This window comes from Puccinia triticina, chromosome 6A (assembly GCF_026914185.1).
Source record: "Puccinia triticina chromosome 6A, complete sequence".
In the NCBI taxonomy this organism is placed as follows: domain Eukaryota; kingdom Fungi; phylum Basidiomycota; class Pucciniomycetes; order Pucciniales; family Pucciniaceae; genus Puccinia; species Puccinia triticina.
The window spans coordinates 762281-831344 of record NC_070563.1 but is presented as its reverse complement, the minus strand read 5'-3'; the positions used below and the strand labels follow the sequence as shown (position 1 = coordinate 831344).

Sequence of the window (69064 nt, the reverse complement as noted above, 5' to 3'; positions counted from 1 at the left end):
GATCAATATACTGCAAGGAATATTGATCAATGTTTGTAGTGATTTGGGGGTTTTGTGGCCATTCAAGGTACACCATGAATCTTTGAGGGCATGTGATCATTTTGGTACCAATATCACGGTAGAACTCCCACTCTGCGCTGAGATATAGTGGCAGAAACACCAAGAAACTACCAAATTAGTGACATTTGGCAACTGATCAGATTGTGGCTGCTACATTTGGGGGTTTTGTGGCCATTCAAGGCACACACTGAATCTTTGAGGGAATTTGATCAATGTGGTACCAATATCATGGTGTTGAGTTGTCTGTTAGTCTGCTACCATGATGTATCACCACAGTAAAGAGGGCTGTTGGATCGACCCATGAGCACTACCAACCAACCACCCAGCTGGCAGCCACAAGCGTCTGTAGCCTAGTTGGTAAAGGCAGCACTCTAGTATGTGTCTCAGCATAGCTGAGGTCGTGAGTTCGACTCTCACCAGACACATCTTCATTTTACAGTCTCTACACATGGAAGAACTCCCAGCCTGCGCTGAGATATAGTGGCAGAAACACCAAGGAACTACCAAATTAGTGATATTTGGAAACTGATCAGGTTGTGGCTGCTACATTTGGGGGTTTTGTGGTCATTCAAGGTACACAATGAATATTTGAGGGCATGTGATCATTTATTTCTTGGGGCTAGCCGGGAGAGACAAGGTCTCTGCCGGACTAGGGGAGAAGAGACTTGAGAACATATACTTGGTCTGTGCAGGGGATCACGTAATGTCGTGATCCTTTGTGTGAGACCCCGTCAAAGGCGGGGGCTTCACAGCTACATTTGGGGTTTTTGTGGTCATTCAAAGTACACAATGAATACTTGAGGGCATGTGATCATTATGGTATCAATGTCACGGAAGAACTCCCACGCTGCGCTGAGATATAGTGGCAGAAACACCAAGAAACTACCAAATTGGCAAAGACTAGCACATTGAATCAAATCAATTCGAGTATTTGTATTTGTTTTCGATTTGAGTTGAATAATGCCTGGGCAAAATTAAGCTTGAATATTTGAATAAATTCAAATAATGGCTCAAAGGGGCGCGTAGAGGGCCAGTGCAACCTTTCTGGGGCCCAAAGGCCCCAGATGAGTTTGAAAAGGCCCAAAATTGGGTCAGCTACGCTAACCATAGCTTTTAGCGTAGTGTAGCGCAGCGCAAATGCACTCTTTTTTAGTGTAGCATTATCACAATTGTGCACATCTGCGCTGCACTATGCGCACATCTGCGCTGACGCTACGCGCACAGGGTGCAAAGCTACTTTAGCTTTTAGCATAGCGTTAGCACAGATACATTTTAGATTTTAGTGTAGTGTTAGCACAGATACGCGCAATTGCGCTAATGCTAAGCACGCAGGGCGCAAAAGAGCGTGCGCTATGCTGCGTCTGCCACTATCAAAAGTGCGTCCGCCACTATAAAAAGTGAGTCCACCACTATCAAAAGTGTGTCCGTCACTATCAAAAGTGTGCCGGCCACTATTAAAAGTGCGTCCGCCACTATCAAAAGTGCATCCGCCACTATCAAAAGGGTGTCCGGCACTCTGAATAGTGCGTCCGCCATTATGAGATATGCCTCCGCCAATATTGTAAGCGTCTTTGGCACCATGATATTTTTGACTGATGACCTCCTCAAGAATTTATGGCCCAGAAATGGGCCAAAAGAAGTCAAAAACACAAAAAATGTAATTTTTTGGTGTTTTTAATGTATTTTGGAAGTTTTTCCGTCGAATATCTCCAAATACTCAAATATGTAACGAATCAGTATTCTAGGGGCCCAAAAAAAACGTCAAATACCACTGTGCCAGTCTTTGCAAATAAGTGACATTTGGCAACTGATCAGATTGTGGCTGCTACATTTGGGGGTTTTGTGGTCATTCAAGATACACAATTAATCTTTGAGGGAATGTGATCATTTTTGTCCCAATATCATGGAAGAACTCCCACGTTGCACCAAGATATAGTGGTAGAATTACCAAGAAACTACCAAATTAGTGACATTTGGCAACAAATCACATTGTGGCTGCTACATTTGGGGGTTTTGTGGTCATTCAAGGTACACAATGAATCTTTGAGGGAATTTTATCATTTTGGTACCAATATCATGGAAGAACTCCCACGCTGCGCTAAGATATAGTGGCAGAAACACCAAGAAACTACCAAATTAGTGACATTTGGCAACTGATTGGATTGTGGCTACTACATTTGGGGGTTTTGTGGTCATTCAAGGTAAGCAATGAATATTTGAGGGCATGTAAACATTTTGGTACCCATTTCATGGAAGAACTCCCACGCTGCGCTAAGATATAGTGGCAGAAACACCAAGAAACTACCAAATTAGTGACCTTTGGCAACTGATCACATTGTGGCTGCTACATTTGAGGTTTTTGTGGTCTTTCAAGGTACACAATGCATCTTTGAGGGCATGTGATCATTTTGGTCCCAATATCATGGAAGAACTCCCACGCTGCGCTGAGATATAGTGGCAGAAACACCAAAAAACTACCAAATTAGTGACATTTGGCAACTGATCAGATTGTGGCTGCTACATTTGGGGGTTTTGTGGCCATTCAAGGTACACAATGAATCTTTGGGGGCATGTGATCATTTTGAGTGTGGGAGTTCTTCCATGATATTGGTACCAAAATGATCACATGCCCTCAAAGATTCATTGCGTACCTTGAATGACCACAAAACCCCCTAATGTAGCAGCCACAATGTGATCAGTTGCCAAATGTGACTAATTGGCAAATTTCTTGGTGTTTCTGCCACTATATCTTAGCACAGCGTGGGAGTTCTTCCATGATATTGGTACCAAAATGATCACATGCCCTCAAAGATACATTGCTTACCTTGAATGACCACAAAACCCCCAAATGTAGTAGCCACAATCTGATCAGTTGCCAAATTTCACTAATTTGGTAGTTTCTTGGTGTTTCTGCCACTATATCTTAGCGCAGGGTGGGATTTCTTTCATGATATTGGTACCAAAATAATCAAATGCCCTCAAAGATTCCTTTTGTACCTTGAATGATCACAAAACCCCCAAATGTAGCAGCCACAGTCTGATCAGTTGCCAAATGTCACTAGTTTGGAACTTTCTTGGTGTTTCTGCCACTATATCTCAGCGCAGGCTGGGATTTCTTCCATGATATTGGTACCGCAATGATCAAATCCCCTCTTAGATTCATTGTGTACCTTGAATGACCGCAGAACCCCCAAATGTAGCAGCCACAATGTGATCAGTTGCCAAATGTCACTAATTGGCAAATTTCTTGGTGTTTCTGCCACTATATCTTAGCGCAGCGTGGGAGTTCTTCCATGATATTGGTACCAAAATGATCACATGCCCTCAAAGATTCATTGTGTACCTTGAATGACCACAAAACCCCCAAATGTAGCAGCCACAATCTGATCAGTTGCCAAATGTCACTAATTTGGTAGTTTCTTGGTGTTTCTGCCACTATATCTTAGCGCAGGGTGGGATTTCTTTCATGATATTGGTACCAAAATGATAACATGCCCTCAAGGATTCATTTTGTACCTTGAAGGACCACAGAACCCCCAAATGTAGCAGCCACATGGTGATCAGTTGCGAAATATCACCACTTTGGTAGTTTCTTGGTGCCCTGCCACTATATCTCAGCGCAGCAGGGAATTTCTTCCATGATATTGGTACAAAAATGATCAAATGCCCTCAAAGATTGATTGTGTACCTTGAATTACCACAAAAACCCCAAATGCAGCAGCCACAATGTGATCAGTTGCCAAATGTCACTAATTTGGTAGTTTCTTGGTGTTTCTGCCACTATATCTTGGCGCAGCGTGGGATTTCTTCCATGATATTGGTACCAAAATAATCAAATGCCATCAAAGATTCCTTTTGTACCTTGAATGATCACAAAACCCCCAAATGTAGCAGCCACAGTCTGATCAGTTGCCAAATGTCACTAATTTGGAACTTTCTTGGTGTTTCTGCCACTATATCTCAGCACAGGCTCGGATTTCTTCCATGATATTGGTACCGCAATGATCAAATCCCCTCTTAGATTCATTGTGTACCTTGAATGACCGCAGAACCCCCAAATGTAGCAGCTACAATGTGATCAGGTGCCAAATATCACTAAATTGGTAGTTTCTTGGTGTTTCTGCCACTATATCTCAGCCCAGCATGGGAGTTCTTCCATGATATTGATACCAAAATGATCACATGCTCTCAAAGATTCATTGTGTACCTTGAATGGCCACAAAACCCCCAAATGTAGCAGCCACAATCTGATCACTTGCCAAATGTTACTAATTTGGTAGTTTCTTGGTGTTTCTGCCACTATATCTTAGCGCAGCGTAGGAGTTCTTCCATGACATGGGTACCAAAATGATCACATGCCCTCAAGGATTCATCGCGTACCTTGAATGACCGCAAAACCCCCAAATGTAGCAGCTACAATGTGATTGGTTGCCAGATATCACTAATTTGGTAGCTTCTTGGTGTTAAGACCTTGACAAAAATATGCTCAACCATGTTAAACTAATTTCAAAATGCCTTATATTCATGTAGCATACCAAGGATTATATGCCAAATCTTCAGGAAATTTAAGGTCACACCAAATTAACAACCCAGGAAGGATGGTATTTTGAGAGAGGTGAGGGGTCAATGTTTCCCTTTTTTGACAAAGTAGATTTGGTTCCAGGAAGAAAAGAATGGTGTATGTAGAAATTCATGAATTTTATCAGGGAAAAAAAAAAAAAAGATTCCTATGGCTTGAATACACAGCACCTAGGATGTTTGCTCAGCACCTGTTTACAAGTGCCTTCTCTCAATTCATGCCAAGGTTTGGTCCGAACCTTGTAAGGTACTGGTTCGAAGTTGGTTTGAAGTTGGTCTGATCTTTGTTCAAAGAATGGTTGATGTCAGGCGCAATCTAACCGGATCCTAACTGGAATTGTATCGCATGGATTGTGGAAGTTACATGTAGAAAATACACCATACCTATGCTGAAACTAAGCCCAACTGTGATCAGGTGGACTTGATCCACAATATTGACCAAATATATGAATTTTTTGACCTGATTTTTTACCTCTGTGTATACCCATACCCTGTAGATTGCTCTGATGCATGTTTTGGTATTTTTTTGGGTCAGCCTAAGTACACTCCAAAAAAATCCCAAAAGCACTTCACAAGTGAGTGTATGGAGTGCGCGCTCCAATGATTGTTGGAGTACAGAGTAGAATACTCCAAGTTGGCTGGAGTGCAGAACCAGGGACTCAAGAGTCTTTGGAGTGCACCACAAAGAACTGCAGTGGCCAGCAAATGTATTGAGTGCCGGGGAGTCCCACTCCATAAAATTAGAGTGCATATCCCCAGCACTCCATTCATGATATTTCTCCTCCCTGAAAGGAGAGTGCAGAGCTCTCCAGCCAGAGCTGGAGTGCATATGGGGTTCAAGTTGAACCCCAGTCAAGCAGGGTATACTATGTACACACCCTGTCTGGCCCACCCGGATGCCCGCTGACACCTCTTGATCACCGGTACACCACAGGGGCAAAAGAAAAAAAAGTTAATTGGAGTGGAATCTCCTCTCGATGACTGGTCCATGCCGTTCATCAAGGGGACTCACACCTCTCGATGACCGGTGTGTACAGGTATTGAGAGGAGTGATTCCCCCCGATGACCAGTACAGACCTGGATCGAGGAGGTTCACACCTCCTCTCGATGACTGGCCCGTGATGGTCATCAAAGGGAGTCACACCTCGATGACAGGTTTGTACAGGTCATCGAGAGGTGTGATTCCCCCAATGACCGGTACAGACCGGCATCGAGGAGATTTGACACACCTCCTCTCAATGAATGGTCCGCGCCGGTCATCGAGGGGACTCAAACCTCTCAATGACCGCATTGTGCCGGTCATTGAGGGGACTCGCACCTCTTGATGACCGGTACAGACCGGTCATCAAGAGGACGTGTTACTCCTCTCTCCCCTTGATGTCTGTCCAGGTCATCGAGAGGAGTAACACCTCCCCTTGATGACTAGTCTGTGCCGGTCATTGAGGGCACTTCCACCTCTCGATGACCGGTCTATACGGGTCATCAAGAGGAGTAGCACCTCCCCTCAATGATCATCAGTCTGTGCCGGTCATCAAGGGGACTTACACCTCTTGATGACCGGTCAATACAGGTCATCAAGGGGAATAATTCCTCTCGATGACCGGTCCGTACCAGCCATCGAGGGGAGTAAAATCTCCTCTTGATGACCGGTCTGTGCCAGCCATCGAGGGGAGTCACATGTCCTCTCAATGACCTGTAAAGACAGGTCATCGAGGGGGGAGCACTCAGGCATTGAGTGGGGTATGTACTCCACTCAATGGCCATTGAGCGGCATTAAACCCCAGAACGCCGCTCGATGGCTGGTCATCAAGTGGTGTGCACAGGACTCGATGGCCAGTCATCATTAGTGGAGTACAAACCCCAGTTGATGCCCGGTCATTGGGTGGGATGTATACTCCGCCCGATTGCCGTTCATCGAGCAGAGTGTGTACTCCACCCAATGGTCGGCCATTGATTGGAGTGTGGGTTGAAGAGATCCACCCGGCCAGTTGAGGAGCTTATTACATAAGCCTCTCCAAGGAGGCGCGCAGTGTAGGACTCCCCGTTGTCACACAAACGTACGGGTGTACGTTAGTGTGGCACACGCCAATTCAAGTCAATCGCTTCAAAACCAAAAGAAGTCAAAAATTTAATTCAAAAAATTACTCTACTTCTACAATAGACAGAAGTCTGAAGAGGAAAAAATTACTAACACAACTTGGGAAGACAGCAATTCCCAAATTCCAGACTAATCAACAGTAGTTCAGGCTCAAACTTTGAAGCAATGTCAATTGTAAGTCAGATATGTTATTTTTTTCTTTATTTAAAAATATTTCTTGAATCAGGGAGAAAAAAATGGTGCAGTAAACCAGAAAAAATGTGAAAAAATGTGATCCTTCTGGAAAGACAGTTTTTTTATAAACTTGGCATCTAATTCACTACAAAACAACTCACGGATTCAGAATTCACACCTTGAGTATCTTGAAAATTGTTAATCCTCATTCTGAATTGAATCAATCCATATTTTTTTTCTGAAAGATCCATGTGCAGTGGAAGTTGGAATTCAGGGTGATTCAACATGCCTCAATTCACTTGTGCATGGCTTGCCCTTAAATCCCCACCAAAAAAAGAAAAATTGGAAAATTTGCTTCAGGGAGCCAGTTACGGCACACAAAAAGAATTTGCAACTATATTCCAAGGTGGCTACACCACCCACTTCCAAGGGTGTAAATATTATATGTTGCCATTTCAAGAATCAACCAGCAAATGGTAGAGCCACTCCACCTCATACCCAAAGCCCATTTCTGCCAATAAATTAGAAGAGAGATCTCACATCCCTGATCATTTTAAATGGACTGAATTGGGGATTGCCAATGCATGCATTCATCATTCTCAAATGGAACTTAACTATGAAATTTTCAAACGGTCTGCTTCAATTTAAACACAGGCTCAGCCACTAACAGCCAGATAAAAAATGATACTCTCTTTAAACATCAGCACCATTCAAAGACCCCATTCTGCCCAACAAACTTGAAGTAAAAATTCAAATTTGAAATCAACTTGCATGTCAACTCCCTCTTCTACCCAACATATAAATCAATCACAACCAGATTTTTGAGTCTTGTACAAATTCTTTCCTTAAATCCAAGTGAACATAATGACTTGAGGCGTAAATATGATTCTTCTTCTTATAGTTTTCCAGAGACACATCTTGCTATATGTTGATTCAACCGTTGAAAATCTCAGAAATGGTGAACTAGATCACTTCTGGGATGTTTCTTTTGACTATGAATCACAGGTTGTTTGTTTCCATGCATTTTTGTGTCACATTTTCAGTAACCATATTTTCATCCTTGATAAGTGTTGCCTAATTGTATCTAAGCCTTGTGATTTTTTGCTACAATCTGTTCATGTAACAGCTAACCTTGAAGAATCAGACAACCAACTTGCAACCAAAAAATAAAATCATGGGGATACCCTGTTAAACAAGCTGATCTTTTATTCTTCTTAAATTCCTTTGAGGAATAAAGAATTTCTGCTAGTTGAAACCTGATGGTAAGATTTCCGCTTGTATCTTTTAAAATTGTTCTTGCTACCAAGCTCCTGAGAAACCTTGTAATGTTTGCTCTTGTTTTGGGTAGGCTCCTTCACATGTTGAATTTCTCAAGGTTTGGGTTTTGGCCCAAGGAAACACCAGCTGAGGCTCTTGGAATTCTAGCAGAGCTGATTGCTTGCGGGCCATTGACACAACATGTCAAGCAGAACCAATATAGCATTGGACAACAAGCATGGAAAATGATGCAACTTCAATTAATAGCAAATATTTCAAAACACTACTCCCCACATCATTCCTGAAACAATCAAAGGGAGCCAATCTAGAATATGATGATTCAATATAAAATTAGCCCAGAGAGCCACAGAAATTTGAGTAAGAATAACATGTTCAGATTGAAATTGATACCCAAGATTGTCCACTCATCATGTCAAGCAGACCCAACCTGGGAAATGCATGCGTACTAGAAAACTGGCAAAGATATTAATGAAGATTCAATCTAAAAGAACTGTTAGAGAGGAATTCAATTCTAGAGAAAACACACCAAAAATTAATTGTTAAATATTTAATACATCAAAACGTTTTCAAATTTACTACCAAATCTTGGTGTTCAGATTGAAATTCATTTTAAACAATAGATGAATCAGGAATTTTGTCGAAGCGTTTCTCTTTTCCAAGCTCACATATCAAGTTTATATACAGCTTTATTTCTTATGAAATGACTCTTTGTAAGCTTCAAGGATTTATCTTGAGCATCTTCTAAACCTCAGAAGGGTGAATTTCACTCTTTCACAAGAAGTTGAGGAATATCTCCTGGACATTTGGGAATTCAAGTTGACAAGATCTTCTCATGGAAAAGTTTTTTTTATCCTTGCGAGAGCCTTAGAATTCAGTCTCAAGCCAGATTGAACCCATCTCAAACTTGCCTTGAGCTAAATTCAGCATTGATCTAAGTTTATTAAAACCACAGATTCACCAAAAAAAAATTCAAGGGTTTCCCCTATACCCAAGCAATCACAAAAAACAAAAAAAGAAACAAGCTAAACCAACAAATAAACATAAAATACCACTTATAATAGACTAATATACAAGAGAAGCAATAGATTTAACGAACTCCCAGCCTGTGACATGCCACAGGTGAAAAGAGACCGGTGTTAACCCGCTCAGCCTGGCGCAAGTGCGTGGGGCAAAAGTCGGGGCTGGAAACCCTTCAGCCAATTGCAAGTGCAATTGGGGAGGGGGAGGATCACCACCAGTGCTCTGCAAATGCAGGAGCAGGGTGGATCACCTGGGGCATAAACCTCGGTGCAGGAGAAGCCCCCTTTTATATTCAAGCAGTCTGATTTCAGTGACTACGCCACTGTGAGCGTTGCAAGGTGATGGTTGCAATGATGCATACAGCAATTCCAAACTCGGGCTTGCTTGTATCCATAGCCACTGTCACTACTCCTGAAGCCTACCAACCCAAGCCACGGCAATGCACAAGTCAAGGAGCCAATGACGGCCGGGAAGGTGCAGCTGACCAAACTGTTTCTCTTCTGACTTCAAGTTCCAGGAACTCGGCATGCTGATCACCTCATCTACAGTCGGGCCAACAAAGTGCTTACGGATACCAGCCCGACCGGCCCCAGAGATTTTATTCGGGCTGGAATATGTTCACCAGCTGGCCGAGAGGTCTTCCTCTTGGTGGGCTGGTATACATACACCAGCTCGCCAAGAGGGATTCCTCTCGGCGGGCTGGTATACACACACCAGCTCGCCGAGAGGGCTTCCTCTCGGCGGGCTGGTATACATACACCAGCTCGCCAAGAGGGATTCCTCTCGGCGGGCTGGTATACACACACCAGCTCGCCGAGAGGGCTTCCTCTCGGCGGGCTGGAATACATACACCAACTCGCCGAGAGGGCTTCCTCTCGGCGGGCTGGAATAAGATCACCGGCTCGCCGAGAGGGCTTCCTCTCGGCGGGCTGGTATACACACACCAGCTCGCCGAGAGGGATTCCTCTCGGCGGGCTGGTATACACACACCAGCTCGCCGAGAGGGCTTCCTCTCGGCGGGCTGGAATACATACACCAACTCGCCGAGAGGGCTTCCTCTCGGCGGGCTGGAATAAGTTCACCGGCTCGCCGAGAGGGCTTCCTCTCGGCGGGCTGGTATACACACACCAGCTCGCCGAGAGGGCTTCCTCTCGGCGGGCTGGTATACACACACCAGCTCGCCGAGAGGGCTTCCTCTCGGCGGGCTGGAATAAGATCACCGGCTCGCCGAGAGGGCTTCCTCTCGGCGGGCTGGTATACACACACCAGCTCGCCGAGAGGGCTTCCTCTCGGCGGGCTGGTATACACACACCAGCTCGCCGAGAGGGCTTCCTCTCGGCGGGCTGGAACAAGTTCACCGGCTCGCCGAGAGGGCTTCCTCTCGGCGGGCTGGAACAAGTTCACCGGCTCGCCGAGAGGGCTTCCTCTCGGCGGGCTGGAACAAGTTCACCGGCTCGCCGAGAGGGCTTCCTCTCGGCGGGCTGGAACAAGTTCACCGGCTCGCCGAGAGGGCTTCCTCTCGGCGGGCTGGTATACATACACCAACTCGCCGAGAGGGCTTCCTCTCGGCGGGCTGGTATACACACACCAGCTCGCCGAGAGGGCTTCCTCTCGGCGGGCTGGAATACATACACCAACTCGCCGAGAGGGCTTCCTCTCGGCGGGCTGGAATAAGTTCACCGGCTCGCCGAGAGGGCTTCCTCTCGGCGGGCTGGTATACATACACCAACTCGCCGAGAGGGCTTCCTCTCGGCGGGCTGGAATAAGTTCACCGGCTCGCCGAGAGGGCTTCCTCTCGGCGGGCTGGTATACATACACCAACTCGCCGAGAGGGCTTCCTCTCGGCGGGCTGGAATAAGTTCACTGGCTCGCCGAGAGGGCTTCCTTTCGGCGGGCTGGTATGCATACACCAGCTCGCCAAGAGGGCTTCTTCTCGGCAGGCTGGAATAAGTTCACCCGCTTGCCGAGAGGGCTTCCTTTCGGCGGGCTGGAATACATAAACTAGCTCGCCGAGAGGGCTTCCTCTCTGCTGGCCGCAATACGTTCACCAGCTCGCCGAGAGGGCTTCCTCTTGGCGAGCTGGAATAAGTTCACGGCTTGCCAAGAGGGCTTCCTCTCGGCGGGCTGGTATACACCAGCTTGCCGACAGGGCTTCCTCTCGGCGGGCTGGTATACGCTCACCAGCTCGCCGAGAGGAAGCCCTCTTGGCGGGCTGGGATACATTCACCAGCTCGCCGAGAGGGCTTCCTCTCGGCGGGCTGGAATAAGTTTACCACCTCGCCAAGAGGGCTTCCCCTCGGCGGGCTGGTATACATATATCAGCTCGCTAGAGCCCTAACTTAACACAAGTCCCCCCTGGTGGGAGCGCTGTGGCTGGCGGCGAAGCCGCCCCTCCCGCAGGGAGGGACTTGTGCATTATCCCAAATTTTACGCGGGAGCAGAAAGTTCATTTGGCTGAGAGGTTTTTAAAATTTTTATAGCTCCTCCCCCAGCCTCTCCACCAATATGCCCTATCTGTACCCTATGCTACTTTTCTTTCTCTACATTTTGGTCTACTCAGATTTTTTCTATCTCAATCTGTTGACCTTTTCAAAAGATCAAAAATGCACAAGTCTTCCAAATGAGGCTCCACTTGTTTGGGACTCCAGGAGTTGTTTTTCTGGCTACAAGATAGATAAGTGGCTCAAATTGATTGCAAGAACAGAACCTACAGCTCTGTGTATTCAGTTTTTCTATATTGGTTGGGATTTTTAGTGTAGCAGATCCTTTCTGCTCCTGCTTAAATCAAGACATAACTCATAAGCCTCTCCTGCGGAGAGCCCTCCGGGCGGGGTCCCCCGGACCCTCCGTTCAAGAGGCTTAGTTAAGCTAGGCTAGAGCCTACTTGGCAGCAAAAAATATCCGCACCCGCGGGTATTTGCCGCAGGTACCCGGGTACCTGCTTTCTGCCACCTCAACAGGTGCGGGTGCGGGTGTTGAGAATCCCGGGTTTTCATGGAGAGGTACCCGCACCTGTGGCGGGTACCCGGGTACCAAGTGACATCTTTAGTGTGGGGGTATTTCCGAGCCTTTATAATCTCAGCATTAAAGCATCTTTGTCATCTTTTGGTGAATCTTGAGGATTCAAAATGGACAATATGCCTTCAAGGATGATGTTGCGTGGTTTTACTGAGTGGGAGATTCTGGAGTGTTCCCAGATAAACAAAAAAGGAGATTACAAGGTATGTGTATATGGAACTGAGCAGCAATTTCTCTGTTCCTTTTTCATTTTTGTTGGCCCAGGTGCACGTAGTGTGATGGGTCTAAGAGCCTCTAGAATGTGCTTTAACACAGCCAGCTGTACCAGGTGTTCTTTATGTGCTCTGTTTGCGTAGCGTTAGCAAAAATCCCACAGAATTTCACTCAAGCCACTATGAGTAAGCAGGATTCCAGTGTCCACTACACTGGACCACATCTGCGCTCCAGTTAGCTGAGCTGGCCCACTACAAAAAGTGCATGTTAAACTCATTATCATCTTACCCTTGCTGGCCACTCTCAATGTTTATGGTCAGAATCTGAAGTACAACAAGATGGCCCCATTTCAAACTGAATTGGATGCCACTGCCACACATGAGTATTGCAAACTTGGAAGGATAAATTATTAGGAATAGGATTTGTGGGTGAAAATTGAATAGGTTGAACCCCCAAAAGTGCAGCGGCGAAGCCGCCTTGGACTCTAGTTCAACATTAATTCAGCATGGATTGACCACAAGTTAATTGAGTGGAAATTGAGTGTAACTTGCTGATAGAGTTCCAGAAGTAAGTTTAAAAGGTTAAAAAAATTATTGAATGATTGGAATTGCATGCAAGTGCTGAGCAAGCTCCCCTGGTATAACCCCATGATTAATCAAAATATATTATATAGTTTCAATAGAAGAAACCATTGTTTCTGCCAAGCAGTTGACAATTCATTGCAGTGTGGTTGTACATATGTTTTCAAAGAGTTAAAGTAATATATACGGTCAAGTTGCAGTTGGTATCAAAATGATATCAGACCCTTTCCAACATGACTTCATAAATATTCAACATAACTTCAGCAAAAATTCAGCACAAAATTACACATCACTTGGAGCCAAGTCCTTAAAGAGATCTTAAAGGGTTCCTAAAGAGAGGGGTGAAGGCACTTGCACGCAAGTGCTGAGCAAACATCTGTGGTGCAGGGGGAAGTTGAGATATTATAGAAGAGTATTAAGGCAACATGGAACACAGACAAAGGTATCAAGTGGAATAAAAAAAAATTGATCAATACAATTTGATCAATATACGCTATACTGATCAATATACAACATCGCAAATTCATCCATGTTGGTAGTGAGACTTGTGACAGATTGCGGACTCGTACTCCAAATCAGAGGAGCGCACGCGGAAAAAAAGAGCACAGAGCACGGCTGCGGGCGCAGTACCAGACCCGCGCGGGGGTTTTGGACAAAAGACCGGGGCCCCAATCACTACTTGACACCTGAGGCGAACATATGAGAGCACACGCACAACACAGAGAACAGGGCGCACACAACGCAGACTGCGCACACTCAAATGAAGCATTAACACCCAAGCAAGCAGTGCACCCCCCTTCTCTTCCCAAGGGAGCAATGCCCCAAACCTAGGTTCAATTCCCGCCAACAACAACCCCAATACCCTTGGCACAAACCCCAAAAATAATCCCGATGCACGACTGCGGCTGCGCAAGCAGACTGGAGTTCAATTCCCAAAACAAAATCAACAATTCTAATCACCAGCACAAGGGTTCAATTCCCACTCCCTGCAAAACACAAAAACTATCAGATCATGGGTTCAAACACACGCTCAACCAAATTTATACCTCAAATCTCAAACAAAATCAGCTCACCACATCTGCGGAGGATTGCTGCTCAATAAACACTCAAGTCAAAGCGTTAATTCATTACCTTTTTGGATCAAAGCTCTCCATTGTGTAAAATCAAACACAGTCATAAGTCATAATTGACTGGGGACAGTCAATAAGTTGGCGGAGGATGTGTTCGTTATTCCTGTGTTTGCAAGTGAAAAATTCAAACTATTAAGAGTACCCTCTAAGATACCAACAAATAGATGTCAGAAATGGAATCTACGGCAAAGATAACCCTTAGTGACCCACTGAAACCACCCTCATATCTCTACTGGATGAGAAGATACACAAATAAACACCTTTCACACACCAGTTTAGGACATTTCACATAGGAGTTCACACATGGTTTCACACACAACTCAGCTCTAGAATACTGTGCATAGGATATTGAATTACTTTGTTTCTTTTATTTTCTTCCTTTTATTATACTCAACCACAAGTTGGCCGCTGTTTTCACATTGCATATATATGATACTCATGTAACCCCCTAGAAGTTAGACCCCCTCTTAGTTTACTATATAATGAGGCCTCTGCCTGCCAGTTGTTTCCTTCCCTCATGCCATCTGGCTCCCATCATCTGTCTATTCACCTGTCACAGTTATTTATTACACTTACATATCACACTCATAGTTGGTTTCACAAACCTTTCACAAGCCTCTCAAGGTACTGGGTTCCAGCCCTGGTGGAAGCATAGCTTTCAAACCTTGACCTGCTCTTTTTCACTTTATATACCCTCTGCTCACGGACCTGGGTTCAAGCCCTGTCGAAGTCATCAGTGCTTTCTGCCCATTTCAAAACATCTCACCTGTTCCTTAGACACTCAGAACTTTTCACCATACAATCCAACTATACTCTTTGTCTTTGAACATCTCCTTATCACTGAATAAAACTGCCAAGCTTAGCTTGGTGGTCTTGTTTTCTGATATCCAGAAAGGCAGAGTTTTGCACCTCATCCATACCTTTCGACATTCAGCAAAAGGGTCTGAAGACACCTTTTGAGTCTTACAACGGAGCTGGGAGGGCTGGCAGTCTTGCCTTGGGCCAGAGCTGGAAGAGCTGGGATGGTGTGTGTTGGGTGAAGCTGGGAGAGCTGGCAATATTGTCTTGGGCCAGAGCTGGAAGAGCTGGGATGGTGGGTGGTGGGTGGAGCTGGAGGAGCTGACTCAGTGCCTGCATTGGGTGAGCTGGATGAGCCATGAGGTCTGTGCTGGTGAGCCAGCCTCCCCAGCTCAGCAATGAATACGGTCCCAAACTGGAGATGAGTACTTTTTTTTCTCGGTTTGGGACCAAAGAATGTGGATGCCAAAACTCGATCGTTCCTGTTTGAGGACGACATGAAAACAAGGACTCAATGTTTGCCACCCAGCCAAACGCATTTGTCGCAAAAACGTTGTGAACAAACGTTATGACAACGCTCGAGTCCACCCAGCCAAACGCATCTGTCGCAAAAATGTTGCGAACACACGTTATGACAACGCTCGAGTGACCCGGTGGTGTGACGTTTGTTCGCAACGTTTTTACAACAAATGTGTTTGGCTGGGTGGCAAACGTTGAGTCCTTGTTTTCATGTTGTCCTCAAACGGGAACGATCCGTGCATTGGCTTGTCCAACGAGTCTCCAACAGCCATGCCGTAACTCCGACCATGGAGTGGTGCAGCCTGTTTGGGGGCACCCCGGCAAAAAGATTGGGCAGGAATCCAACACCCAAGCTGATTGCAAGCATTGATGCAACCAAGCTGCTTGACCCCTAGGCCAGGCCAACATGACGAAAATCGCCAATATTGACAAGAAATACACTCGAATCTGGACCCAATCATCCAAATCCGACAAAAACAGACACTCAACGTTGAAGACACGCTTTTCCAACCTGTCTCAAGCGAGGCCTCGAGCCGCGGAGGCGAGGTGGATTGGTTTGTCCAATGTTATCCAATCAAGGATTCGTTGGAAAAACGAACACCGATCAAAATTTTTGACCCGGTGGTGTATGACAACGCTTGAGTAACCCGGTGGTGTATGTCCTTCTTGGGGCGAAGTTGGAGCAATGCGGGCTGGCTGGGGGAGGGATGCGCAGCTATTGCATCGTTGACATTGGTTGCTATATTTGACGACCTTTGACGACGAGTGGTGTTTCCGCCGTTGAATTCGGCTTAGCGCAGGCTTTGACGAAACCGATGTGGATGCTCTTACAGTGTTGCATACATACTTAACTGAATTTCGATTATTAAAAGGCTCAAGTATACCACAGTTTGCGTCAAACTGGATAGACGAGTGTGAAGAAAAATACAATAAGACCAGGCAGGGTCTGCTGCTTTAGCTGGGGAGTACCAACAAAGGTTGTTGGTCGCTGAGCAGGAGGCATAGGTGGCTGGGGAGTAAGAAATAGGAGTAACTGGTGGCGGAGTGAGCCAGCGAGTGTACACTAACAGTTGGACTAGAAGTTGCATGTGCGGTTGTCAGGAAGAGGAGTTTCCAGTCTGTGAGGAGAGACTGCCTGAATTATTTTCCAGACTGTAGTCAAGACCACTCGCGAGGAAACCCAATCTCGGAACAACACATTTGATCAACAGTTGCATCTTTTCTGGATACAGCAAGTCAGATTCAACCCGAACAGCTGATCCTGTGCAGATAATTTTTAATGGAGTGCAGAATTGCCAATCACAATTTGAATGTGTTAGTTTTGGCTGAGCCTGCAACACTGCTTATGTGTAAAAGCTGGGGATTTGGATAAGGTCACCAGGCTTACCGGCGTGGGTGTGGCGCTGACGAGTGGCATCAAGCTGCATGCAGCCATGACAAGGACAAGCGAGGTGAAGTGTTTCGGTGGAGACATGACGGGCTAGGGACTGCTTGGTGTGCGTGTGTTCAGCATCAGCATCAGCATCAACAGCATGATTTGGGTACATAAGGTGTTAGAGTAGTAAAGAGGCTCACTTGTGTGGGTTCGAGTATGTGGTTGTATGTGCTATGTGAGCAAGTGTGGTGGTGGAGTGAGTGGATGCAGGAGGGACGGAGATGCTGGCGAGCATTTATATATACTGCTCACCCCCTCTAGGCCAGCTCTGAGTCAACCCTCAGGCTCCCGGCCTCTGGCGTCTGCCAACAAGCAGTCTCTCGGCCCATCTGACCTAGCGTTTCTCAACGGAAACCTCCTGTGAAGCGTCCCACAAACTTCGGGAAAAGGCCTCCGCATATCCCGCACAGAACATTTCCCTGTGTTCCATACCCGCACAGAACATTTCCCTGTGCTACATATTTATTTGACGTATTAATTACATAGCTCCGAGGACCCTCAGCTTCCGGCCGCTGGCGTCCGCCAACGAGCAGTCTCTCGGCCGGCCTGAAAACCCTTGGCGCTTATGTACATACAATTTGAAGATTCACATTGGCACCTGTGAAGCTGATGTGCTAGAGACGCCGACGTCTGTGGGAAAGGGCCTCTACACCACGGCCACGCGTCAGCCTTGCTGTAATCGACTGACATGCACGACGTTCACTTTTTAGAAAACGTTGGCGGACGCCAGAGGCCGGAGCCAACGGGTCGACGCGGAGTTCACACCGATGGGAGAGGGAAAGTACATAACAATGTCCTGTGCGTGCCCGGATGACCCCATATAATCACTCTGCGCAACGGCCTCCTTGCCTCCCACCCCCTCAGCCCACACCAGCCGATCAATTCAGCACACCACACTCATCGACTCTCTCACATCAACTCATAACCCGTCAACGTGAGTCTTTTCCATCAGTCGTTGTCCTGATCCAACTTGTGACAATGTTGATGAATATACGCAATCACCCAGCGATCACCAGTCCGTCATGGTTCAAATAGCGAAATCCGCCATGCTTGCTCTTGTGCTTCTTGCATGCAGCTTAGCAGCTCCGGCCAGTGCCGCCCCCCATGTGAGTCTACATGGTTTATCCAAATTCCCACTTTCCAAGTATCCGCGAGTTGTTCCTGATGGTTGGACTGAATCGAATTTTTTTTGTGGATCTTGATGAGCGAGACAGGGACTGATGACTGATGACAGCGGGCACGAGGTGGGTCGAGTGCGCGATGGGTGTGGAAGGATGAGGATTGCAAGTGTGAGACAAATCAACAAACAAGAAAAGGAGAATGAGAGAAGAGAGAAAGAAACAAGAGAAAGAAACATACCTGATGACAGCGGGCACGAGGTGGGTCGAGTGCGCAATGGGTGTGGAAGGATGAGGAAAAGGTTCTTCCACACCCGCTGTCTCAGGTGTACATGAGGATAGGTGAAATGTAGCTAACAACAGTGTGACATGTGTGTGGCATACGGACGCGGAAGCGGAAATGGAAAAGGAGAAAGAGATACAACGTGAACTAGCTCAACACCCCCCCTTGCTGCAGACATGGAACAGAAAACAAAGAGAGAGGAAGAAAGAAAAGAAGAGAGGAAAAGAAGAAGGAAAGTGAGGATGTGGGAGAAGTGATGGAGAGAAGAAGAGGAAAGGGAGAGAGGTATGAGATAATGGATAGGGAATGGGAAGGGGAAGAAGTTGGGGGATAGTCGACGGAGAAAGAGAGAGAGGTGGACGCCTATGGGGCAATGCCGAACATGAACCTGTGTTTTTCCAGCGCGACCCGCGGGAGGGGTTTCGTGAGCATATCAGCCAGCATGTCCTTGGTGGACACATGAAGAAGCTCGATGTCGCCGTCTTGGACACACTCCCGGATGAAATGATAGCGGGCGTGTATGTGTTTGGTCCGTGCATGGTGTTCTGGATTTTTTGCCAGGGCTTCGGCCCCCTCGTTGTCGACATGTAGGGGTATCGCTGTGTCCGGACGGAGTCGTAGTTCGGTGAGAAGATGTTGGAGCCACAAGCCCTCCTTACAGGAGTCTGAGAGAGCTTTATACTCGGCCTCTGTGCTGGACAACGAGACCGTGGCTTGTTTACGGGATTTCCAGGAGATAGCCCCGTTTCCCACGCGGTAGGTGTACGCAGATGTTGAGTGCCTGTCATCCCGATCCTCCGCCCAGTCCGAGTCGGAGTAGCCGGAAAGTGTGAGAGGTCTGCCTAGTTTGAGCTTGAGATCTTTTGTTGAGACCAGATAGTTCAGAATTCGGAGACCGGCGTGCCAATGAGCCGCCGAGGGATCTCGTAGATGTTGTGATAGTCTGTTTACGGCAAAAGATATATCTGGGCGGGTGCACTGTGACACCCAGAGGAGTGAGCCGATGAGTTGGGGGTAAGGACCGGGCAATGGTGGGTCTGTCGAAGTTCGATGTCGGAGATTTTTGAAGTTTGTATCGGTGGGAGTCGCTACAGGTGTGTGTTGGTTGTTGAGAAACCGCTTGCAGATTTCGGAGATGTAGTGAGATTGGTTGATAAAGACCGCTTTATTCGGGATGTCTCGAGTGATCTTCAGGGAGAGAAAGTGGTTCAACTCCTCATCTGCTCCAATTTTAAAACGTTTCCCTACATTCGATATGATGGAATCAACAAACCCCGGCTCGCCTACGATTGCTAGATCGTCGACGTGGGTTGTCAGGGCTCCAATGAGTTGGCTGGAATGGATCTTGAAGTAGAGGGTCGGGTCATATTTCGAGTTTTTGAGTCCCAGTTCCAGGAGGGCCTTGTGGAGCTCGATGTTCCACTGACGAGGAGATTGTTTCAATCCATAAAGAGAGCGACTGACTTCGCAAACCCAGTCGGGGTGTTGAGGGTCTTCGAACCCGGGCGGTTGTTCCATGAAGATCGGTTGGTCGAGGTGACCGTTGAGGAACGCTGTCTTGAAATCCACCTGACGGCCTTTCCAACTCTTGTTGGCAAGGAGAGAGAAGATTAGCCGTAAGGTTTCCAGCCTTAGAGTTGGTGAGAAAACCTGATCGTAGTCCAGACCCTGAACCTGGGTGTAGCCCATCGCAACGAGTCGGGCCTTTAGCTTTTGGATAGAGTGATCGGGCCGGCGCTTCACCTTAAAGACCCATTTAGATTTTATTATTTTTCTTTTGTCCGGTCTCGGGACCAGCCGCCACGTTTGCATGCCTAAGAGTGAAGCAAACTCTTCATCAGCCGCTTTAAGCCACCGATGTTTGTTGGGTGACTTGAGGAGCTGTCGCCACGTTTTAGGGGTGTCTACCTCTGAGTCCGTCACGGTCTTTTTGGACCACTGACCGTAGCGATCAGGAGCTTTGCGCTCCCGTCCGGAGCGGCGAGGAGGAGGCGGGGATGCTGGTTTTGGAGGCGATGGAGGGCGTGGTGACGAAAGGGCTGGCGGGGAAGGTGAGCGCAGGGGAGCGGGAGGGGGTGAGGGAGAGGGAGAGGGCAGGGGCGGGGCAGAAGGAGAGGGAGAGGGAGAGGGAAGAGGGGGAAGAGAGATGATGGAGAGATCGGGTGATTGCTGACCAACTGGTGAGAGGGATTGAGGAGACTGAAGATGGTCGGAATCCGGAAGGTCAGAGTCCGAGGAGATTTCTTGTGGGAGGCGGGGCGCATTTCCCGGAGCGTGGATGGAGGCTGTCAGGCAACGATCGAATCGAGGTTGAAGAGGAACGTTCAGCAGGGGAAGATCCGGTGTCAGCGTGCGGGCAGGAGGCTCTGAGTCAGAGTCTGACGAGGGGTTTGAACCGGAGCTATGAGGAGTAGGGAGAGGCCTGGCTTCCGGAGATGCAGTGGCCGGGATTTTGGTGGGTTGCAGTCGTAGCCAATCCATTTCCGCAACGACGGGGGAAGGAGATGGGACAAGCTTGGAACCGTACGGAAAAGAGGTGTCATCGAAAATAACATCCCTGGACTTTAAGACTGACCGGTGCTCCAGATCCCATAGCCTATAGCCATTTCCATCGGAAAGGTAGGATAGGAGGATGGAGGTGCGGGCCTTTTTGTCCAGTTTCTTGCGATTGGCTTCCGGAACCTTGTACCAGGCTAGGCACCCAAACGGATGGACTGAAGTGATGTCAACTGCCGGCTTGCCAAGGATAGATACCGGGGGTTTGAAACCTACAGGAGTGTGGCAGGGGAGTGAGTTGTAGATGAATAGGAAGTGCCGAATCGCATCCACCCAAAAAGATTTGGGTAGATTGGCAGTCAGGAGTGAGGACCTGACAAAATTGCTTATTGTCCTGTTTGTCCGTTCCGCTACCCCATTCAGTTCTGGGGAGTGGGGAGGACCCGGCTTGTGTTTGATACCCGCTTGAGATAGGTAGGTGGTGAACTCGTTTGATATGTATTCGCCGCCGTTATCTGTTCTTAGTGAAAGGATTTTGTGGGCACCATTTTTCTCAAAGAGAGCGCGGAAAAGTTTAAAACAGGCGAAAGAATTGCTTTTTGATTTCATGGGATAGACTGATAGAGACTTGGAACAATCGTCGACAAATGTAATGAAATATTTATAACCCTCCCTTGAGTTTACCTCGTATGACCCAACATCAGAGTGAATGATCTCGCCGGGTCGGGAGGATCGGTGGGATGACCGGGACTTGAACGCTTTGCGGGGCATCTTGGCTTGTACGCATATCGGACAGCGTTGGACGTCGATTTCGTTCATTACTGTCGGTGTGATTCCGTGGATTTTTAAAAGGGATTTGAGTGGTTTTAGACCAATGTGGGAAAAACGGAGATGGTATGCCATCAAAGAGTGGTCTAGGGGTTTTTGGGGAAGAGTCAAGGAAGAGTTCGAGCTTACAGGCTCGGCCGGTAAGTAGTAGAGATTGCCGCGCCTGTAGCCCCTCCCTGCAAGGTCGCCGGTTATCTGAGTCGACTGAGTGATGAGGAAGTTGCACGAGGTCTTAGAGAACACGACCGTTAGCCCCTCGTCGCACAAGGCGGCCACCGAAAGGAGTGGTTCATGCAAAGCCGGTACTACGAGAGATTTGACCGACTTATTGCCGGAGATGGGGAGCTTTAGGAGACCCTTGTGAGAGGCCTCCACAGTTGAATGGTCGGCCAGTTGAACTGGTGTGCGATCGGGTTTCGCGAGATCAACCGTAGAGATGTCCGGTGTCATCGACATCGAGCATCCGGAGTCGATATTGACGTCCCCGCCTCGTGGTAGGTCGGAGGGGATCGAGAGGGACACTACGGCGTTTCCGGCAGTTACTTCAACCTCTGAGCCTGAGTAGTCAGAGTCGCCGTCCTCGTCGTACTTGTGAGACGATTGGCCTAGTGTGGCGGCTGAGGTTCTGCCGGCTCGCGCCGCCGGCTTGGTAGAGGGGGGGCTTTGTCCTGTTGACTGGCCTCCCAACGCGCTTTTTGTGCGGCTTTGTGATCCGCAATGAGTTTTCTTGTGTTATTGCACGAGTTGAGATCGTGTGAGTCGCTGTTGCATAGCGGGCATCTGCCAGGTTTTTTGGAGGCGTCGTTTCTGGGGCCTTTAGAAGAAGCAGTCAAGTGATTCGGCTTAGAAGAATTTGCCTGGGTGGACAACACTGAGATGATATCGCCATGGGATTCGCGACGGATGGCTTCGTTTTTCAGAGCGGAGACGATGGTTTCCGTCTTGACCCCCTCCTGATTCATGAGGGCTGAGACACAGTGGAGCCAATCAGGGGGAATTGAGCTGAGCAGGGCCGCAGTATGGACATCGTCCGGGGTAAGAGGCTTCGCAGGAGTGACTAGAGCGTTCAATCGTTCGTAGGAGTTGGCCAGCGACTCGATGTGGGAGTGGATGTCATTGCCTTCCATACGGGCATTGACGAGCTTTCGGATCCAGTACACCCGGCCCCCAGTCGACGAGTCCTGATGGGCGCGGGACAGATCGTCCCAGATCTTGGCGGCGTTGTCCTCGTCGGCTAGGTGGCGAAGGTTGGCCTCATCAACAATTTGTACTAGAACGGCGCAGACTAAATCATTGTCTTTGTCCCAGTTGACCAGTCGACGGTCGGCTGCCACAGGGGTTAGAACATAGTTGACCTTTGCCGATTTCAACACTCGAAGGACTACCTTTTTCCAGTCTAGGTAGTTGGAGTCGGATCCCGGAGCCTTGAGGATAGGAAGCCTCGCAGTTGAGATTTTGGGATTTGAGGCAGGCATTTGAGAGTTTAGATTGATGTTGGTGTGGGTGGGTTGGACCTCCTTTGAGTCATTCGACATCGTTGCTGGAGAGGTCAATTGAGCTGATCCTTGTGGAATCCACGGGTGCGAGACACTCGGTACACCGATATTTTACGTGCTTGGCGAGACTGTATGTAGCTTGGAGTCAACTGAGGCTCATAACCTGATGAGCGAGACAGGGACTGATGACTGATGACAGCGGGCACGAGGTGGGTCGAGTGCGCGATGGGTGTGGAAGGATGAGGATTGCAAGTGTGAGACAAATCAACAAACAAGAAAAGGAGAATGAGAGAAGAGAGAAAGAAACAAGAGAAAGAAACATACCTGATGACAGCGGGCACGAGGTGGGTCGAGTGCGCGATGGGTGTGGAAGGATGAGGAAAAGGTTCTTCCACACCCGCTGTCTCAGGTGTACATGAGGATAGGTGAAATGTAGCTAACAACAGTGTGACATGTGTGTGGCATACGGACGCGGAAGCGGAAATGGAAAAGGAGAAAGAGATACAACTTGAACTAGCTCAACAGATCTTCATTTCCATCAAAAATCACCTGCACCAGCCGGACAAGCCGTTCGGGCTTGACCTTAATCTATCGGGATGCACGTGCACAATCAATCACGGCTGCTCATGCCATTGATCGAGCATGCATGGGCGACCTGGATGGCGAGAGAGCATGACTATTCGGCGGGAGTCTTTTCCATTCCCTGTTCCTCATGTCTCCTACATAGATAGCCCCTAAATGTTGCAATCGTAGCCTCCAGGTCAACTATTAGTCTATAGTCACGTCCGCAAATGCCCTGCTTTTTGACCTAACCTACTTCAGGTTACGGCGGGGGCCCACAGGAGCGTCCCAATTCATAACCGAGCTAACCAGCCGTTCAGAGCCCTATGTAAAAACTCTGAGGGTTGATGCGCACCGACGATACTTAATTCAGAAGTCAACTGCTTGAAGAATTTTGTGCGAGCAGCTGTCGCACATGTGTTCTCCGACGAGTTGTGCAACTTGACAAAACCTACCGAGATTATTACTCCCCCCTCCCAATCACTGATTGGAACCGGTCATGGAGATAAGACACTCGATCTTGATCACCGGCACGGATAAATGATCGAGAGGGTTACTCCTCTCCACGGCTGATCGGTACCGACCAAATGATTAGACAGAGGGCTCTGAAGCCATCGCCAGCCGCAACCCGCCCCCCCTTGAAGTCTTTGATGACGGGGTAGGATGGACGGCACGCATGAGCGGACGGACCTGTCGGAAGTAGATCTCTATCAAACTCTATGGCCAGTCCGGGGGTGTGTTCAAGTCCGGATTACCGCAGGACAGTTTTTGTGGCCTAAGATGGATGATCTTGTTGACGCGCAAAATCTTCCAGCTTTGATAGTGATGGCGGTGGGTTTACTCTCGGGTTATGAAGCTGGGACCGGGTCAGGTTGAAGAGCCTATTGAGTGTACTAACCGATGAGGCCCAAAGATGTTCGAGATCCATCAAAGATACGTAGAAGCTCTCGGCTCACTTGGCGTTTATTGTGTTTGGAGGTAGGCACGGAGTTTCTGGAGGATGGCTCCAGACAGTCGTCAGCTGACTTGCCTGGTTCGTCACTCCGCTCGAGTCTTCTACAATCTGATTCTCTTAAACATGGTAGTCGGCCCGTGTGCTACCGCAGGCGTGTAACACCGCTTTTTGAAGATACTACTTGCGGCTACAAATATCTTCTCAATATTTGCGTGCGGAATTTCTCTAACTTAACACAAGTCCCCTCCTTCCGAGGAGGCGCGAAGCGCCGCCGAAGGAGGGCGGGGTCGGGCCCCCCGACCCTCCGATCGAGAGGCTTAGTTAAGCTCGGGAATTTCTGTTTCACATCATTCGGTAGCCCCAGTAAGCAAGCTTCCAGGGAGCAGTTGTTATTGTTAGGCGCTTCAACTGCAGGGGCCAACATGATGATCTCTTAGTCACATTCATTTTCATAGATGTTACGCATGATGGGTTTTGAGGAACAACAGCAATTCTAATTGCACCATAACTTGTTGAGCGGGACGGAGAGCGGACTCAAGTGACCTGATTGTAGAAACATGCTTATGATACCAACGTGGAAGCGGTGGCACTCTCGTACTTGAAGGATGGTGAGAGCTGGGACTTGGTCTTGTAGTATCGGGTGAGACGGTGGATTCGGGATTCGATCAAGATGAGACGGAACTAGAGTGGAGAAAGTCGATAAGCTTTGGATAAGAAGAAAAACTGGGGAGCGGGCAAATACTGACCTTGGAGTCCTTGTCCTTTCGGTTGCGCTCCAAGTGTTTTCGGACAGAGACTGCCTTCTTGATCAGGTGGTAGAGATCCTCAGGAATCTCAGGGGCAAGACCTAAAGTAATGGACGATATGATGAGAAATACTTAGGACAAGATGTAGGATGATTGAAGTCCAGCAATGTGACGGACCATTGCCCTTGAGGATACGGAGGATTTTAGAACCGGTGACACTCTTGACTTGAGCGATACCGTGACTGTCTCGGAGGACAACACCAATCTGGGAGGGGGTCATACCCTTACGGGCCAACTTGAAGATCTGCTCTGAGACCTCCTGAGGGGTGACCTTGAGCCATCGTGCGGGGGTTCGCTTATAGGGAAGAGCGGAACCGGCGATACCCTTGTGGGGATTGTGCATACGACCCTGTTGAGAAAGGAAATAATTATTTGTTAGTCCAGGCACAATGTAAGACCGGTCAGTTGGAATGAATTATGTAAATGGCAGAGTAAACCTTACCATGATGAATGGCTAAGAGTTTTTCGGGGCTGATTGGGGATTTGGCGGTCGCAGTACGAAGCAATTAGAAAAGAGAGGCCGTCAGGACAGGTCCAGCAATGCCAGAAAAGCCTCAAGTGATTTCTTAGGTCACATGGCGCAGAAGGTAAAGCTCACCGAGCTCGTGACTTGAGGCGGTCGGTAGTCGGTGTCGGTAGCAAGTCGGTGTCTGCTATGGCTGGTCGTTCGTCTGCTGTCCCGGGACGGGTGGGCCGGGACCAGGCTGCCGGAGAGTCGACTGGCTGTAGTGTGAGAGGGACAACTGCGTTAACCTAACCGCTGCGGCCCCCCACGACCCCGCTCCCGCCGATTGGGCTGTGCGCAGCAGGAACACTACCAAGGTCGGCAGGACACTTTCGCCCGGGTTGAGCTCCATCGCTGACAAACACTTCACTCGTAAGTCAGCCTACAGGAACCTGATGGGACACCGTCGACATTAAAAAGTTGATCGCTTTCCTTCTTCCTCAGTCTTCCCTCCGAACGTGAAGGCCACGAATAACCGACCACCATGAAGCTCAACATCGCCAACCCAGCCACCGGTCAACAAAAGAGTATCGAGATCGATGACGAGCGTAGGACCCGAATCTTCTACGAAAAACGTAGGCAACCCCCCTCTGACTCTTTCGTTAGGTTATGGTCATTCCAATTTATGTCCAATTGCTCATCCCCTGACTTTGGGATTCAACCAGGGATGGGTCAGGATGTTGAAGCTGATGCCCTCGGAGATGAGTTCAAGGGCTACACTTTCAGAATCTCCGGAGGAAACGACAAGCAAGGTGTGAGTGTCTTTTCATTCAAACCGCATTGCCCACAACCCACTGATGCCTATCTTCCTCTTACTCAGTTCCCCATGAAACAAGGTGTCCTGACACCCAAGCGAGTTCGCCTTTTGCTCGGCGAGGGTCACTCGTGCTTCCGCGCCCGTCGGGTCGGTGAGCGCAAACGTAAATCCGTCCGCGGATGCATCGTCGCCTCCGATATCGCCGCCTTGTCCCTCATCGTCATCAAGCAAGGCGATCATGACATCGCCGGATTGACCGACAACGTCCTCCCCCGTCGTCTCGGTCCCAAGCGAGCTACCAAGATCCGCCGATTCTTCAACCTCACCAAGGAAGATGATGTCCGCAAGTTTGTCGTTCGCCGTGAAGTTAAGAGCGCCAAGAACCCGGAAGCCAAGCCCTACACCAAGGCCCCCAAGATCCAACGATTGGTCACTCCGGTGAGTCATCGCCTCCGTCTTGTTCCCCACCAAATTTGTATTCAGCTGAAGCTGGGTCGACTTTCCATCTCCAGATCCGTCTTCAACGCCGAAGACATCTCCGATCATTGAACCGTCGCCGCAACGAAGCCCAGAAGGCACAAGTCGCCGAGTACAAGGAGGTTGTAGCCAAACGCCAGGCTGAGCGCAAGGCCAAGCTGGCAGCTGTCAAGTCGCGAAAGCACGCCGCCGCCGCTGCTCAACATAAATGATTCGAAATGTCACCCCTCCCGTCTCATAAAATTACCTTGCCCCGACTGCATTGTGCTTGTCCCAACTCCTATGCCCTATGATTGTTATCGTCATGGACTGGTAATACTCAACAGATCAAACTATGTTGTCCCATCCTGCGATGAATGTCCTAGTGGCGCCCCCAATCGTTAAGAGGTTTCCTTATTCCTCAAGAGCAGCACTTTCTAGACCCTCCATTGCCAATTTACAACACTATGCGCCCCCAATTTACCTACGATATTTTATTTGATCTTAGTCCCACTGGCGTTGCTCATCGCAAGTGTGGTAAGCCCTGTGGATTAGTAGATTCAACGGCCGTGAAAGTCCTTGAGAACAAGGAATGAACATCAACGTTGCGGAGGGGTTGCATTTTATTTTCAACCTGCTCAGATAAGCCTTCGATGCCCATGGAAAACAAGTTATTTAAGATACTTTGATGATTCATCTTCCCTCTCCCTGTGCCAAGTCGATATCGCTGTGCCTGATTCAAATCTCGCATGAGTATGGGATCAAGAACCAAAGATAATACAGTGCAAAGCCAGACAATGACTTGGCAAACTGTTTTTTTGTTTGAAACTGAGTCTCCGCAGTTATGTCCTCCTGCAGCCGATGTTTTGGACAGAAGGCTGTGAGGAAACAGTTACTAAACCGCAAAGATGAGCATTGTTCAAGGTCGACAATAGTTGATGTCAAGTACGCAACGTAAGGAAAAATACAAGATGAGAGAGGAGAGATTAAGTGCGGAAAACTTGTTTTATTATGAGCGCCTTGAAGTGGAAAGGCCGAGGGACCGAAAACTACTTCGCTTACTCTAGCTGAAGGTAGATAAAGCCAGTAGTGACTTCTAAAAAACAATGGGGCTTTTTCTTGCATTTTGATTGATATTATTGTTTTCAACGACTCTCCTTCTTGACAATGGCTGGTTTTCAAGGCAATAGATACATTAAGGATCAACTGACATGGACCAACAAACAGGAAAATCAAGACCTTGGGTCTGTTGTTTAGGATTGACCTTCTATCTAAAATACGGTTGAAGCGCTGCTGCCCGCAACTTCTCAGCGGCTAATTCAGGTGTCAGATCTCGTTGAGCTTCCCCGAACATCTCGAATCTGATGGAACCAGCGGACAAGGAGGCACAAAAGATCCTGATAAGTTCGCCACTAAGAAAGCAAAAGATTGAGTAGGCTACTTTTGGAAACCACCTACCCGACCAGAAATTTCCGAATGCTTGCGGAGCGCAACAGCGGAGGGCAGAATGAAATATGGAGTTGGGCGACGGAGGCTTCAGCGTGAGGAGGAGCTTGGAATATAGCCATGCTGTAAGGGAAGCTACATCGAAAAAGATTGTTGTATGCGCGCGTAACATGGGAAAGGACCCTTGCAAGGTCAAGATCGGCCTGAGGAGGCAGGTCGAGAAGCCTGGGTATGTGGTGAGAGTGGGGCAGGACGAGCACTTCGAAAGGCCAAGTGGCCCAGAAGGGGACCACTGCCACGAAGAACTCAGAGCGATGAAGAACACGAGCTGAGTGTTCTGGGTACAGCTCCGAATGGGCATAGGACAACAGCAGACTCGGCCGGCCATCTTCAAGTCGGGCCGAACCAGGAACATTGATGGTCGAGCTGGCAAAGTCTTCTTGCGATTTCAAGACTTTCGTCGGGATGGTCGGAATGTACGACAGAGCCCAGACCTGCGTAAGACGAAGATATCCATGCGAAATCAGAATTCGAATGATATCCTAAGCTCTGGGGTTTCTACTTATTGCTGCTGACTTGTCCGTGAGGATGTGGGTTGGAGCAGCCCATCATTGCGCCTTTGTTTTCAAATCTAACGCAAAAATAAAAACCAGTCAGATTAGATTGCAAACCCCCAAGGCATATTGGTTATAAATATGATAATATTGATGTTGGGAGAGCGCTAAGGTGGACCGAGCTGGCATACTCATGCGGGACTTACATTTGGATGTACTTAATAAATGGCTGCTCTCTTTTGATTTTAGAATATAGCTCGATCCTAGGTGACGAAACGTGTGAATTATAACTGCTTAATGGGCAGAAAAGAAAAGCAAACATGACCACAGCCAAAGAATGACTTACCACGCTTTGATGATCGGTAAGATTTCTTCTGGGGTAAGCTCAGCCATAGTCAAGTCATGACGCGGGTTGTAGCAGATCACGTAGCATTTTCCTCGAGCAGGTTCGGTTCGATGAAGCACCATGCGCAGCGGATCCGAATCTGGGGCTATGCCATATCAGAGAACAAGAAATCAGAATCATGCAAATAAAGAAGGGTTGGTAATTTGTTGGGTGAGTGAGTGTGAGATGGGCGTACCGCATTTTTGAGAAACTTCCAAATCATTTACAGCAGCAAAGTCGTTCTGAACATCAAAATAAATAGATAAAGGACGGCAGTGATGAGCATCTCAGTAGCACCAACTCTTCTTTGATCTGGATAGAGAACAGTTCAGCAAACTTCGAAAAAGTATGTTGAGGTATAATTTTCAGTGAGCTGGCCACCGGCCCGGGTGTTGTTGGGACACAGATAACATTTCGGGTCGTAGGACGGGAACTGAGTCTGCTCAGCTGCTTCGACTTGACCTTGCCATGGTCGATTATTACGGTGAGCTTTAAATGATACGGGAAATAATCAATTCTGTCTGTCTGGTGCACATGAACCAACTCTTCTGCAGAGTTCTGATGATAGCCTCGTTGAAACAGAACTGACGCGAACAGATAACCCACTCATGCGTGAGGGGATTGAACCTTCGATGGGGATGCTGGGTGGGATCCAAGGTCTCCATGCGATGTCAAGTGGTTCACAACTTCACTCCGATTGGCAAGTTTGTGTGTGGTGGAGTGAGACTTCAGCAGATGGCTGTCACCCGCCTGTTACATACGTTTCACATCCTCTCAACGGTTGTTTGCTGCTTATGCCTTCAAATCCAATCCCAAAGTGCAAGGAGCTTGCCACGTCCATCATCAATCGTGATGAGATGCTGGGTATCTGATCGACGAGGGTAAACCCCTAACAATTAACATGCATCGTACGCAAGGTACGCTCACTCCAACTTGCTTCCTCGAGAAGTCACAAATCCGAGTGAGATAAAAATGAAGATTCCATTATGTACATCTAGCCAAAGTACAAAGAGCACGCAGGAAAAAGGTTCATTTCGGACCGAGTTGCAAGCTCTGACTAGACTCAGCGGGTCTAGCCCCCCTTAATTGATGCTTGGGCTTCGATTGATCATATGAATCAACCAACGAGCGGGTCGATGAAGTATAACGAGTCCACATCAAGCCTTTGTTCCATCAGGGGAGCTTCGGCATCTTACAGATCAAGGGAACTTCGGCATCATACAGCGTCCATACCTTTCTTCCTGCTATCCTGGATCGCATGTCTTGCCAAGGCTACAACCAGCTGGCGATATTCCATGCGTTCCATCAACGGGTCTGGCTTGCTCAAAGGGATGATCGCAGCTGAACGTTGATGCCATCTAACAATGTGGCACCGAAGACGTTGCATGCCTTTCGGTCTCACACCTCTTTGTCTCGCCGTTTTATCTCAATGAATCAAGTGTGGCTCCTTTCTCAGTGAGTTTCGCCTTATTATTTATTCCAGCCCAGGAAGACAGGAACTTCAATATTCACTCTCTATCCTGCTGCTTATCTCGAATTTTACTAGCCTCGACTGAAAAAGTTTAATATTGTAAAAATTAAGACACTCGTTCAGCAACCTTCCAACCCCATATAATAGCCAGTCATGCCAAAGCTTCAGTTTCTCACAGCCCATCTACTCGACGAAGGCAAAAAGCCATTTCCCGAGAGCGTTCCCAAGATACTATACTCGTCTAAAAGTATCACCGTCAGATCTGAGATGCCTCGAAACGGGAGGTTTACGGTCAGGCTTTCGTCAGGTCCGATCCCATTTGACATGGTGGTCAAAGTTTTTCTGGATGGATTCTTCTTGACCGGAAGATGTTTTCTTGCCGGGAATATCGAACCTATTTGTGATTACGAAATCAGTAATGACGACGATATTTACGATCATCGCCGAGCTCGCGGATTCCAATTCCAGTGGCCATTCTCAAAAGGTATGTGTGACATTCATTCATCTTGCTCACATTTTAATTATAGGACAAATTCCTGATCATCTTTCTCTTGGTTCTCATATGACAATGAAGTCAAAGTCACCGTCCACAAATGCTTTGTCGGAAACCAAATCCCTTCCAAGCCTTTCGAGAAGTCTCATCTTCCAAGTTCACCGAGGTAAGTCAATCTCTCTTTAATGGTGCTCACAAATTGACCGCATCCGAATGTTAACCATCTATCATTAGTTCTTTTTGTCCTGGCTTACCGATCATCGCAGATTGGACAGACACTCCGCCGGTCATTCTGCATGAAGAACAGGAACCTTCTTTATCTATTGTGTGGGAATGCGCTCGCTTCGATCAGTAACGAAAATGACACTTTTACCCTTGGATGGTGTTCTCTAATTGTGATTTGTTTATAATACCATTTTATTTAGAATCATATTCGTTTAAGCGGTTAATTAAAATATAATTATAACTATATGTGTTTTGTTGGTTCATTCTGCACGTCTTCTGGTCTCAGCTGCGGTTTTCTTTTGTTTATTTATGTCTGTGGTTTGTCTGTTGATATCTGAGATTTGCCGGCTGCTACATATTGTTCTTCTACTAAACCTTCCTAAACTATTTGTGTTGTTACAAATTTCCCGGATACGATACATACCAGTTGGGTCTTGACTGGATCCGGCAATTTTCTTGCGGGGTATATATTTTGCACCATCCGCACGGGGCCCCGGTCGAGCCTGTGCAATTTGCCAACTTAAAATTTTAGGAAAATATGAATTTTGAGGTTGTCGAAATTGATTTCGAGAAAGAAATACATATGGTATTCAAAATTGCATAAGATTTTTTTACATAAAATCTTAAACTGCAATTTTGGCTGGGAGATGTCACTTTAAGTTTTATGCACGCTAACATCTCCCAGCCAAAATTGGCTTTATGATTTTATGTGAACAGTGACATATGCAATTTTGAGTTGTACCATAACAGCAGATTCATAAAAGGATGGCAGTGGATGACTTTCCATCACCAAAAACACGGCCTTCAGGTCAGGTTGCAAACTGCAAGGGTGTGCCTGCCAAACAGGGTTACAAAGTTCCATGAGGATTGGAAATGCTGAAGATCCATCTCCGCCAGGCTCCCATACGCCAAAGACTCCGACTGGTATGGCAGAGCCACCCTATTTGTAGATTTCCCACCATGCACCACCAGCAATTGGCCCTTTATTCTGAATCCAAAAACCAACTCAAATTTCCATTACAATCCCAGAAATCAATTTTGAAATGTCCAATCCACATCACACTCAGTACTTTGAGCAACCAGTGCCAATCATATTGTCCTCTTGAGCTGGCTCAATTGACACCCATATATTGCACAAATAAGCCTGGTACCAAACCCCAACACCTGCCATGGGTTCTTTTGGCATCAAAACCAGCAATTTGGTAGGAGTGTGGAAATTGGAGTTGGCGTGACCAATGCCGCTTGGAAGTTGGAGTGCCAAAGTTGCCGGGGGTACCATGTTGTCTGGGGTGGATGACATTGTTAAGTTGGCCGGGGCTCACTAAATTTCTGGTTTCAATGCCAAAAGAACCCATGGCAGGTGATGGGGTTTGGTATAAGGCTGATTCATGGGGCATATGGGTGTTGATTGGGCCAGCTCCGGAGAAGGTTATTGGCGCTAAGTACTGAGTGTGATGCGGATTGGAAATTTTAAAATTGATTCTTGGGATGGCAACAGAAATTTGAGTTGTAATGGTTTCAGTTGTTGGGTTGAGAATCAAAGGTTAATTCTTAGCGGCAGATGCAGGGAAAGCTGGGGGGATAAGAAAAAGATGGCCCTGCCATACCAGTCGGAGTCATTGGTGTATGGCAGCCTGGCAGAGATGGATCTTCTGTTGAGGGGAACTTGGGTGACATGATGAGTAAGTGAGAGATGACAAGATGTCAAGGAAATAGTCCAGGAGCATTGAGTCAATGTATAAGAATCATTCAGTGAAGTAAAAGATAAGACAACTGAGACAGGGGCTGAACTATATAAGATGGTACATGATATGGGCCTGGCCCAGCTTGTGGGTGTATGGAGTAGAAGCATAAAGCTCTATAAGAATATGATACACTATCTTAACATCTCAAGCATTTCAAATCCTCTTGGAACTTTGTAATGCTGTTTGGCAGGTAAGCCCCTGCCACCTCCAGTTCGGATGCACAACCTGCAGGCTGTGATTTTTGGAGGACATGCAATTTTTTGTGGACTGCCATTGTTTTACAAATATGTGCACAGCAGATTCATAAAATTAGGACATATGGCAGTCCAACAAAAATTTGGGCCTCCTCCCAAAATATTTTTGAGCCTGCAGGCCATTCATCTGAACTGGGAGGTGCAGATGTCTGGCAAACCTGCCAAACTGAGTCCAAAGCTCAAAACAGGATTTGAAATCCAGAAAAATCATCTCCAACACCAATGACTCAGACTGGTCCAGCAGGGCCATTCTTTTTGTATCCCCCCCAGCTTTCCCCCCCATCCGCCACCAACACTCAACCCTTCATTCTAAATCCAACAACTGCAACCCTTACAAGTCAGATTTCCAATTTTACAATCCCAGAAACCACTTTTAAAATGTCCAATCAGCATTAAATTTACACTCAGTACTTCGACCAGCCAGCGCCTATCACCTTGGCCTCCAGAGCTGGCCCATGGTACCAAAACCCAACACCTGCCTTGGGTTCCTTTGGCATCAAAACCAGAAATTTAGTGAGCCCCAGCCAACTGAACAATGCCATCCACCCCAGACAAAATCATCATGGTGCCCCTGGCAACTTCGGCACTCCAAGCGGCATTGGTCACCCCAGCTCCAATTTCCACGCTCCTACCAGTTGCCTGAGTGGATATCATCCTGGCACACAATTCCACCCTCCAAGTGGCTCCGACAGCGGGATTGGTCCTGCTAAACGTTTCCCTGCAGCTACTGGTTACCCAAGCGGGTTTGATCTTGCCGTTGATGACCACTGCCCTCCTTGTGCCACAAACCGTTTTCCTGCCGCTACTGATACTGGTTTGGTTTTCCCAGGTACCAGAACCAATCACCTGTGGAGAAAAGGGGAGCAGGACCAATCCCGCTGTGGGAGCCAGTCGGAGGGTGGAATTGCGTGCCAGGATGATATCTACTCGGGTAACTGGTAGGAGCGTGGAAATTGGAGTTGGGGTGACCGATGCCGCTTGGAGTGCCGAAGTTGCCGGGGGCACCATGATGATTTTGTCTGGGGTGGATGGCATTGTTCAGTTGGCCGGGGCTCACTGAATTGCTGGTTTTGATGCCAAAGGAACCCAAGGCAGGTGTTGGGTTTTGGTACCATGGGCCAGCTCTGGAGGCCAAGGTGATAGGCGCTGGCTGGTCGAAGTACTGAGTGTAAGTTTAATGCTGATTGGACATTTTAAAAGTGGTTTCTGGGATTGTAAAATTGGAAATTTGACTTGTAAGGGTTGCAGTTGTTGGATTGAGAATGAAGGGTTGAGTGTTGGTGGCGGATGAGGGGAAAGCTGGGGGGATACAACGGGTGCACCCCTACAAAAAGGTTGGCCCTGCCGGACCAGTCTGAGTCATTGGCGTATGGGAGCCTTGCGGAGATGATTTTTCTGGATTTCAAATCCTGTTAATTTGAGCTTTGGACTCAGTTTGGCAGGTCCGCCAGACATCTGCACCTCCCAGTTCAGTTGCATGGCCTGCAGGCTCAACAATATTTTGGGAGAAGGCCCAAAATTTTGTCGGACTGCCATCCTTTTCTGAATCTGCTGTAAATGACCATGGATTCTCAATTAAGACCTGCTATACAAGCTCATGTGGATGGCACACTTGAGTGTGCAAATAAAATGTTTCTGTCCAAACACAAGCTAAGAGCTGCTTAGCGCGGTTCGCCCCGAGCTTAACTAAGCCTCTCCGAGGAGGCGCAAAGCGTCTCCAAAGGAGAGGCTTAGGACTAATGTCCCATATCTGGCCTGAGGCTGACGGGGTTTTTCAATGAAAATGTGTGATTTTGTGTTTACAACTCTCCTACAACTTGGTATCACCTCATAATCCAAATCCCAGTTGGCCATGTCTAGCCCTTGATCTCAGCTGTCTTGTACATGTTTTTTCAAGTAAATTCATCAAGAACTGGCCACTCAGCAGCCATTCTTGTAAGGGCATTTTCTGAGCAATGTGACAGACCCGCCGGGCCATTTGCAGGTCAAGTACAGACACTTTCTCACGGTTTCAGCCTTGCAAGGCCTCGCAAGCCATGCTTCTACAACAATTTTTTTTTCAAGGGATGGGGGTAGGTGTTGTGTTAAACACACCAGAATATGTAGAAAGAAAATCTGATTCTAATGATGCCATAGGCTGTGAAGAAATCCAATGGGTATACGGTGATATGGGGGATATAAGGAATTTTTAGATGTTTGGCTGGGCAGCCTCAGGCCAAATATCGGACATTAGGCACAAGTCCCTCCCGCAAGCGGGAGGGTGCTCGCGCCCCGCGAGCACAGGGAGGGACTTGTGTTAAGTTCGGGTTCGCCCATGGGCCGACCCAGCCAATTCTCGCAACGATTCATTGTCATTTCATATGTTACATTGTTGACAAAACAGAGAACAAACAGGGGGAAAAGATAAGCAGTGTTTCTTTCAAGAAAAAAATCACATTCTTTTGGTCATCAATCACTCGAGTGTGATGAGAAAGTGGTCTGAATTAGAGTAGTAAGGTTTCACGGGGTATATATCTTGAATGAGTACGAGTTGGGGCTAAAGATAACCGGACGTTTTAATTAAGGCAAAATGGCCGAGTTCTTCTGAGAGTTGATCGGTCATTCATCATCCTCGCTGTCGTCGGTTTCCCACTGGTCAGTGTCGTTAAAGCCGCAACATTCGAGACACTTCTCGACGGCGAGATCGTAATGGGTCTGCCAACTCTGACACCATTGCTTGCCCCGCTTAATTTCGGCTTGATCGACTTCGGGCCCCAGCGAGTCGAAGTGCTTCTTGAGGAGTGGCAGGATTTTCTTGATACGTTCCGCATTGACCCTCAGACAGTGACCGCCGTGTCTTCGACGAACTTGCAATGTGAGCTGGGCAAGCACACGCAAATCTTCCTCGATCCTGTCCGTGGTCAGATAAATCGCGTTCAACTCCTCCAGAGTCATTCTTGCGGTCAGAGAGTCGGTGTTGGTCGGTCTGGACAGCTTGTTCAAGAGCATTCGAGAAAGTCTGAAGATTGGGAGAGTGCTTTCGACGTATCGGACTTCGTGCGGGGCCATCTGTTCTCGTGGGCGCCATTGATCAATTTCGAGATGTTTTTGGTCCTCGAGACCTTCGAGCGGGTTACTGATTCGAACTTTCTCAGGTTTCAGACATTTGTTGAGCGTGTGGTCCATTATTTCGATCTCTCTGGTAAACAATCGCCACTTGGTCTGCATCGCCGATCGGGGTGATTCTAGGTCGCGAATCATTTCATCTATCAATGCCAGAAGCAAGTGTATCTCTTCTTGGTTTTTCACTGGAACCATACCGGCTCCAGTTGACTTGGTGTAAGTTTCAAAAAGTTCGGCAATCGAATCCCGGACGTGGTCGATTCCCCAGGGCAGATCGGGGTAGTAGTAGAGGGGCAAGTCGATGAGCTTGTCCTCAGATACTTTAGACTTGGATGGATCCCAACTCAAGCAAACCGAGATCTTGAGCTGAGTTGCATCGATCGAGATCTGGTGGAGATGTTGACTTGCTGCTCGGACTAGTGCCTCGGATTTCATCTTGGTCGGGTACATGACTTGAGGAAGTTCAGCGATTCTGCGACGTAATCGGGGTAAAAGGTCTCGGTCCAGACGGAAGGGTACCAGACCGCGGTAATGTTCTTTGTCCTCCCACCAGTGCGTCACTCGTCCTTGCTTAAGCACTGGGATGAGCGTCTTGAAGATTCTCGCAAAGAAATCTGTTCCAGATTTGAAAGAAAGAAGATTAGAACAGTCGTATGATGGGGTTCATGTGGCTATTGATTGGATCTGGTTGACTTACGCCTGGGCAGTTCGTGTTTTTTTCGACCTTCAGCTTTGGATTTGATTAGCGCCGACAGGGCAGCAGGTAGCGGATCAATTGTGTTTCCATGGGGGAAAAAACTTTGGAGATTCCTCAGGCTATCTGGCCGTATTTGATCGAGTGACGGAGTAAAGAGGCCAGCTGCTTGAGCTGCCTCGATTGGATCGGTTGATGGTCGTTGGGATCTTCCGGCCATGCTTGAGGTTGTCTTTCGAACGGTTGAAGGGACACGAATGCGAATGTGAGTTGGTTGAGGTCGAATCGTTTGGCTGGTAGCCTGGTGCTGACTCCAGCAGCTGGAAGTTGGGAACCGAGTTCGGAGTTCCTGCCACCCACAACGCGCCGCAGCCCGCGGTGGCGTGCGCAGGACCGCCGCGGTGGTACAGCACACAGTTGCGCAAGGCATCCTACTGTACAAGAAATACCCCCGGGGGACCCCCGTCCGGAATTATAGGGCCGGTTTTTTTGTTTTTTCCCAATTTTTTACGGCCAAAATCACTTGGAAAAGGGGTTGGGACGTGTTGGGATCACGGTGTACATACTATGCATCAACAGAAAACTGTCCGGAAATCAACTCCTGAATGTCCGGGTGTTGATTTCATTTGTCCTCTTTTTGAAAAAATCTGTCTTCATTTTTCCTCATCTGTCCGGTGATTGAATAATTCTGTCCTCTTTTTAACTTATTCATGTCCTCTGGTTGAAAATGAGTGGTCCGCTTGTTGAATAAAATTGTCCTCCTCTTAACTTGAAACTGTCCTAATTTAAAATCCTCTGGACATGGCTTCTTTGCGTCTCAAATCTCTTGTGCACGGCACCTTTTCATGATGAAAAAAATTCTTTTGAGTGAAAGAAAAGGATAGGGTTAATTTCTTGCATACATTTTAGAGCCACAGGAAAAAACAAAACAAAAAGTGTGTATTTGTAAAATAAAAACGTGTGCTGATAGGGTAAAAAAATCTGTGCTGATAAGGTAAAAAGACTTTTAGTACTCAGGGAACCTGAAATTTTTTTCTGGGTCTTTGATGATGTTGCCAGTGATTGGCTGCATATGCGTACAACTACTGTAAAATTTTTGACAATGTAAGAAGGACTTGTGGCAAATCTCGGGTGTCATCTTCTGGCTGATTGCTTTGCGGATTGTCTTTGATAAATCAGATTGTGATTTGATTTCTTTGTGTTTGACATTGATCTTGATGATGTTGAATGCTAGCTCAATTGGATTCAAAAAGGGGGAATACTTTGGTAGAAATTTGATTTCAATTTTTTTGTCTAATTCCTTGAGTAGATTGCGAACTTGTTCAAAGTCCTCCCCGCCATGAATCTTAGCGTTGTCCATCACAATGATTGATCCAGTAGAGCAGTGGTCCTTGAGCCAAACCAGGAAGTTACATATGTCGAGTGAAGTTGTTCCAGTCTTTTTTTCCCGTCTTTGTTAAGCAGTTCGTAGTATGGCATCCCCTCTTCAGACATTGCACCAATGAGATTGATCATACTCCCTCGCACATTTGTCTTCAAAGCAGCCGCATTTCCTGCAATTCAAGGAATCAATCAGCATCAAATAAAAAAAGTAGAAAAACAAATGTACCACTTAACGCATAACCATGCAAAGGACGAGTCTCAGAGTTGAAACCAGACTCATCAACAAAGATGAGCTTCTGTCCAACATTGGTCACACAGTTCAAGACATAATTGTGTCGTTGTTGGAGGAATGCTGCCTCATTCCACTTTTGTGGAATGGGAGTGACAGTCTTCCAAGTCACTTCGATTGTTTTGAGAGTCTTCTGGATGGCTGCTGGTGTAACTTGGATATCAAATTCGCTTTTGACATGTTCGGCAAGTTTTTTGAGTGTGGTGCTTGGGGTCTCCTTGAGCAACAACAGAATCGGGGTGATGACGTCAGTCGTTAGTTTTGATTTTGCCCCACGTCGGTTGGTTGATGCACTTGGTTTGTCATTGCGAGCGTCATCAACAATGCGATGGACTTGTCGGTCTGATACGCCAAACGATTTAGCGACTTCAATTTGCGTCTTGTTATTCTCAAAGATTTCATTTTCAATTAGCTTCTTGACCTCGCCGCTGATTGGTTGGTGAGGTCGTCGCTGAGTACTCAATCGATCCTTAGCCTTTTTGTTTTTTGTAGTATTCTTGGCAAGGTTGTTCAAGGCCTTTGATGCCGATCGGTTGGAGACAATTTTCTTATGGATTTCTTGCATGGATTTTGCATGCAATTCAAACTCGTTTTGAAGCTGTTCAGCCTCTTTGTTGCGTCTTTCTGTCTTGTCAGAAATACCAGCAACATCCAAAATGGAAGGACCCGCGCCATCAGTTGGATTGTCGGCGGGATCACCTTCAAGAGTTGGATCAATCATGGTCGCCCTTTTTTTGTTTAAATGTAAAAAGCACAATCAGTGTTTGTTATCAATGGCAGTGGGAATTATCAATCAAAAGAAAAAGAGATGTGGGGTGTACTTACATACTTGAATAAGTTGAGACCGAGAGACCCAAGTGCAAGTGCGGCTCCGCAAGCGAGTTGTCCGTTGACCAATACACACGGACAGGCTTGGGTCAACGGCTGACCCTGTCTAGTAAAAAAAAGTCTTGCGGTTTCAACCCCCGCTGTCTGGGGGTCTACCCCGCCCGTCCGGTCGTTGACTCAAACTGCCGCCCGGACATCCGCGAGTCAATGACCGGACAGTTTTCTGTTGATAGTATGTATTACACTCCATATTTGCCATGAGGGCCCCCAATTGCCCAGCTGGGTCACCTCAGGGCCATTGGAGGTGCTCTGATGTTGGTCGGAGGGCCTCCAATGTTGATCAGAGGTGCAATATCTATGGACTTGTAGGTGCAATACACCCATACATATGGGTTTAGCATATGTAAGCTCACCACTATAGTATACATAGTATGGCCGGGGCTCCTTATGGTATGTATAGGGGCTACTTACAGCCAAACTTAACAAATGTCCAGCAGTTCCAGCCGCACCTCAATTTCCAGCTGTTTGGCCCCTGAAGTTGCACCAAGTCCCCCATTCCTCCCCCTGCCCTCTACTACACATCACCCGCCTTCACCCACACCACACACATCCACATAACCACCCACATCATGACCCTTACACATAACACCACACTCCATCCATGTACATAACACACCGCACCCCCGAAGCAACTCCAACTTGCAACGCCAACGGCCAACAACTTAACATTGCAAGGGGCCCGGCGGGAACATCACCGGTGCGGAACACACATGTACATACACCCCTTATCTTTTCTGCTTTCCTGAGTTGTCTCCAGCAATATATTTATATTACTTGCTGAAGCAAAAAACACGTGAGAATACATTGAAAATCAAGAGAAAAAGAAATTAGAGAATCAAAAAATTGAGAAAAATAAATCTGAGAATACAAAAATCAAGAGAAAAGAAGAAGAGGATCTGAGCGGAATAGAAGAAAATAGTTAATAATTTAGTTAGTTTCATCAACATCCTCCCAAGCACCTTTGGGATCTGAGCCATCCTGATAACCTCCAACTACTTCCTCTCTGTCTTCAACCTGTACTCCCAAGATCGCTTCCTTGCCAACATTGTCAACTACAACCTCTGCTTGTTTTTTTTTTGTTGCCGGGTGGATTGATCCTTTACCACAAGAGCTATAAGTTCGGTCCATTTGGCATATTGATTGCAAAGTAGTTCAGGTTGGCAACAAGCGCACATCCACTTGATGGTTTCCAACCACTCAAGCATCAGTGTACCATGTGTGCGCAAACGTGACTGTAACTCTTTGCTTATTAGTCGCAACTTCTCCGCAGTTGAGATGTCACCTAATTCCAAAATGTTGATATGATCTTCAGTCAATTTGAACTTGTTCTCTAGAGCTGCTTGGCCTGTTTCCATCCGGAAAGAAAGCCCAAAGGATAGATTAGTAGAGCAGAAGTTAGTAGGATAGGGGAGAAAAACTTACGAGCTCAAATGTATTGGATATAATCTGACAGATGTTTATACATAGCCGATCCCCACAATATTGAACAAGCCATTTCTTGAGTGATTAAGTCCAGCTCCTCGTCCACCCTCTCGAGAACAAGGAGGCAAGTGATACCTGTTCGAACATCAGGATCAATAGCCCATGGTGCTTTTGAATGGTAATTGATTCCATTGTTCCAGAACTTGTGATCGATTGGCATGCTGGAGAAAGCCTTGTAGGTTAGCGGATGATTGTCCGCGTTGGCCACTCTTTGTCTGGGGAACTTGGCAATATATTCATTGAATCAAGTGTTGTAATTGGCAATTAGTTTGGTTATTGGCCCACGTTGACTCTGGATGGCCTTCTGGATTTTCTCGCTCAACTTTGTTCCCAAACGTCGCCCGATTGTTCTTGAGTCAGTGAGTGGCTGTCTTTCTGCCCAGAGTTGCACCGCTTGAACATACAGTTCAGATTTTGCATCCCACAAAAGCAAGAGGAGTTTCTGTTCCTCTTGAAAAAGGAAAAAGAAAACCTTGGTCAGTGAGGAATCAATAGAGATTAGCCAAATGAATACATCCAACAAATGTACCATCTGCATCATCTGTAAGGGGCCTTTCAGTCCGCCCTAATCTCTCGGCGGCCTTCTTCAGGTTGTTGGAAGTCTCTTCCAACTTATCTAGGAGTTTGTGGACCTCCTGTGCGTTATGGAGATACACAGACGGTTTTTCAAGCAGGCAAGATCTGTCAATTACCCAAGCAGAAATGGGATCAGGAAATTAATACAAGCAATGAAAAGAAATTATCAAAAAGGAATTGAAACTCACCTCAACGCTTCAAGTGCGGCTTCCTGCTTATATACCTCAGTTAACTTGGCCCGATGTTCTTCTTTCTCTTCTGTATGTGATTCCTTGAATTTTCTTTGTTCTTCCCATTGCGCTTTGAGGAACTTCTTAGTGTAAGTGTTACCTGATCTTGAAAATGGATTTTTTGTTTCTAGAATTCCCAATAAGACTTTCTTGGTCTCGACTCGGCGGCAAATTGCGGCTTGAAACTTTTTTTTGAGCCATTTGGCTATAGAAAAGGAGTAGCAGAGCTTGAGCTCAAGTTCTGCGCCAATTAGAATGGAAAATACACCCACGGAGTTGCTTGATGCCTCTAGTATTATGGTATTTTAGTTGGCAAGAGATTGCAGAAAGTCGGTGGTTTTGTGTGGCATATCGTAATGGGCTGACCAAAGGGGAAAGATAAGACCACATTTGTTTGAGTCCCTCCCCATCCAATGAGCCCCACCGCTGGTTTAATCGTGGATTATAGTCAAGCTGGCAACCCCACGAGTGAACATAGGAGTGGAATACGGAAGTTCCAAAGCAAAGGCGACTCCGTTTGTCATCCATTAACCCGCGCTATAACCAAACATCTTTATTTTATTAGAATAATGAATTGCATGAATGAGTCACTGGTGCACTTACCAACACCATGTACTTATCGAGTGAACATCCAATGTCATATAGGATGCCAACCTGTCGATCGGGCTCCACATTGTCCAGAAGCTTTGTGAGCAGTGCCATTGGGAAACACCTCTGCTTGCCGGATTTATTGATGTTGGCCAGGTAGATTGCAGCATTGTGGCGGCAAAAGCAACCCATAAGGCCAGTGTCATCACAAAATTTCCATGACGACTCATTGCGCTTGTCATCGGCTGCTTTGTGGGCTTCTGTACATCGGTCTTTCTGCAATGGAAGCAAAAGTGTTTATTAGTTCAATGAATCTTAATCCAAAGTGAAATATCTATCAGTCCTCCATACTTTGTCGTTTGGCTTTTGATGTAACTCGATGTTTCGGATCTCAGCTTTCATTTTGTCCACTTCTGATTGCTTGAGGAAGATGCTTGGAGTGTTTAGTCGGTGATAATCTCGGCTAGCCTTGGATTGGTGTCAATGCTGAAAGTTCCTGTCAAGACAAACAATGAGTTCATTGTTTTTCAATTGGGGATAGTCTTGAAGGTTTGTTGGTGCCGGTCCAAAGCAAGCAGGACATGTACGGGACGCCAGAATTGCTTCTCGTCGAGTTTCAAGACTTTGAATATAACACTATCCGTTTGATCCTCAAGTTCTCTGTAAAAATCAACTGCCGCGGAGAAAGGTTTTTGCAAGTCACGAGGCTGGAATCAGAAAATAAACTGGTGTGTCAGTCATCTAGTGAGTGAGTGGAACAGTAAGCACGCACATCATTTGAGTTTTTAACTGTCAAATGCTCCGATCAAGGTTCCAGATATTGCTGAAGTGCCGTTGTGAATGGCATTGCCCTGATGTTGCAGTTTTTCCATAAGCAATTGTGCAGGATAAGTACTGGCAACGAAAAAGCTGTGACCGGCCAAATTGGTGAACCTGGGAGATATCCCATCTGGAGTAGACGTATGGCATCCGGGGTGCATGAGCAGAACTTAACCTTGGCACGCCGTTGACCTTTGAATTGGACCAAGAGAGAGAGCAATTAGATTAAACAAGATTTTGAATTTTTAGAAAAAAAGAGTAACATACCATATACATCAACAAGATCAATTGCTCTTCTTGTTGCGGAGATACAGACGCAAGTTGAATGATTGCTGTAAGTGTTATCATTTGTCCAGTTGTTTGTTTTTGCTTTCTGACCCAGATATGTTGAGTGTAGGTCTTTAAGAAGTTCCTTCCAATTGAAATTCAAAGCTTCTTGGCGGAGGCGCTCAATGTTAGATTCTATTGCCATGTCAATATCGTCAGGTTCTTCAAAATTGTGAGGGATCCAGCCATCGTCTGACTGCTCGTCGGCATCTTCAGTGTCTTCTTGGTATTCATGGGCCCCGACTCCAAGGTCTCCGTTATTTTCCAGATCTTCCGCTAGTCAAGCATCAGCTGAGAGTGCCTGGTCCATGCGTGACATCGCCGATTGGAAGCCTTGGAGTTGTTGCAGGGCAGCTTGATTGCGGTCCGCATTAGCTTCTCGTCGCAGGCGGATCGATCGCAGAACATGAGCTTGTTTTGCTTTCACTTGTTTCTTGACCATGGTGCATTGATATCTTGATATCGGTGGTCGGAAGTTGAATTGAAATTTTATCAGATATCCAACAAAACGTAGAGAGCTGTTGAGGTAAAAGTCATAAAGCATAATCAATCAGCAATTGTTGGACGGTCGCTGCCAATTGGACATATAGATAAACACACCTGAATCTATAACCGTGGTTGTTCGAAATTGTATGGAAATCGTATGAACATTGGTCAAAATCATATAAACCGAGTGGATAAACTTAGGTTGTTCTCAAGCCGGATTTGGATGCAGAGGTAGTATTTGAGCGAAGAAAGGATAACTTGTGAGATTTGAAAGAAGGTTGGTAACTGATTTCATATGAAGATGGCACAATCTGCTTGCCTCCACCAATATATAAAAACATCAACACATATTATAAACTTTAAAACAACACTACCCATGTTCCCTAATGATCAGAATTTCTTCAGTATCACCGCCAGCGGCCGGCTCAAAATGTGAGGACAAGATTTTCTCTTTCCAACCGACCGTTGTTTCCAAAGCTCCAGGATATCTAATATCACCGGCAATACCACTGCCAGTGTCTGTTTCTGAGGATTTATCATTTAATGTGCAGTATCACCGCCAGCAGCCGACTCAAAATGTGAGGATAAGATTTTTCCTTTCAAACCGACCGTTGTTTCCAAAGCTCCAGGATATCTAATATCATCGGACTGACTGACTTGACTTACTCTTAATATCTTCAAAAGTTCTTCTTCCTATCACCGGTGCTTCTTGTTCCTATCACCGGTGCTTCTTGTTCCTATCACCGGTGCTTCTTGTTCCTATCACCGGTGCTTCTTGTTCCTATCACCGGTGCTTATTTTTACCAACCATTGTTTCCACAGCTCCAGGATACCAGGATATCTAATATCCCAGATGGGTTAGAGCACCGGTCAGACGCACTCGGATTACAATGGAGCATCATACCACGAATTGATATTGATGCAATCAACCTTGAATGATAAGATTCCTTTCACTGGTGTTTCTAATGATAAGATTCCTTTCACCGGTGTTTCTTTTCCATACCATACCAACTGCCTTTTCCACAGTTTCCAGGATATCTGATACCACCTGGATCAGGGGCACCGCACCCGGGTTACAATCGAGCATCATGGTCACATCAAAACTCAAAGATAAGTGTAGCTGAAATGAAACTTTCATGATAGGATATGGTGTCCTATCACCGGTGCTTCTTGATCCTATCACCGGTGCTCATTTTCCATAAATACCAACCGTTGTTTCTGCTTCTTGATCCTATCACCGGTGCTCATTTTCCATAAATACCAACTGTTGTTTCTGCTTCTTGATCCTATCACCGGTGCTCATTTTCCATAAATACCAACTGTTGTTTCTGCTTCTTGATCCTATCACCGGTGCTCACTTTCCATAAATACCAACCGTTGCTTCAACAGCTCCCACTTCATAGGCGCTCAGGTTACAGGGCTGCAACACCTTTGAACATCATGCAGGAGCTTCGGCGACGGGCTATGGCTGGCAGCCCTGCACCTGCACGTCCAATCACCTTATCACAAATGATTGGGGAAGGTAGAGCGGGACGTGCGTGCTGCGTGGGTGCGCTGCACAAACCCCTGTGATGGCAGGGTTTCACGCGTTAATGATAGTGTCGCTTCAAGACATATACAGTGACAGAAGTCACCTAGACGACCCCGGGAGTCATGCCTTCTAAAGGCTGACCCCCCAAGGTCGTCGTGTGTGGGTTGGGGGAGGGGCAAGTGTATGGCGCAAGGCCTAGAAGTAGATCTGTTGCCTGGGGGAGACGCTGTAGTGCCACCCGGAGGGTAGGCTGCGTCTCACTTCCACAAAGGCGCCGAAATCTAGTGCGCACTATAGCGCTCCCAGAGAAGAAGCGCACACCGGAGTGTGCCAGGGTCGGTGCAAAACCCTCATCTCACGAATTAACGGTTGTGAGCCCTGCACCGTTGCTTCAGTCTCCTTTCCCTAGTGTCAGGGATCTCCCACCCTGTTATGTCAGGTTAGTTGCAATGAACGTATTGTATCCAGTCGTTGCGTTGGGGATCGGTCTGGGGGCCTCATAGATCAATAGATCTCGTTAAGCGTACCCTCAGAGCCGGTACAAAGTGTTCAGGGGTGGTAGAGCTACAGTCTGGTTCTCTTGACTTGGCTACAACTCTTAGGAGATACCCTCAGCCTTGGACGGGCAATAAACTGTGTTTCCCCTGGGGCTAAGGTCTTCAAACCACTCCGGTTGTGAGGGCCGCCAAGGTTCCGATTGCGGTTCGGCAAAACCTAGCTCTTGATCAGTGCAAGAGGGCGTTGGTCTTAACGCTCCCCTCGGTTAGCTCCCTGTGTGTCTTGGGGATGCCACCTGTCCTCCTCATCACGCCACTGGCGTAGTATAGACCTCTTGGAGTCGACCAGGGCCCCCGCTTAGCCCAGCAATAGGGGCGGTAGAAGTCTGCGGCTTCCGAGGGAGGGTGAATGGTCCCTTCCCCTTGCATGGCTAGTGTCTGAGGTCCGCGTGTAGTGTTATGGCCCAGGGGGGTGTCCTGTCAGGAGCTGCCCGGCAAGTTATGTAGACCCTTGCCTTATTGAGCTCTTGGGTTGTTGCCCCCCAACCCGGGTGGTTTTGAGTTTTTAGGTAGATTCATCCCTATTCGGGGGTTGTAAACTAATGGAGTAGTTTAGGGCCAATTGGCACTGGGTAGTAGTAGTAGGTCTTTTTATTTCTAGGGGGATGAACAAGTGGAAACACAATCTCGACCCCCTTAACAGGACGCTGGTTCATATGTGGGTTTTTCCCGGTGGGGCCAGCGCGGTACAAATAGATAGAGAAGGTGTGGCGTGAGAATTGCCTTACTCAGCTTTGGAAGGGTGAAACATCCTCTCGTCCAGGTCGAGGGGAAGGGTCATCACCACCCGCCTCCTACGGTCGAGACCCGCTTGATTGCCTCGGGACAGAGCATCTGCCCTGTTGTCCTCCGAGGTCACTTGTCTTGCGGCTAGGTCGATCTGTGAGTTGAGTAGCAGATCCTGAATGAGTTTCCATTCCTCGTTCACGTGGAAGTCCCTTGACTTCCTGCTTTTGATCGCGCCTTCTGTGGTTGTGTTGTCGCTCCACACGATTATGGTCTTGCCCTGTTTGATACCCAGCTCTTTCAACATCAGGATGCCAACGCGGATCGCTATGGTTTCTAGCCAGGCAATCCCTCTCCTGGGTTTCGCGCCACCGTCCCAGCCGTTTTTTAGTTTTAATTGGGCCCATGACCAACCAATGGTAACCCCGATGCCATAACTGGTCAATGCATCACCCATCCACCCAATTTCGGTTGGATCCGGGCTTGCAATCAGGCGGGTTTGTTTGAATGATAGCAAGGTCCGTTGCCAGTACTCAAGGTCGTTCCATACGTCCAACGGGATAGGAAGGGCCGTCCTTCTATGCACCCAGCCGCACATCCATCGGTACAAACCGCAGAGGTATGAGCGCAGTTGAGGTAGCATGTAAGAGACATGGTTTAGCCGTTGTGGTATGCTTTACGGTATCCCATATGCCAAAATCAAAATTTTCTGCTTTTCTTTCTTATTTCTATTAGTTTCACTCTTAATCTCCCTTTTCCTCTTAGAAATTACTTAATACTCCTCAAGATTCAGCTTCTTGGGACAAATTTACCCCTAGTCTTGCTTTACAGAACACTCATAATGGTACTCATTCAGAAGTTACATACTCTTACACACTCACAACACCCCTTACAACCTCAAACAGTTACACAATCCACATTTACAACACTTAGTTACACACACGGTTACATAGATAGCTACATACATACTTACACACAGCTGCATCATCACTTACACACATACAGTGTACACATGCAGGTACACATGCAGGTACACATGCAGGCACACATGCAGGTGCTAGCTGCATGTAATAGCTGCATGCAATAGCTGCATGCGCTAGTGGATTTTCGTTGCATAACAACAGCAGGTGACCTGGTTACAGCATGACTACACTAACATCCAGTCCTGACCAATCACACCTCCTGATTCAGCCTGCAGGTCATAACCCATAATCACCTGTACAGTCCTGACCAATCACATTCACCCATTCAACATATGTACTAGCCAAAAACCCTCATGTACCTAGCTAAAATCTCTCATGTGGAGCTCCTCTGGAGCTAAAATCCCTCACCATTGTCTATAAAAGGAGGCTCTCCTCCCCTGTTGTAACTTTCCCCCCAGCAGACTACTAGCAGACTACTAGCAGACTACCTGCACTCAGTTTCCCCTACAACAAAGTACACAACTGCTCACTCCACAATATATCAGTCACCCTATATTTTGGTTTTACATACATTACAAAACACTTACATACAAAATAACAACTCTACACAACACTCACATTACATAACACAAACCTCTGAGGGGTCCTCTTTGACCAACTATCACCTGGTTGAAGTCCAGACTCCTCACTCATAACACATTTTAGCAACTTCATTGCACCCACTTTATAACAACAGTTATCTTTTGATAACACTCCACTATCACTACATTAAACCTGCCAATCTGAGATTGGTGGGCTTGTTTTAGTGTCTAGTGAACCAGGAAAGGCAGAGGTTTCCTCATACATCCCTTTCCGCACTCAGCAAAAGGTTCTCAGGAACACTTTTGAGCTTTACACCGTCCGGCAAGGATCTTGGCTTGGTTGTAGGAAAAAACCTCTCCTACGATCAGGAAGGCTTCGACTTGTTTTCTCCGTTCTGCGAGTTTTTCTTCTGGTAGTCGCACAGTTTTTTCATTTGCGTTCCAAATAAACCCTATGTACTTCTGCTCCGTTTTGAAGGGTGATACCTTTGTTGGGTTGGTTTTGACGCCTAGCTTGGTTGATCTTTTGACGATCTTGTCCATGGTTACCGTGGAGGAAACTTCCTTGATAAACAGATTATTGTCGACCCAGCGGAAGATGTTGACCAGGTCCAACTCGGCTAGCATAATCTGTTTCCAGGTGTCGGCCGGTCTGCCAAAAGAGCCGCAGCCGGCCACGCCTCCAAAGGCAATCCTAGTATCAATGATAATTTGGTTGTTGAAGTCTTTGAGCATCAGGAAGGGCCACTGATCCGGCGCCGTGGGGATTTGCCTGTAGGCCTTTTCCCAGTCGAAGATTGCCAAAAGGGCTGACTCTGTGCGGTCTCAAAGGAAACGAGACACCGCTATGAAATCATCCCAGGTAGTTTGAAAGTCGGCTTTGTCGACAAACGAATTGACAGATGGGACTCATAGATTGTTATGTGGGAAAGAGAGGTTGTTGATTGCTCAAAGCGAACCGTCTCCATTTACCACTGCCCCTAGAGGGTTTGTCCTAAAGAAGCTGAAACGGTCCCATACCTGTTCCGAATGGAACGGTCCGAACATGCGACCCGCCTGAATTTCTTTGTTGATTGATTCCTCAATCTTTTCGCGCGCCATGAGCGCGGACTGGTGGTTTGGAGGAGCAAAGTACGGGATTTTGTTGCCCAGGTTGTGGGTCGGGATCCCTTGGTCAAAACCGTGTTTGAAACCCTTGATAACGTCTTGGAACTCTGGAAGCAGGCCCGCAGTGGTGAGTGCTGCCTCCCAGGCGTCTATATCCATATTGCATTCGGCTTTTACCGGCCACTTTGGAGTAGTGTCTCCCTCTTGGGAGCTCTCACTCGTGATCTCAATAGGTTTGGACTCGTTGCCAAATAGGGAAGGCTCTCTATAGAGTAGCGAAAAGTATTTCCAAACTTGGTTTCAGTTCACCGGGTTTTTGAATTACTTTAATGTATGATGGGAGAAAAAAACACAAATTGAATGGGTCTGACAAAAAGGACGATCCCTCTGTCGGGTGTTGGTACTAATATGGGTTTGGGTTTCAGAGGGTTGAGATTTTAGTGTTGAGCTCAATTACTCAGAGCGCCCTGTAACATATGCCGTGACAAGGCCAGACTATGTCGTCAGGGAAAGGGGGTGGGGGAGTGTTGAGCGGAAATGAAGGGGAAACAGGGGAAGGACGGCAAAGGAGGGGGAATAACATAGAGGGAGAGGGAGAAAAGATAGGGAAACAAGGCCTACGGTCCGTTCAGTCCGCTGCCGGATTGTTTAGGGCCCTGTCCGTTAGATCACAGCTCAGCAAAGGCTGGGTTGAAGTTCTTTCCCAGGTACCCGGAGCTCTTAGGCCTGCTTTCTTTTGGCTTGGCCGGGAGATTGTTTGTGCCAGGGCCCGGGTTGGGGTTGACCAAAGCTGTGGCCCCGGCTTGTGGTGCGGATCTTGGAGCGGTTGGTGGGTTTCCTCCGCGCTTGTTGGGATTTAAACCAGTGTGGGGGTTGCACCCAAACCTTGGTCCGCCGATAGCGTAAGGGTTGCTGTCTCGGAAGGATAGCTTGTCTAGCCGTCTAGATTCGCCGTAGGCGGTGTCGTAGACCTCCTGTCTGAAGACAGAGATGTTGGAAAACGATGATACCCCGTTTTTGACTACGTGGTGTGCAAACGCATTTGCCCAAATCCAAATGTCGTAGCGTAGCGCAACCATGAACCCGTCTTTGCGTAGGATTTTATCTGCATTCATCTTGTGCAGGACAATCCACTGGCCTAGGGTTTCATAGTGGCATATGTCGCGCATTGTTATCTAAACAGGGGTGGTGTCTGATCAGTTTGCCGGGGCAGACTTCCTAAGAACATAGGAGATTTGATGAAGCTTACGAGGAATTCTGAGTAATTGAGGCTCCAGTCACTGTAGGACATGAGCCACTCGCTTGGGTATGGGTAGCCCGTGTAGCGCATTCCTCTCTCTGTCAAATTGTCATTGTTTTTGGGGCGTTTCTTGGCGTGGTACTGGAGTGCCGCGTCTTGCCAAGCCTTATTGAAGATGGTTAAGGGAAGTGGTCCCTTCAACTCAAGTAAGTTTTGTTCAAAATATAGGGTAAAGCCCACGTCTTTGTGGGAATTAGTGTGACCCCAGTTGAAGTTCACACTTCCGACGGTCGTGTTCTCTTTCTCGCCGGTCAGGGCTAGGGACGGGTCCAACGTGAGGGCACGTTTGAACGGTTGCTCTGAGGTCAATAGGGCGGTCGCTGCTGGTACCAGGGTGATTGGGATTGTAGCTGGCTCCCTGGGAAGGGGGATAAAAAGGGATGGTTAAGAGGTTAATAACCCGTGCTACAACTTCTAGGTTTGAGGAGTATCCTACCCTAGAATCATTGCCTTGTAGCAATTGAAGTACATATCCGACTTCACTTGGTCACCGTCCCTCCTGGCTTTGAGAGCTGCCTCGATCATGATTGCAACGAGTTTGTCTTTCCCTTTTTTGGCTGCGTCAGTGGACTGGGATTGCCGCTCCGCCGTTTCTGGGACGTCATCTACATCAATCACTGTTTACATGGGATCAGCAACCCTATTGCTTGTTTTTTTTTTTTTTTTTTTAAAAAAGGTAGGTTTGTTTCTTTGGCTCACATGTTTAGCCCCTATCAATGCTGATAGTTGGCTGGTTTTGGGGTCGTTCGCTTCTTTCCCTGCCGTTTCTGGCGTCTTAGGGTTGTTCGCAGTGGTACCTCCTTTCGCCGTTGTCTTTGCAGACTTTGTCTTCTTTGTGCTAGTAGGTTTTGCCGTGGCGTTTGGTTGGGGGTTGGATGGTGGATCGTGTAAAAACCCCGGGGAAGGAAGAAAAGGTACCACCCGACTACACGATCGTAGCGGGCATCAACTCTCCCCCGGAGAGGTATACACCAGGCCATAACAGATCGGAAGTCATTTGTGGCGGGGGATTTGCCTTTGCAGAGGGATCTGCGGCTTGGGAGTGGGTCAAGCAAGCCGTTACGTCAGCGTCCTCGCTGGGGCTAACAGGGTTGGCTTCCTTCATGCTTGCCGAGAGATGGTCAAGATTCTGGGACATAGTGAGGTTATGAATAGATGGAAGTTAAGCTATTACTCGTAAAACAAGTATTTGAGTCTGAGGGGTAAGGATAGGGCCAGGGATATAGGGTTCTGATGAGGGTAAATGGTGTCGCAAGTGAGAATATAAAGAAAAGATTTTTCTATCGCTGCTCGCGATAGCTACTAGGAAGAATAAAGCCTTCTGGAGGCGACAAGGGGACCAGGGGCGGGGAAGAGTCCTGGGGGGGATTATCCCGGTGGCTCTGGTCGGAGTATAAATACCCTTCCTTATCGCTCCTTATCGGAGTAGCTTCCCCATTCGGCCAGGGCCTGTGGCTCGAGTCGGCCGACCTCGTCCGGATACGGAGATACTGGTCGCCCGGTCTGGCTATCTGTCAGGACTAGACTCGGAAGGGCCGCTTACAGCAGGCCCTTTAGGATCGGGCTGAAACCACAACCGGGGATGGGCGCTCCGGCGACCGTAACGGGTCTCAGGAGGGCTCCTATTAGCCCCCCTGTGTCGGAGTTCCAGCAGGCTATTTATGGGTGCGCCGTCGTTTCAGATCTGCTGCACCGCCTGTCCAGGCCTGGCAGGGTTAGACGGTTACTTGGACAATACCAAACTCCCGCTGCGCTCCCGTACAGATGACATTCCTCCACGGGCCAGTCGGCTCCACGCTCCTCCACCGGCCAGTCGACTGCACATTCCTCCACCGGCCAGTCAGCTGAACATTCCTCCAGAGATTATTTGTTCCGGCCGGCACCAACCCGCCAGCCGGCTGCACGTTCCTCCACGGGCCATTCGGCTCCACGCTCCTCCACCGGCCAGTCGACTGCACATTCCTCCCTTCTGCGACGGGCTATGATGGAGAGCGCTGCGCGGCGCGCGACCCGGGGCGCCCGCGCTTGCGGCACCAGCTCCACACCTGCTCGCCGGTTTGGTGCCGCCTCTAGAGCGAATGTGCTATTCTCGGCTTCGATTCCACCAACTGATTTACGATTAACTCAAGCAACTTCGTTGGCCGCAGTCCAATCTCCCTTGCCCACGGTCGGAAATACCTTGCTTCTTGGTTCCGTTCCCGAGCTATCATGTAGGTTCTGTCTTCTAAGCAAGCTGGGTCTGGGTCATTTATTCAAGACTGACAAAACAATTTTTTTTGTAGTTCCAAAATCCCCACCGGCCAGAATGATTCCACCTAGTTTCGGGGCCCAGATGGCGAACACAGTGAACTCGGCGAACAATGCCTTGGAACCATCACACCTCGCTCAGCACCATGTTCCTTCAACTGCTGGCACCAACCAAAAACGAGTCGCTTCCAACCACCAGCTCTCGGGTTCTTGTCCCCCCAAGCGTGCAAATACTCAGCCTAGCACTACTAATCAGCCGTCGACTCATTACTCGCCTGCGGAAACTCGGACAAACAATACTCCTCCTCCTCACAAACAATCAGACAACGGAGACTCTGACAGCCCCCGATTTGAAAATCAGCCTTCCAATTCTGCCCGCAAAGAGACGTCAAACCGGGCCAAGAACAGCAGAAAACGTTTAGACGCAAGCATTGTCGAGTTGATGAAGCATTTGGAGAACGATCAGCTGCGCCAGAAGGTCAACACCCATGCGCAATACAAACGTCTAACGGCTGAAGACCGTCGTGTATTTACCAAAGCCTACAACAGATATCAACACGAAGTGCTCCTGATGGCTGCGGAGAGACTTCTTTGATTGAATCCAGTCATGAAGCATTTAGGAAATTGGGGTCGTTTCAGAGGGCCGACTATGTACAACAACTTCTGCGAATACAATGTGGATGCTCGTAAATCCTTTTATGACCGTAAGCACTTTGACTCCCTCTGATTGTTGGTTATCTGGTTACTCATCTTATGGTTACATTACAGCTGATCTAACTCCAGACGAACGAAAGAAGGCATGCGGCCGCCTATGGAAAAAGCTCTCTCTGACTGAACAACAAAGATACAAAGATATCAACTTCTTGGCATTGTTACCCAATCCGTTTGGACGCGGTGAGTGTGAAGGACCTGATGGGGGGACTTTGGAAGCATCTCAACAAAAAAACAAAGGTAATTGCTTGTCCGGGAGGCTGAGACTGAGCTCTGGAGCCGAAGGGCCATCATGGATGTAAGTCAGAGTTCCTTAACTCTCATCGGAACAAAACTGACATCATTGCCTTAGTTGAAAAACCTGGGGGCCGCACATGAGGTAGAGGGGTTTTTGATTGTGTACAAGCCAAAGGATACAGGAGGCGAAATCATTAGTGCGGGAGCTTTATGGGCAAGCAGTTTGTCGACATGTTTTTGAGGGAGAAGAAGACCAACATTGAAGCCAACTTCCTCTCCTTTGCGGGCGATCAGGAGGTTATCAGGAGAGCTACTGGCCAGCTGGCTCCAGTCACCAAACCCCGGAAAAATCAAAAACGCAAAGTAGGAGCCCCCAAAACTCCATGGAACCATGGTAAGTATATATCCACAACTCTCCGGTGTCCGATGCTGCTGACTTGATTACTTCTGATCTCACCATGTCTCTTGCAGGCTCTAAAGAGGTCAACTACGAGGCGGCTAGGGAGAAGTTGAACCTTGCAATATGTAAGTTTTCCCTCACTGTAAAGCAGTTAGTTCGCTTGGTTCTTGCTTGCTTATTTGGACTACTTATGTAGCCAAAGTCACTCATGGCTTGCAGAAGCAGTGGCCAGGCAAATCCACGTCCGCGACCTTGGAGAAACTGGGTGTTACTTTGCGTATCAAGGACAACAACCATGGAATTGTTACGACCCACTTTTGTGGCAAACCTGGGGCCATGAGAGACAAGCAGCTCCAACACAGATGATGACAACAACGAGTAGGAATGATCCTATAGCTTTGTACTTGTAGTTTATCTTGCTCCCCTGTCTCAATTTCCCTTTTTTTTTCTCTACTTTATTGTAGTTGTATTGTATTTGCTCTCCCCTCCCCTGTCTCTTTTCCCTGATTACCTTCCTCAATGCTCACTCAATTCGCTCAGAGGTTGTATTTACCTTGATTAAAATACATTTTCACTTGAAAATATACACACATTTTTCAAACAACAACTGGGAGGACTTTAGAATTGATAACACTTGGGCTGCCGGTGGTATAAATGTTATGCTTGGTTTTATTGGCCTGAGTGTGTTAAGCAAGTGTTGTCTGGCCCGAGTGTGTTAAGCAAGGCTTATCCGCCCAACTGTTTATAATATGCTTGGTTGTTTATTTTACAGGGCTTACCTTGTTATGTAACATGTTAAGTTCTACAAGGTAACAAGTGTGAGAGGTTGATCAATCGGGGGCGCAGTGAGTGTTATGTATGTACATGGATGGAGTGCGGTGTTATGTGTAAGGGTCATGATGTGGGTGGTTATGTGGATGTTTGTGGTGTGGGTGAAGGCTGGTGATGTGTAGTAGAGGGTAGGGGGAGGAATGGGGGACTTGGCGCGAATTCAGGGGCCAAATAGCTGGAAATTGAGGTGCGGCTGGAACTGCTGGACATTTGTTAAATTTGGCTGTAAGTAGCCCCTATACATACCATAAGGAGCCCCGGCCATACTATGTATACTATAGTACGGAGTAGTGGCCACAGGTGCTCTGGTGAAAATCATCCACATTCCAAGCCTCCACCAACAAAAACAAGCACGATCAACAAAAATCAAATCACGCCTAATTGGATTCACCAAGTCTTGAATCGGTCCAGCCCAGCAGCACATTGTTGTACGTACCATGTCCGACCTTCCAGAAAACTTGGTCAACGGTTTGGTCGACTCCTTCAGCACGTTCCAAACTTCAAATGACGAACAGATCAAGCACCACAAGGGTATGCACAGATCCCCATAAGGTTCCCACCTACATATCAAGCAAAAGGATTTCACAAAGATACAGAAGAAAGAAAGCTGATTGATTTCCATACTCCAGCTTTGGCTAGACAGGCGGTGGGAGATCTTAACAACAAGTTTGTCGGCATTTATAATTTTCCCCTCCGCCAAGCCAACACGCCTCTCAACATGTTTAATTGGCTCCAAGTAAGGACGAAGCTCCGGGAGAAGCTGGTCTCAGTTCTTTTTCCCAGCTTCAGACAACAAGTGATTGCCTTTGCACAAGCCGTGTTAGACCTATCCGACTCTCCAAACAAACCAATTTTGCAACTGAAACTAGTTGTAGAAGTTGCGTCGCTACTGCGTAGCACCATGGAGCAATTGACATCCTCCCTAATTTTAATTAGCCCTCCAGGCTTAAATCCGCCACACATAAGCCATGACAAGAACTTGAAGAAATTGAAAGCTTTCATATCTCAAGAGCTGGTAGGAAGGGCATACGTGGCGACCAATGGTGCCTGTACCTTGTTTCAAACATCTCGCGCTGTCATTGAACAATCGGGAGACTCACTTGACGATTGAGCTCAAAGGAGAACACAAGTGCTGACAGACACAGATTCTTGCTTGGAATCAATTGATCAAGTAACCAAATTCGTCAACAAATCTGAATTAGATATTATCTGCGGTCAATGGCAATCAAATCTAGACTCAATGAATGACTCACTTGATATTTTTCTTGACTGTGTCTCAGCATCATCACCTCCAGATGCTCCTTCTGAAACCCGCTCTGCAAACCAGAACGCGGATGATACTATGTCTGAAGCTTCTCAAATAAGCAACCAAGATGTACGTGAGAATCAAACATTGATAACATTGATAATTACAATAGTCAAACTTGGAAGATTGGTTTTCACGAAGCTATCCAGAGTGATGTCAAATAAACGCATGTTCACCATGGTGACCAACATGTCTTTGAGGGAACTCACTAAACTTGGCCTGTTTGCTTCCTGGATTTCTCTAAATATCTGTGACCTTGTGGACGTTCTTTGTGAAGATGACTTGCCGGAAGAATCTTGGGCTATGGCTGTCAAGGAAATAACTGCGCAACTTCCAAACATTCCGTACGTCATATTACCCCTCATACGGGAAGTTTTTGTTCGTTTGCGCGACAACCCTGATCAGCCTTCACCTATTATATATGTCAAGCCTTGGTTTTATCAATGGCAGAGGCATTTCCCCTTGGCAATTCAACATTTCCTCGAGGCTGCTGGATTCAATTATTTTTAGCACCTCTTTTTTGCCACTTTTGTTCATCTTCACCCTTTTCCTTCATCATGCTGTCTTCCAGCTCCCAGATTGTCTATCAAGCATATGTATCCAAAAACTGTCAAAGAAAAGCCCCACACTGATCATCAGAACCTCAATTCCCTATGCTTGCACCGATGTACATATTTATTTTTAATCAGTCATGATTTGGCTTGTATTGATGTGGGATATGGACTTAAGATGTCTGATTGTTAGCTAATACCTATACGCTTGCTATTATCTTTGAGACACAAAAGAAGACTTCACGTTGTGTTCTCACTATTGATGCAATCAATGCTAGAAACATGACCATCAAAAGTGCTGCTGCTCTAAAATGAGGCATCAAATCCACAGTTTGGAATGGAAGCTGTTCAAGACTTGAACAGCTTTTTCAGTTGAACTTGAACTTCAAGTTCAACTGAAACTTCAATACCTCTGTAAATGATACTTACAGAAAGTCAGGAGGCAGGCAAATTGATGGGAGTATGTAGTGTTTCCTCCTTATCTGATGCATGGCATTCTGAGCCGTGCAAATTATTGCACAACATGGTGCATCATATTTTCACAAGTTCCGCAAAAAAAAATCCAGCCTTCAGAAGTGTTCTTTGGAACCCCCATGTTTTACACCGCTGGAATAACTCTCACCAATTCAGCTTCTGTTAGAAGTCTTTTCAGGTCTTTTCCTATGCACCCTCTAAATGAATTCATCTCAATCTGCAACAGGTCTTTGGAACTAATCACAACACGGCCTGATTATTAAATTCTTTTCTGGAGTGGCCCACTGCTTGAGTTTCCTTTTGTCTCCCCTCTGAAGTTTGTGATTTTCAAGTGAATTGCACAGGAAATGATTGGCAAGGATTAAAAATATATATACTGTCTCCACCTGACACTACATTGGCCATGTTCAAAAGATGTCTTGCAGTCAAATGCTGGAGCAGGGACAAGCTCTGCATCAAGGAAGCTGAGATGCCTGCCTATTTGCCTCAGTTTTCCTGATTCTCATTCCAAGTGTGATTGATTTTTTGTAATACTGCCCAAGACCAGAAAAATCAAGTATGTCAAGGTTTCCCACCAAGTGGGCCACCGGCCCACCTAATTTGAACACCGTCCAATGTGGAATCCGGGGCCTCGGGTAGGGGGAGGACGGGGGCTGTTATCAGGTGTTTGTTCAGCAGCGGGTTTGAGCAACGGACATCGACAAACATCCAATCGGACCTAATCGGACTTCACCGAGTGTAGACTCTGCCCAGATCGCTCTCCTCATACTTAAATATCATGTCCGACCTTCCAGAAGACGTGATCGCCGGCTTGGTCGACTCGTTCAACGCGTGCCGAACTCAAGACCACGAAGAGGTCGAGCACCACAAGAGTATGTGTCCAAAAACATTACATGTTTTTGGTTTCCTCCTCATTTACATACATACCAAGCAGAATGATTACCCAAAGCTACGGAGGAGGAACAAAGACTGGTTTATTCTCTTTGAATCCAGATTTGGCTATACAGGCGGTTTCCGATCTTAACGACAAATTCATGGGCATTCATAACTTCCCCACCCAAGTCAACGCGCCACCCGTCATCTTTGGCTGGGTCCAAGTAAGGACGAAGCTCCGGGAGAAGCTGGTCTCCTTTCTTTTTCCCACCTTCAGCCAACAAGTGACTGCTCTCGCAGAAGCCGTTTTAGACCTATCGGACTCTTCAACCGAACCGATTTCGAAACTGAAACTAGTCGTCGAAGTTGTGTCGGTACTGGGTAGCACCATGGAGCAATTGACATCCTGCCTACCTTTCATTCACCCTGCAGGCTTACATCCGCGATACGTCAGCCATGACAAGGACTTCAAGAAATTGAAGGCTTTCATAACTCATGGGCTTGTAGGAAGGATATACGAGGCAACCGAGGACGCTTGTGGCTTGTTTCGATCCTCTCTCGCTGTTATCGAGCAATTGGGACACTCGCTTGAAGACCAAGCTCCTAGTAGAACAAAATTGCTCACGATGAAAGCTTCTTGCTTGGAATCGATTGATCAAGTTAAACAATTCGTCGACAAATCTGAAGTAGACATTATACGAGACCGATGGCAATCCAATATAGCTTCAATGTCCAAAACGCTCGACAGTTTTCTCGAACTCGCCTCAGCCCAGTCACCCCAAGATACGTGGTCTGAAAGTCGCACTGCGAATGAGGATGATGATGAGGATGATACATTATGTGAAGCTTCTCAAGTACATGGCCCATCCGAAAATGAGGTTGAAAAATCGACGATAGCAATAGTCAAACTCGGAAGATCGGGTTTCACAAAGCTATTAAGATTACTGTCGAATAAACATATCTTCACCATTGTGACCAACTTGCCTTCGAAGGAACTCCATGCATTCAGCATATCAGCCGACTTGGTCTCTAAGCGTATCGGTGAAATGGTGGAGATTCTATGCAAAGGTTACTTGACGGAGGAATCTCGGGCCAGGGGTATGACGGCTATGAGGCGATCAATTTCGGATCTTCTCAACGCCCCTAACGTTATGCTACCCATCATCAAAATTTTGGTTCCTTTGCGCGCCAAACCTGATCAGCCTTCGCCCATGATTCACCTTAAGCCTTGGTTTTATCAATGGAAGAAACACTTTTTCTTGGCGATTCAAAACTTTCTCGAAGCTGGTGGATTCGATGAAGATTTTTAGTACTTCTTTTTTTGCTTTTTTTCATTCATCTTGACTTGCTGCAACGTTGAATACTTGGCCAGCTCCCAGATTGTCTAACAGATACATGTATACACCCAAACAAAAAAAAACTCACACTACTCATCAAAATTTCAACTCCCTAGGCTTTCCCTTATTTATTTGCAATTAGTCATGATTTGGCTTGTAATAGTACGTATCGAACTCCTGACGTCTGATCGATAGCCAATGCCTGTATGCTTTTATTTCAAGAATGAGACAAATGATAGCTTCGAATCGTACTCATAGCATGCTGTCACTGAGTGCATCAGGAGCCAATCATGTAAACAATGTTAAACATGGCCATCCAAAGTGCTACTGCTTGAAAATCAGACATGAGATCCACAGTTTGGAAGCTGTTCGAGTGCAACTGAACATGATACCTCTGCAAATGATGGAAGTAGCCTCTCAAATGGTCTGAGTTTCTGAAGAAAGGAGTCCAAGAGAAGACCCCTCTGATCCCTCCAGGAGTCTTGACCAACATATAATCAGAGGACATGGAGTCCAGGATACAAGAACTGATAAAGAGTTTAATCCAAAATGAATAAAATGGAGGACTTCCCGTCGATCTGGAAAGTCAGATCTGAGCCACCAGATATCAAATTTCGCAGAGAAATCTGGGTCCCCGAAGATCCCCGAAGTGATCCAGAGTTCCAGATTCCAGATTTCCCTGCGAAATCTGAAATTCCAGATCTGTTCAAAAGTGACGGGAAGTCCTCCAATGGGCATTTAGAGTGGTCTGAATTTGCTGATGAGATCAACACACCCAATTGGTTGATCTCTCCTGTTGTTTTGCCAATGATAAAGACGAGATGAATTTCTAATATTGTCTAGACAAGAAAAGAAAAGGATGGATGGATGTTCGTAATACTGCATCTTCGTTAATGGTCATGAACTAGACAATTGAGTTTAGGGACTCTTTTTTGGATGTGCTTGAAAAAACGCATGTATAACAATCGATGTTGGTTGGGAGATTAACAGTCGGGGACTGTCACCGGTATCCTAGCTCCTTTTACTGACGTCTAAATGCGAAAAGGAAAACAAAAGTTCAATGATTAAAATGAAGACAACTTCGTCAATGAATGAGGAGACTACTTACAGCCAATCCGGCCCGACTAGTTTCCTTATACCTAAGCAGGGAAACAGGCGTCAATGACGCAGAGAAGAATGATGAAGATAGAACGGGGCGGAGGGAGGAGACACTCAACTTGCTTGACATATCCTTAGCGGTCTGTCTCATAGCGGCGATAGCCTCGTCCAACGAGACGCTATGGACGCCGTCTCCGGAGAGCGCGAGTTGGGCGGCAGTCACAGCCTTAACGGCGCCTAGGGCGTTCCTCTCGATGCACGGGATCTGAGATCGGTCGACCAACCATACAATCATCAGTCATTCACTCATGGGGATGAGGGATTGCACGGCATTGGTCACGCTAGATCGGAGCTGTTGGCCGATAGACTTACTTGCACTAGTCCATCGATCGGGTCACAGGTCAGACCTAAACAATGCTCGATCCCGATCTCGGCTGCCGCTTCAATGACCTCGGGGCTACCGCCCATACTATTATTATTTCCAGTGGGGTTCACACCGAGCCGACGACAAAATGGAGCACACGAAAGTGTTGTTAGCAAAGTGGCGCGAAGTGTGCGTCTGAGGTTTTGCGGGTGGGAAGTCTCGTACCATGCTGCAAAAGCACCGGATGCCATCGAACAGGCTACGCCGACCTATACGCAAGCCTTTCCAACATCACCATCTATGTCGGACGAGAAGGATGGGTTGAGCGAAGAAGACAGACCTCGGCCATGCATCCGCCTTCAGCAGCACTGATCGTCGCGCCCCGCTTATACAGCATCCCGATCGCCGCGGCTGTTAGCAGGAACGTCATCGTGTCGTTTTCTGGATCTTCAGATATGAACTATAGGTCCCTCCCAACCACACACGAAAAGTCAGATGTTCGATCTTCTGCGCCGTTGGGTGATAGATTTTTGTGAAATAACTGACCTCTAGGAAGTATTTCAAAACTGATGGGAGGACTGGTTGAGAAGGAAGGAAGGACATCCGTCAATCTCTTTTGGCCTCCATCTCAACTATGGAGCGGAGTGAAAGGAAAGAAGCCGCTGACCCCCTGCGGCTCCGTTTGTCGGAGCAGTCACGATCCGTCCACCGGCCGCATTGACTTCACTGAATCCGCCACCCAAAGAGTCTAATCAACATTTTTTTTTTTTGGTTAAGGGAAGGGAAATAGACGTACTTGACCGCAATAGCATAGCACGACAAGAAGTCCATCGACGGGAAGCTCATCCGACGGGGAAGGACCGGCTGGACGTGGTGGTCGAATTGGCCTCTGAGGAGGAGCGGGGCGCGACGATTGCCGCGGAATTGGATAGTCGTGTTGGACTCGGGGGAAAGCTGGCCGGGCCCGCTGGTCGCGATCTCGTTGCTCCCCGGCTCGCGCACGTCCTCCATAGCTGGTAACATGTGCGGCTTCGTGAACGAGAGGCGCGGCGGTGGAGTGGTCGATATGTCGGAGACCGACGGGAAAAAGCCCCGGTGAAGTCTGTGCGTCCGGGCATTTGGCCGGCATCAGTTAGCTTTTTTTTTTCAAGAGCTCTCTGGTCGCTTCAAAGTGACACCCCGGAAAGGAACGGAAAGTGACCTTCGGTAGAGGTTCCGGGCTCGTCTTTTGACCCTCAATCGCCCGGGCAAGACGTCTTCCTCGGAGCAGACGCCCTGCTTGATTGAATCATCCATGACCTGTAATATAAGTGGTGTCCAAGAGCACAGAAGAGTCTCTCAATATTCCTTGCTTCCAGCAGCAACAAAAAGAAAAGGTGGGAAAATTCGACGGACTTTGTAGATTTTGAGGATCCGTTCCCTGATCTCGTCATCGGAGAAGAACTCGCGTTCGTTGTTGTACACGATTTGGGCGATCGTTAGCTGGATGGTGGTTTTCAGAAGGACTAATCAATGAATGTGAGCAGACTACAAACAGGGGGGGAAGACATACGTTATGTTTGCGAGTGAGTTCCAAGAGACTGTCGCAGTTATGGAAGGGGAACAGGGGTCCTTCCTTCGGAGGGGGATCGATGGATGGGAGTACGGTGGTGGGCTGGCTGTTGAGCGGGAGCGAGTCGACGAGCGGCTGGAGCTGTTTGAAAGGGTCGAGCCGGCTGGTCGAGGCCTTGCGCTTGTCGATCTGCTTGTAGTACAGGTTTTCCCCCGAGAACTGGGTTTCGGTGTTCACTACGAATCCCCCGCCGATCGAGAAATAGGTGTTGTTGGCGATCAGATCGCCTTCGACATCGTACACTGAGAACAACATCCTAGAATGTGGGATATTTCAAAATTAGATATCATGAAATTCAAGAGAAAAAGAGAGGGAGGTGTACCCGTTAGGATGTTGGGGGAGGACGCAGTCCCATAGCCATACGAGATCTTTCTCGATATCGAACTGGACGGGATGGCCGATGCCGTCAGGGTCGAGGGCGAGCCCGAGGTTGATCGACTTGTTCTCGCACACCGAGCGGTAGCGGGTCGGGATCGAGGCCGTGTCGACGGTCTCGCAGCTGTGGCCCTCGAAGCCGGCGATCAACGCTTCTGGCGACATGTGCCCTTTGCCTGTTCAAATTTTCTCTTGATTTTTTTTTAGCTTTTCATCATTTTTTTTTACATTAAGGGGGGTTGTAACGTACCAGTGGCTGCCAAACTGCCGTCTGATGAGGAACGGTAAAAGACAGGTCCTAATGTCAGCGGTATCCCACAAGTGAGTGAGGAGAGAGGGAGGGCGCGACAGTGGGGACGAACAGAGTGCGACTTTGAGGGTTTTGACGCGATCCAGGACGCCGGCCTCCTTGAGGTCGTTAGTGAAGATTTTAGCGGCCCTCATTGGCCCGACGGTGTGTGAGGAGGAGGGCCCGATGCCGATGGAGAAGAGGTCGAAGGTGCTGACGACGGCATGTTTCTCGTCTGCTGGCTTGCTGGTCGAGGCGGGGAGGGCTTCCGAGTGGAGGTACTCCGGCAGCACGTCGTCCTCCTCCTTCGCCGGCTCGGTCGGACGGGGCTGGGAATGGAACAGAGAGAGGGCCGAGGAGGGCGGGTGGCTCGGGCTGTCCTTTGCGGGTGGTTGGGCTAGCTTGTTGGTCGTCCTTGGAGGGCAGGTGGAGAATGGGCTCGGTCGGGGCCGCTCGTTTGGCTTGATCCAATGGGGTGGTGGGTGGCTCAGCAGTCGACGGCAGCCTGCCCGGCTCTTCCTCGCAGCTAGCTGGCCCAGCATTTTTTCCAAGGTGGGAGAGGTCTGCCGGAGTGGATGGCCTTGATTTCTGGGTGGGGCGTCCGTCCCTGGAGGTCCGGCAAGCAGAAGTCCGATTAGATAGGAAGACGTTGTGAAACTCTGAGGGGGAGTACTCTGACCAGCTGGTTGATTTTCTTATCTCTTAAAGATAAGGAGGTGGTGCCATCGGGCTGAGCGGAGTGTGCTCCGGAGGCCGGTCTCCTGCTCTCCTGGTCTCCGCCGGCATGTCTGGGTGGCCTGTCGGGCTGTCAGCTGCTCAGCTGCAGCCATGGACAGCCTGGCAGCACTTTGCAGCTCAAAATCGAGCCTCATCATCACGCAGAAGAACAACACTCTGCGTAAACCCTGCTTGAACCTCAAACACCCACTTCAGTACATATTCCACTAGGACCAGTCCAACCAAGCCAACAGCTCGACCAATGTAGCGGAAGCAAACTGCTCATCAGTGCCCTCGCCCCATACCATCGAGAATCTGCCGCTGGCATGCAGGAGAGACTTTTGTGTGGCAAAGTCACTTGGAGCATGTACAACCTGCTGGTCAAGATTGTTTTTTTCAACCTTCAGTGCCTTGGTCTATACAAAACAGACATCCCCAGGGCTCTCGTAGATTGGAGCGAGCCGACACATTCATCGCTGGCGATGTTTAAGAGCCAATGGTATGGGGATTAAGTCCCAAGATTGGTATCTCCAATGATCGTACTATTACGAGAGATTTCCTATATTCCAGGTGATGGTAAAGGCACGAAAAGAAGGATCAAGAGGCATTTCGTTGGAATGAATTGACATTCTGGGTATAGTTTTGAGTAGCCGAGAGGAAGTGCTTGTTCCATTCAGCAAACCAAGTCTGAGAGGTTACTTTAGAAGACGCAGACGGGGTGTCTTCTGCGATCAAGGGGATAAGGTAGCGCTCCAAGGCCCGCTGGATCTGCTCGAAAGACTCGGAAAGATTCTGGCCGAATTCGATCAGAAAGTCCGTCGTGAAAGCTTGGTCGTGCTCATCAGCATCCCCCAAGGTGCACACGATCTCATCGATGTTCCGCGAGATCGAGCGCGTCGATGACAGTAACGACTCCAGCTGAGAAGAACTCATCTCCGTAACCATCCTGCAGGCTTCCTTCCTGACCGTTGTTTTGGAGAGTTTGTTGAGAAACAATCGGGCGAGTTTGATGATCTGTAGGGTCGATCGAGCGAGTTGAAGGACCTGTTCACTCGGAGGAGAGTCGGAATCCCGGAAGTAATCGTCGTCGTCGTCTTCACTTGAAGAGTCTGCCCCCGATTTATTGGCTTCTTCCGGGCCGGTTCGATTGATCAGCTCAGTCAATTCATCCAGGGCGTCGTCCACCAAGCCGACTTCGGATTCCCATTGTTCCTGGAGGAGGCTGAACTCGGATCGATCGAACCATTCGATCGTCCTATCGATCGAGCTCCACACCATCGATGTGACAGAAAGCACTTCGTCTCTGCAGCCAGCTTCCTGACCCGGCGCGTCTCCCAGGTTCTCTGTAAATCTCACACAGCTCTGAAAGAGTTCGGAGAGCACCCTGACCAGAGTTTCCACTGTGAGCCGAACTCGGCCACATCTGAACGCCTTCAGATGTTTCAAGTGGGCGTCATCGGACACGGCTGATGGCTTTAAAACGGGGGCGATGGTCGCGATAGAGGCTTTGACCTGGACCAAGGTCTGCTCCAATTCGCTGAGGATTTCGAGAACTTGCTTGAGTTTTCCGGCAGGGTCTTTGCGTAGGTCGCATGGATCTAGTGATAGTGAGAGCGCGGTGATCCGATGTCGTAAGGAAGGTAGCAGGCCCGATTTGAGCCGGTTCCAGAGCTCTGTTCGCAACTCGACTTGCTGGAATAACGTGGGCAGGTTTTCCTCATGAGTCGATGAACACGGCTGGAAACAGATCGAAGGACATTGGGCTATCAAACTCTTGAACGCCTGGACGACCAAACCTAAACCAGAAATGTAAGAGGAGTCGGCGATACGTTTTTCTATTTTATTTTTACTTTTTGTGATTTGAGCACTCACTCCTTTGGGTTGACAGGCTCCGGTCGTCTTCGGACGTTTGGAGTGACTTGAATGACTGGATTAAGCTCGCAACCGATATTTCTTGAGGCTCCACCATGATGTTGCGGCCACGAAAATTTCAGCTGGCACCTCAAGAAAACAAAACTGATTATGTAAGCTACATATCGGGTGTTGCGCACGGGGGGCTTGCTTGCGAGAAATCGGGTGCTTCCACTGAGCTCCTCTCCTCGTCTGGACTCTTTGGTGATGGATTTCCAGCAAATCAAGGCGCCGCGTCTGGGCCTCTCGGACCAGGAAACTCTATCACTGAATTTGATTGAGAGGTCAAGAACATGATGTAGAACCTGGCAATTATTTTTAAGATCAAGACTTGAACTGAGAACACGATCACACCCAAAGTTAAACTAACAATCACAAAACTGAGATTTAGGAGATACAAATATTATCAACACTAAAAACAAGAACAACGAAGACACTCAAACAGATCAGGAAGACATCCCAAGATGGAACATTATCAACAATCAATGAACGGAAAAAATGTGAAAACTGAAGATACGAATCAATGTTCTTGTGAGGGGGTTCAACTTCGTAGATATGCAATGTCTGACTATATTTCAGGTCACCCAGAATGGAATTAAAAACTTCAAATTTAACCTAGTAATCCTATTATTGTTACCATGATGCTGCTCTACATCTGTATTAGGTTTTGTTTTCGGGATCACGAAGGGGAATCGTTTCAGACCGTGTACTGCGCGAGTTCATGTCATCCTTTGAAATAAGGATAGTTTGTGATTCTGCACCATTCGTCTTGGATTGATCGATAAATAACCTCCACTACAGCAACGACAACAAGAGCGTCAATCACATCAGATTCAAACCCAAAGGAATTGAAAAGTAGACCCACAGACTGCCATACAATACAAATTGCAGAAAATGTGTTTCCAGCGGTTGATAGCCATGTCATATATCCTCGCCAGTAAGGGCTTTCCAAACTCCTTTGTTAGCCCGCTGATATTTAGACCAAGAGGGAATCTAGACATGCTTACTTCAGGAGAACATTGGTCGGTTTGATGGCCAAGATCAATAATAAGCCGATGGCAATCAACATTGATAAAAACATCAACAGTGATCTGATTGTCAAAGAGGCTGAGGATAAAGTATACAACATCAGCAAAGACGAAGGGCGTCAGTTCATACTATGTGCTCAGTGATTAAGATTCCCCCTGATCATCCGTCCAAAAATGATGAATTCAATCTTGGAGGCATTTTTTAACTCACAAAGCTGGCGATTTGATAAGGCGAAACTCGAGGGAATGTGATTCACGCTGCTCATCGTGGTCTGGCAGTGGCTGCTATTTTCATCGCATTGGTTCTCATCATCTGGCAAGTTGATGGCGACAGTGAGCACGATTTTTGGTTTTTTTGCCTCTCGTAGGTTAGTTCGCAGTAGTTTCCAAAACGAAAACACGAAAAGCTGGAGAGAATTTGGAGTTCGTAGGTTGCCTCATAAGTGGGATATGTTTGTGGTGAGAGACACGCTTACATACCAGGCAGCATACACACAGGAACGACGAGACCGTGCATGAGAAGATTTGGAAATAGCGAATGACAGTGTCCAGATGTTGATGAGCCCCTATTTCCAGCTCCTCTATTTGTGAGTTGTGCCAAGACATCCCATTTGCGAGCAGCATCGTCTTCTCTGAAGATAAAAACACCGACTTGTGATGCAATTGTTCCCATATCCCAGAGGCTTGGCTTAGATTTTCCAAAAGGTTGGTTATCTTATTGGCGAAACCACGATGAATAAGAAGCAGACGGATGATGGTACCCATGATTGTGGCGATAGTGAGGAGTGGGAAGCAGATAGACACCATGTTGATTAGTATGGGAGGTGAAATGCATCTGATTCTTCTTCTTGATGGATTTCCATGGACTTTACGACCATAGTAACTACAGGATACGAGGGCACAAAATAACTCAGACCGACTTCTACGTTAAACCCCGCCAGGTTATGATGCAAAACAGACTTACGCTGTCACAAAAAAACAGTGGGACAAACTGCAATACCCCACACATTCAAAAACATACATAACGCCCAGCCTGACATGTATCACAGGCAATGGAGACCGGCGTTAGAAATTGCGAAATAAGACAATTATTCAACCGCAGAAAAGAATACTGACAAAGCTAGCATTTGGTCGGATCTGTAGTAATCGAATGGCCCTGTGAGCTTGATCTGACACCATATGAATGCTTGAGAAATGACAGAATTGCACAGCTGGCAAATTGTTACCAAAACCCCGCTGTTGAAGAAGTATAAGGGAGCCCTATAAACTGCAGAGAAAAAGCACCCGAAGAGATTCAGTCCAGGTATTTAGAAACAGTCGCCCTGAAAAATAAGTCAACAAACTAAGTTCCCCGGACTTGTCCTTGACAAATAACTTC

The 69064-nt window shown here is 47.5% G+C and overlaps 13 protein-coding genes across 13 annotated transcripts in view; 4 read left to right on the top strand and 9 right to left on the bottom strand.

The window, feature by feature from the left end:
• Window positions 1-25200: 25200 nt before the first annotated feature.
• Window positions 25201-25890, bottom strand: PtA15_6A92 (uncharacterized protein; the record flags this gene model as incomplete). The annotated part of the gene is made up of 4 exons (XM_053170663.1): window positions 25201-25320; window positions 25386-25486; window positions 25563-25794; window positions 25888-25890. The coding sequence occupies 4 exons, from the start codon at window positions 25888-25890 to the stop codon at window positions 25201-25203; spliced, it is 456 nt and encodes a 151-aa protein (XP_053021019.1).
• Window positions 25891-26434: 544 nt separating this feature from the next.
• Window positions 26435-27396, top strand: PtA15_6A91 (uncharacterized protein; the record flags this gene model as incomplete). The annotated part of the gene is made up of 4 exons (XM_053170662.1): window positions 26435-26525; window positions 26616-26704; window positions 26771-27145; window positions 27220-27396. The coding sequence occupies 4 exons, from the start codon at window positions 26435-26437 to the stop codon at window positions 27394-27396; spliced, it is 732 nt and encodes a 243-aa protein (XP_053021018.1).
• A 1034-nt stretch (window positions 27397-28430) lies between these two features.
• On the bottom strand, window positions 28431-30213 carry PtA15_6A90 (uncharacterized protein; the record flags this gene model as incomplete). The annotated part of the gene is made up of 8 exons (XM_053170661.1): window positions 28431-28524; window positions 28622-29103; window positions 29186-29240; window positions 29370-29426; window positions 29510-29654; window positions 29745-29790; window positions 29886-30037; window positions 30138-30213. 8 exons carry the CDS (start codon window positions 30211-30213, stop codon window positions 28431-28433), a joined length of 1107 nt encoding a protein of 368 aa, XP_053021017.1.
• Window positions 30214-31172: 959 nt separating this feature from the next.
• PtA15_6A89 (uncharacterized protein) lies at window positions 31173-31867 on the top strand (the record flags this gene model as incomplete). Its single annotated transcript, XM_053170652.1, has 3 exons — window positions 31173-31503; window positions 31594-31678; window positions 31747-31867. The coding sequence occupies 3 exons, from the start codon at window positions 31173-31175 to the stop codon at window positions 31865-31867; spliced, it is 537 nt and encodes a 178-aa protein (XP_053021016.1).
• Window positions 31868-34246: 2379 nt separating this feature from the next.
• Window positions 34247-34771, bottom strand: PtA15_6A88 (uncharacterized protein; the record flags this gene model as incomplete). The annotated part of the gene is made up of 1 exon (XM_053170641.1): window positions 34247-34771. One exon carries the CDS (start codon window positions 34769-34771, stop codon window positions 34247-34249), a length of 525 nt encoding a protein of 174 aa, XP_053021015.1.
• A 1563-nt stretch (window positions 34772-36334) lies between these two features.
• PtA15_6A87 (uncharacterized protein) lies at window positions 36335-37752 on the bottom strand (the record flags this gene model as incomplete). Its single annotated transcript, XM_053170630.1, has 2 exons — window positions 36335-37452; window positions 37536-37752. 2 exons carry the CDS (start codon window positions 37750-37752, stop codon window positions 36335-36337), a joined length of 1335 nt encoding a protein of 444 aa, XP_053021014.1.
• Window positions 37753-38538: 786 nt separating this feature from the next.
• PtA15_6A86 (uncharacterized protein) lies at window positions 38539-39925 on the bottom strand (the record flags this gene model as incomplete). Its single annotated transcript, XM_053170619.1, has 3 exons — window positions 38539-38598; window positions 38946-39085; window positions 39142-39925. The coding sequence occupies 3 exons, from the start codon at window positions 39923-39925 to the stop codon at window positions 38539-38541; spliced, it is 984 nt and encodes a 327-aa protein (XP_053021013.1).
• Window positions 39926-46856: 6931 nt separating this feature from the next.
• PtA15_6A85 (uncharacterized protein) lies at window positions 46857-47057 on the bottom strand (the record flags this gene model as incomplete). Its single annotated transcript, XM_053170608.1, has 1 exon — window positions 46857-47057. One exon carries the CDS (start codon window positions 47055-47057, stop codon window positions 46857-46859), a length of 201 nt encoding a protein of 66 aa, XP_053021012.1.
• A 9131-nt stretch (window positions 47058-56188) lies between these two features.
• PtA15_6A84 (uncharacterized protein) lies at window positions 56189-56862 on the top strand (the record flags this gene model as incomplete). Its single annotated transcript, XM_053170597.1, has 2 exons — window positions 56189-56282; window positions 56381-56862. 2 exons carry the CDS (start codon window positions 56189-56191, stop codon window positions 56860-56862), a joined length of 576 nt encoding a protein of 191 aa, XP_053021011.1.
• Window positions 56863-58860: 1998 nt separating this feature from the next.
• On the top strand, window positions 58861-60265 carry PtA15_6A83 (uncharacterized protein; the record flags this gene model as incomplete). The annotated part of the gene is made up of 2 exons (XM_053170586.1): window positions 58861-58954; window positions 59076-60265. The coding sequence occupies 2 exons, from the start codon at window positions 58861-58863 to the stop codon at window positions 60263-60265; spliced, it is 1284 nt and encodes a 427-aa protein (XP_053021010.1).
• Window positions 60266-61275: 1010 nt separating this feature from the next.
• PtA15_6A82 (uncharacterized protein) lies at window positions 61276-64572 on the bottom strand (the record flags this gene model as incomplete). Its single annotated transcript, XM_053170575.1, has 15 exons — window positions 61276-61323; window positions 61401-61431; window positions 61510-61655; window positions 61763-61859; window positions 61980-62023; window positions 62095-62214; window positions 62301-62332; window positions 62422-62480; window positions 62551-62856; window positions 62956-63053; window positions 63150-63236; window positions 63307-63622; window positions 63689-63917; window positions 63992-64012; window positions 64104-64572. The coding sequence occupies 15 exons, from the start codon at window positions 64570-64572 to the stop codon at window positions 61276-61278; spliced, it is 2103 nt and encodes a 700-aa protein (XP_053021009.1).
• Window positions 64573-65344: 772 nt separating this feature from the next.
• On the bottom strand, window positions 65345-66716 carry PtA15_6A81 (uncharacterized protein; the record flags this gene model as incomplete). Its single annotated transcript, XM_053170564.1, has 3 exons — window positions 65345-65959; window positions 66023-66543; window positions 66620-66716. 3 exons carry the CDS (start codon window positions 66714-66716, stop codon window positions 65345-65347), a joined length of 1233 nt encoding a protein of 410 aa, XP_053021008.1.
• Window positions 66717-67318: 602 nt separating this feature from the next.
• PtA15_6A80 (uncharacterized protein) overlaps window positions 67319-69064 on the bottom strand; it is a gene marked incomplete at both ends in the record, with an annotated part of 1994 nt that continues 248 nt past the window's right edge. Inside the window, 8 exons of the mRNA XM_053170553.1 lie at window positions 67319-67453; window positions 67524-67602; window positions 67666-67765; window positions 67898-68093; window positions 68167-68569; window positions 68651-68719; window positions 68803-68953; window positions 69030-69064. The exon at window positions 69030-69064 is cut by the window's right edge and continues 248 nt beyond it. Coding sequence (XP_053021007.1) covers window positions 67319-67453; window positions 67524-67602; window positions 67666-67765; window positions 67898-68093; window positions 68167-68569; window positions 68651-68719; window positions 68803-68953; window positions 69030-69064 — 1168 coding nt within the window. The remainder of the gene's footprint in view (window positions 67454-67523; window positions 67603-67665; window positions 67766-67897; window positions 68094-68166; window positions 68570-68650; window positions 68720-68802; window positions 68954-69029) is intronic.